The following is a 72,089-nucleotide window of genomic DNA, read 5'->3' on the forward strand; positions in this document are numbered from 1 at the left end:
TCCAATTTGTACATCATCCCATCCCGGGTTTTATAACCATACCCTTTTTCTTTTACACTCTTTTCTTGCAGTTTCAACCCATTTCGGCTTACGCCATGGGTATCCTTTTTAACCATGATTTACATAAGTCAACACTTGACAATTTTCCAAATTTCCAATATTATTGTTTTCACGTTCATAAGTATCGAAATAACAAGCATTCTACATAAGTGTGTAAATTACACTTACCTTGCATCCGAGCTACGCTTTTCTTCTATGCTTGACTCGTTTGACCCGCTTTCACTCCAAGCTTCACCTAGCTTGTTTAAGCGCCAACTATTGTTCATCATTTACAAGGTGGTTAGATTAGTCATTAACAATCACGACTATACCACTTTACTTATTTTCTTAGCCGAAACCACTTATTCGACTTCATCACTAGTTAGTTTGACTTTCTAAAGTCAACTACATTTAATCATATAAAATATATATTTGGTGTCAAAGCACTCTTTTTACGTTTGAAAATCATTTGTCTCAAGCTTACCGTTATCTGGCTTGCGCTTACTTATGCCTTCAAGGATTATACTTTATTCAACCCGTTCAATCTCAAAATAGTTGAATATAATTATCAAAATTTCTGTTTACGAAATTTAATGGTCTTTTAGTCATAACTCATAATCCGAGTCTTTTGACTTTAAATTCGTGTTCTCGTTTCTCGGTTTACGCATGTGTTTAAATCCTTACCCATTAACCGGGTACTTTACCGAAGTCATTATTAGTGCAAGCATTCCGGTATACATCAAGTTTTCGTTTTAATTTGTTTGGTTGTCTTAGCGGAAGCCCTCGCTTTTATTCAACCAAACCTTTATTCTTTATTTGACCATCCTTGACAGTCTTTTAAACTATGAATGATGATTATCATCATCATCATTTCTTTACTACGACCAAAGTCAACGATTTTGATCGTTTTTCTCGTGTGGGCAATACCTTTCTTTCTATGACCCCGCGGGTCATTTATACTTTGGTTTTACAATGCCCTTTTTGTCTACCATGGTTTTCGATCGTTTTCCCCCATGTGGGCAATACCTTTGTTTCTATGACCCCGCGAGTCATTTATACTTTGGTTTTACAATGCCCTTTTTGTCTACCATGGTTGTTTCATCAAAAATGACTTATGTCACGAATTTCCTTGGGTCTTTTATTTCTATGTGCGCCATACATCGTTTTTATGGTTCCCGCGAAAACCATTTATACGAGTATGCCCATGAGATTTCTTGACCCTAAGGATCCTTTAAATTTCATTCTTCATGACCTTACTACATCGGACATAACTGCGCTCATTATAAGAAGCTCATGCTATCATGTGTTCACTACTTACTTGGCCAGAGTAAGCGATCAACACGTGGTACGCGTGATCTTATTATAATTAGCACATCACGTCCCATGTAAGTAACTCCTCAAATTATCTCCATGTTTATGGTTTCATTTGGTAAAACTTTATTTAATTGTTGGTTAACAATTATTAGTTTTAGTCGTTTATTCCTTGAACATGTACAATGTCCCTTTTTATAAACGTTTATTCACATTCATTGATGTGATCATTACTTTTCTCAATAGGATTTATATTGAGAATATTTACTTAGATGATCACTCTTGTCCAAGTTTCTATATAAACAAGTCTTGTTATTCATTTGTTATTCATCATTGTGAATAACACATTTCCTATTAAATTTCTCTTGGAAATCAGGTTTTCCAAGTTCTATCATATGTGTATGCAACCGTTATTACTTACGTGTTTGTTGCATATAACGACTCGTACGATTAAATTTAAAAGTGTGCACCTGGTAATGCTTGCCCTAACGGGCTTCTCTTTTCATTAGTCTTGTTCGCGACCATTTCGCGATTTTGGTCCTTAATGAGTATGCTCTTCCTATCATACCTCGGACCGTTCCATCATCATATCCACAATTCGTTTGACTCTCGTCGTCTTCAAACGCGAGTGTCCTTCAATTAAAACATTCACAAAGTTAGTAACGTCAACTTCAAAAATCGCCCGTATTATAATACAAGGCTTTTTCTACTATACGCGTCAACGCGCGTATTTTCGTCAACTATATCAATCATTTTAATTGGGGTAACGTGTATCACACGATAGCCCTATGTGTTGTTTACAACACATTAGCATGCTAAACTATTAACATACTTGTACTTACCGGATTTGCGATCAAGCTTCGAACCGAACACTTTATTCTTCTAACCTTGAGCTCTGATTAACAACTTGTAACACCCTTATTATTATTTAAAGGTTTTCGTATAATTTACGAAAACAAGCGATTAATTATGATTTCAAATACATTGAAAATACGGGTTCATTAAACTTTATTTACAGAATTAAAAACTATACAACATATTATGGGTGAGTTCGTCATTTTACATAACAACGATACAAAGTGCGGAAGCTTATATCTTGATCGTGTTCGGTTCTTCGTTGTGCTTGATCGTCCTCCGGTGCTAAAATTATACCTGAAACTCATAAAACATGAGTTGGATTAGTCATACGTAACTTAAAACGTATTTAAACGAGTCTGGGAAGCGAAACTGATTAAAATAAAATTTTTTCGCCAAAACAGGGTTTTTCGCGCCACGCGAAGGAACCCAGTTGCTCCCTCGCGCCACGCGAGGGAGACCGTTTTCCAGCAGGTCTGCAGCTCAGTTCAGCTATGCCAGTTTTTACGGAAACGGCCATAACTTCTTCGTTATTGATCCGTTTTACCCGATTCTTTTTCCTACGCGTCTGTAATTTAATCCCCCATCTTATGGAGTTGAAATCCTACATCCAACATAAGAAATTTTGAGACTTCTAAGCCTTCGACTCGTTACCTTTTTACCGAATTCTAACCCGTTTATGCATTTTATCAAACAAACGTATTTGTTTGATTCCTATATCACATAAACTTCTTCAAATTAATGTTACCTACCATATTAGGTTCTATTCATAGGTTTGTTACACAATTTAAACACGTTTTCGCTCGTATGCTTATTTTGACCCGTTAAGGGTATTTAAGCACTTTCGAGCCTAAAATCGCTTCTGATTGCTTCTAACATTTCATCACCACATTTCTTATCCTACAATCTTCCACTACAACTATGAGTGTGTTGGATCTAATGTAGATATCTATGTGTTCCGAATTATACCCCTTGGAATATCATTTTACGGCAAAGACTCATAAGGAGTCTTTCGACCCAAGAATTTCATTTTCACTACTCATACTCGTTCTAAGCTTTTGCTTAATCATAAGACTCGTTTCCAAACATCCTCTAAGGGTTGTTTGTTCAATTTAGCCTACAAGGGCGTTTTGGTCGATTTTGGTCCTTCTTTTACAATGTAGGACTCTCACCAAATATTCGACCAAAATATCACTTTTAACTACAACATAAATATGCGTACCTGGCTCGGATCAACGAATAGACCCGATTTATGCCTCGCTTTTATTATCACACCATCAATGATGACGCAACTATCCGATTTACTAATTAGTCCTGTTAACATAAGACTTGACGACCACATTAATCGATATTGTCAAATGGTGTTATCACCACCATTCGACCCATTTGGACTATATGCCCAACATTGTCTATTTAAATCAAAAACACCGTTTTTGATTTCCAATTTGTACATCATCCCATCCCGGGTTTTATAACCATACCCTTTTTCTTTTACACTCTTTTCTTGCAGTTTCAACCCATTTCGGCTTACGCCATGGGTATCCTTTTTAACCATGATTTACATAAGTCAACACTTGACAATTTTCCAAATTTCCAATATTATTGTTTTCACGTTCATAAGTATCGAAATAACAAGCATTCTACATAAGTGTGTAAATTACACTTACCTTGCATCCGAGCTACGCTTTTCTTCTATGCTTGACTCGTTTGACCCGCTTTCACTCCAAGCTTCACCTAGCTTGTTTAAGCGCCAACTATTGTTCATCATTTACAAGGTGGTTAGATTAGTCATTAACAATCACGACTATACCACTTTACTTATTTTCTTAGCCGAAACCACTTATTCGACTTCATCACTAGTTAGTTTGACTTTCTAAAGTCAACTACATTTAATCATATAATATGCACGATTAAGGCAAATCAACATTATGATTAGAACCCGTTTTATCCCATGTCTCATGTAATTAGTCAAGCTTGTCAATTTACGCGTTTCACTTGAATTTCAACACTTTACTTCTCATTTAGGCATTTTAACAAACACCTAATGGGCATCATTCTACACTTTTGCTAACTAGTCCGTAATTAGTCATTTTTAGCAAGATTAACATCAAATTTCAACCCTCTATATCTAGTGTTCATGGACTACATCAAGAGCTTATATCATAACAATCAATATTCATCAAATTAACACTCCGGTCCGAGTGTTCATCATAACATACAAAAACCCATTTAGCACATAATAGGGTAATTATCAAATCCCTAGTTTTGACAACAATTCATCAAATTTTCTACTAGGGTTTGTTTCTAAACCAAGATATAATCATAATAACACTCATAGAATCAATATTCATTCCAGAATTTCGATTATGATTATTCATCATAATCTCAAAGTATCACCAAATCATAATTTTTAACATACCTTGTAATCCCCATGACTAGGTGATCACGAATTTGTGTTCATGCAATGATTTGGCTCTTGATTTGGGCTTCAATTTGAGAGATTCTTGAGGGATTAGGGTTTTGAGCAAGAGAGCCCTTCTTGGCTCTGGTTGAAGTCGCAGACACACACACACGTATGTGTGTGTTTTGTTTATTAATTTGTTTAATTGAAACTTTAATTCAATTGTCCATGTCTAGTCCCTTCACTTTACACAAGTTATTTAAAGGGTAGCTTAACCACATTAGTTCTATTTTGTCAAGACATTAACTAACTAGGTTAATACTCCTAGTTACTTGGTGGGTTCCGGGAGCTAAAAACCCGTTTTATTTTAAGTCCCGTTGACTCGGGTTCTTATAAACTCAATTCCTTAATTCTTTGATTCGCTTGTATTTAAATTATTAGGATTTCTTATTAAATCCAAATATTTACCGGGTTATCTTTACTGCTAACGGTACTTTACCCGTCTTTTGGTATTAACGGAGTATGATTACCAAACCCGTTTTCGGGGTGTTACATAATTCAAGATAATTACGCACATAAATGGGGGATAAACTTGTGTTTTAGTATCATAAAGGGTTGTCCAATGGACCACCCGTCACCCATAACGATGTTGGGATCATTTCTGGCATCACCCTGCCCCAACACAAATGCACGACCCCTTGCTTCATTGCCGTTGTTGTTCCCACCGTTGTTGTTGTTCCCATTGCCCTGGTTGTTGTTGTTATTGTTATTGTTATTGCGATTCTGGTTCAACTGGGGACAATCACGCTTGAAATGACCTTCAGCCCCACACTGAAAACATCCCCTGTTACCCCGTTGATGCTGCTGCTTGTTCTGTGGAGCTGGTGGTGGGTGTTGCTGATTCTGATTTGCAGGTCGCGAACTCCTGCAGTCTTTAGCTTCATGCCCTAACTTGAGACATCTCTGACATCGTTCTTTACGACACCGCCCGCTGTGGTGTCTGTTGCACTTATTACACAGTGGGTGAATTCCCCGATATCCACCCTGCCCCTGACTGCCTGATGTCTGCTGACTCGGATTCTGGTAGTCGTTTGTCTAACGTTGCTGTGCTTGAGACTGAACAGAAACTGATCCCCTGCTGGAATCCCTCTCCCATTTTCTCTTGTTGTCACTGGGAGTAGCATAAGTAGTAACAGCAGTAGTGGTAGCCCTGATGCGTTTTGGCAGCTTGTTCTGTTCCACTGCCTGATCCGTAATACGATGAGCAAGGCGCTGAATAGCCTGGATATTATCAAGATTAGCCGATGTCACATGGCTCTGGATTTCTGGCGCTAACCCCTTGAGATACAACTCAATGCACTTGATTGGAGGGTCCACCATAGTTGGACACAACACGGCCAGCTCGTTCGACCGTTTAGTGTAAGCTTCAATCTCTGACCCAGTCATTTTCAAATGATAGAACTCATCTTCCAGATTGTGGATGTCTTCTCGAGTGCAGTATTCATGTTTAATCAGTTCCTTGAAGTCATTCCAAGGGGTGGCGTTAGCAGCTGCCAACCCTAGGATCTGCACTTGCGCGTTCTGTAACACCCTTTAAAATATACTAGATTATAAAACACTTGAAGCCTTTTAAGTGAAAACATACTTAGAAAAACATAAATTCCTTACATGGATTTCATACGTAACAAACGTTTAGCGAAACTAGTACTAGATTAAAACATTCGAAAACTGAATTGTTAATTGTCTACATTTGTCTAAAACAAAAACCATTGAAGTTAAACTAAAGCGGAAGCTTGTAGATAGTGTTCGGTTCATCCAAAGCTAGCTTGACCATCTTCCGATTAGTTCCAAGTCACCTAAGGTCAAAACATAATCAAACATATGTTTTAGTGAAGATATAATAAGCATAACCAAGTTCCAAGCATCAAACAAACAAGAAAATAAATTTTTTTCCGGGCTGGAGGCGTCGCGTGACGCGTAGGGTCTTGGCGTCGCGCGACGCCCTGTTTTTCACAGAATGTTGCTTGCTGTTGTGCTGTAAGTTCCCAGCTTCAAGTATTTCCCATTACTAACTACAAATTGGCATAACTTTTGATCCGTAAGTCCGTTTCAAGTGATTCTTTTTCCTACACGACCGTATTTAAATTACCGACATGTCTACATAATTATTTTTACCAAAATCTTGGTTTACGGACTTAGTTACCGAAAACTCCATTTGGATATTTGGCTCAATTTAATACACGGACTTTCTACCATGTACTAGTAATCTTGAGGCGTTTTTCACCCAACATCTGGGGCTTAACACCACACTTATTACTTTGCCAACCCCATGTTCTATTTCACTTTCACTTGGTATCATTTTTTTTTGCCAAGTAATTGGACATCATCACTTCTATTTACACCATTGTTCGACCCGGTTGATTGTTTAGTGAAACCATCACTTTTAACAAATCAAACCCTTTTTTTCCAAATCTTTATATTGACCCGTTTGAGGTTCATGTGAACTACGCCACTTTAGAAGGCATCAAACGTGTCTTTCAAGATTCAATCCATCTATTTTCTAAACTCGACAAATATGCATAATTTAACGAACCCAAAGCCACTTACCTTTAAAGCACTCCCTTTCCGCGTATGTCTCCTCCGGCGTGTCCGCTTGACGTCCCGGATTCCTTGCCTAAAGAGTTCAATTTACAACACGTTTAGAGCTCTTTCTTAAGCTTTAATGCATCATTTAATTAACACATTTCAAATCTGCGTTTTATCAAACCCTTAACATTTTGACCCTAATTTAGGCGTTTCATCGAACACCTAGCGGGTCGACTTTCTACATGATCTAATTTAATTTCATAACTTGAGTTCATCATTCCAATTAACCCAATTCTTATAGCATACACATATTATTAGCATAACAATCCTAGAGACTATTTCAAAATCTCAAATTACACTAGGCAACAATCTAAACCCTAGTGTTTACCAAGTTCATCTAACTTGTAATCACCCACCATAGTGATTTTAAACCCATATCATCATCATGCAAAGGTTGGACAAGAATTTATCTAGGGTTTGCCCCAAAACTTCATATTACTCCCAATTTCACAATTTCTACCACCAATTTAAACTAAACATAAATTTTCATTCATATGTAAGGATTCAAGTTGTATCAAAATGACCTAAATTGACATACCTTAGGATCCCCTTGACAAGGTGATCACGATTCTATGCTTGGATTTCGATTTCTAACTGATTAAAGCCTACAATTTGTAGGATTTCTTGTGAACTAGGGTTTGGAATGGTAGGTGTCGCCCCTGGGGTTCCTCTGGTCGACCAGAGTATAGCTTTTGGGGGTGTTTGTTTTATTTTTCTTTTTTTTTATTTGTTACTAACTAGTAAATTGAGTTTCATTTTGACAATATTGGCCCCTCTACTTATTAACATAACCGTTTTTATTATTTTAACCCCATTGTAGGCTAATTTTAGACATGTTAGTTAACCAAGTTACTACATTTCTAGATAAGTAACTTCTCGTTTATTTAAACTATATATTATTATAAAGTCTTATAATTTCGGGATGTTACAAGTCCACCCCCTTAAAGAGGGTTTCGTCCCCGAAACCGAATTACGTACCGAATAACGAAGGATAGAGCCGTTGCATTTCTTCTTCGGACTCCCACGTAGTATCCGCACCCTTCCGGTGTTCCCATTTAACCTTCACTTGGTTAATCCTTTTGTTTCTCAAACTCTTCACTTTACGATCTAGAATTGCAATTGGCCTTACCGCGTAGTTAAGGCTGTTATCCACCTCAATATCGTTGTAATGGACATGAGCAGTTTCGTCCGCTAAACATTTACGGAGATGTGACACGTGGAATGTGCTGTGTACTCCACTCAACTCCTCAGGTAGCTCGAGACGGTATGCTACTTTTCCAACCCGTTCCACGATTTCGAACGGCCCAATAAATCTTGGGCTCAACTTTCCTCTCTTTTTAAATCGAATTATCCCTTTCCACGGCGATACTTTCAACATTACCTTATCACCCACTTGAAATTCTATTGGCCTCGTTCGTTTATCCGCATACGATTTTTGTCGATCTTGAGCTGCTTTTAAATGAGTGCGGATCAAGTCGATCTTACAATTTGTAGCTCGGATTATATCAGTCTGAGCTAACCCCCGTGGACCAACTTCTCCCCAACAAACTGGGGTTCGACACTTTCTGCCATATAACATCTCGTATGGAGCCATTTTAATACTCGAGTGATAACTGTTGTTATACGAGAATTCGACTAAAGGTAAATGGACATCCCAGCTACCCCCAAAGTCAATAATGCAAGCACGCAACATATCTTCCAACGTTTGTATCGTTCTCTCACTTTGCCCATCCGTTTGGGGATGGTAAGCAGTGCTAATGAATAGCTTGGTTCCTATTTGTTCTTGGAAACTACGCCAAAAATCCGAAGTAAACCGGGTATCTCTGTCAGACACTATGGATATTGGTACTCCGTGACGCGCCACAATCTCATTGGTATACACTTCGGACATCTTCTCTGATGTATAAGTCTCGCGAATCGAAAGAAAATGTGCACTTTTTGTCAGTCGATCCACAACTACCCATATGGCGTCAAAACCACGGCTAGTTTTGGGTAGTTTGGTCAGCAAGTCCATCGTAATTTGTTCCCAATTCCAAACTGGAATGTCTAATGGCTGCAGCTTACCGTACGGTTTTTGATGTTCTGCTTTGACTTGTAAACAAGTCAGACACTTCTCCACATACTTCACGATATCTCTTTTCATTCCGGGCCACCAATAATTTTGTTTTAAATCATTATACATCTTGGTCGCCCCCGGATGTATCGAATAACGAGATTTACGGGCTTCGTCAAGTAAAAGTGCTTTGGCCCCACATGTATTTGGAACCCAAATTCTCCCAAACCGAGTTTTTAACCCTAGGTTGCCGTCCTCCAAATCTTTTAGCTGCCCTACTATTCTTTCCTTTTTCACGTTCTCTTCTTTTACCGCTTCGATTTGAGATTTTCGAATTTGATAGAGCAATCCTGATGTCACAATTAGTTGCATTGACCGGACCCGAATAGGCGCATAATCTGTCTTTCGACTTAACGCGTCAGCTACTACATTAGCCTTCCCGGGATGGTAATGTATATCACAATCGAAGTCCTTGACGGTCTCCAACCACCGCCTTTGCCTCATATTCAATTCCTTCTGATCGAAGAAATACTTTAGGCTTTTGTGGTCGGTAAAAATAGTGAACTTTACCCCGTACAGGTAATGCCTCCATATTTTCAAGGCGAACACCACCGCCGCTAACTCGAGGTCATGAGTAGGGTATCTCTTTTCATGAGTTTTCAGCTGCCTTGAGGCATAGGCTATAACCTTGCCTCGTTGCATCAGAACGCAACCAAGCCCCGAATGCGAGGCATCCGAGTAAACTACCATATCATCCGTTCCATCCGGTAGTGATAATATCGGTGCTTGTGTCAATTTTTCCTTAAGCGTTTGGAACGCCCTTTCTTGGTCTTCGCCCCAAATAAACTTTTCCTCCTTGCGGGTTAGTTTGGTCAATGGCATGGCAATTTTGGAGAAATCTTGTATGAACCTTCGGTAATAACCCGCAAGCCCCAAAAAGCTTCTGATTTCCGAAGGATTCCTCGGTGGATTCCATTTCGCCACGGCTTCTATTTTTGACGGGTCTACTAACACCCCGTTTGCATTAATGACGTGCCCGAGAAATTGCACCTCTCGCAACCAGAAAGCACATTTTGAAAATTTTGCATACAACCTTTCTTTTCTGAGCGTCTCCAAGACTTCGTACAAATGTGTTGCGTGTTCCGCTTCGTCCCTTGAGTATATTAAAATGTCGTCAATAAATACTATCACCGACTTATCTAGCATAGACTTGCAGACCCGATTCATGAGATCCATGAAAGCTGCGGGCGCATTTGTTAACCCAAAGGACATCACAAGGAATTCGTAGTGTCCGTACCGCGTACGGAAAGCCGTCTTCGGTATATCTTCCTCCTTGACTCTCAACTGGTGGTACCACGATCTAAGGTCGATTTTGGAGAACCATTTAGCTCCTTGCAATTGATCGAATAAATCGTCAATTCTTGGAAGTGGATATCGATTTTTCACCGTGAGTTTGTTCAACTCGCGGTAATCGATGCACATACGCATACTCCCATCCTTTTTCTTAACAAACAACACCGGTGCGCCCCACGGTGACACACTTGGGCGAATAAAGCCTTTGTCGAGGAGATCCTGAATTTGAGACATTAACTCTTGCAATTCTGAGGGTGCAAGCCGATACGGCGCCTTGGCCACGGGTTTCGCGCCCGGAATCAATTCGATTCCGAACTCTATCTCCCGTTCCGGCGGTATTCCCGGTAGATCTTCCGGGAACACATCGGCGTATTCACGTACTACCGGCACGTCTTCAATCTTTAGCAACTCTTTGTTTGGCTCATTCGCGTATATCATGAACGCTCTACATCCGTGCTTCATGAGCTTGTAAGCTTTTATCATTGAACACATAACAGGCTTCCCTTCTCTCTCGCCGCGTATGATAACCGATTTCCCGCTTGGAGATGTTAGTTTAATCTCCTTGCGAAAACACATGACTTTCGCATTATGTCGGGATAGCCAATCCATTCCGACCACTACTTGGAATTCTCCCATGGACATAGGAATTAAATCTATTGGGTATTCCTCATCATCAATGTTTATCTTACAACCTCGACATATATCACATACAAGGAAGTTTTTGTTATCACTTATTTCTACCTCTAAAGGCACAGGTAATTTTGTTAGTACAAAGGAAGGATGTCGAATAAGTCCATGTGAAATAAAGGACTTATTCGCACCCGTATCAAACAACACATGTGCAGGAATTGAATTTATGGCAAATATACCTGAGACCACATCGGGCTCCGTTTTCGCCTCCACTGCCGTTAAATGGAAGGATCTAGCCTTTGCTTTTGGTGTCTCGGTGTGCGCACTCTTGTCTTCCTTCTTTCCGAACAATTCCGGGCACTCGGATTTCTTGTGACCCGGCTGATAACATTTGTAGCATACCGAAACTTTCCCCGGGCACAATGCAGCCGTGTGCCCTGTCTTCCCACAAATAGGACACGGTTTGTCCTTAAATCGACACTCACCCTTGTGCCCCTTCCCGCACACTTTACAACTTGGTGTGTTGCTCTTCCCTTCTTGTTTCTTCGATGAGTCGGTCGTACGTGCCTTTTTCATAGGGCTTGGATTAACCTCTTGTGCCCTCCTTTCACCCCTTTCAATTTGCTTCTTTAACTCTATTTCTCTTTCTCGAGCGGCGTTGATGATTTCGGTGAGGGTTTCGTATTTGGAGGGGGTCATGAACTCCCGATATTCCGCGCTTAGCATATTATAATAATAATACACTTTTTGTTCTTCAGTTTTCACCAACTCATCGCAAAACCTTAGTTTGTCAAGAAAGGTTCCCGTGATCTTATCAATAGATTCGCCCTTTTGCCTAAGTTGGATAAATTCTTCCTTGATCCGATTAATAACCGCCTTGGGACTGTGATGTTTAAGGAACGGTACCTTAAACTCGTCCCATGTCATCGCCTTCGCCTCCTCGCTACCAATCTCCTTTTTCTTATTATCCCACCAATCTTTTGCTTGGCCCCTTAGTTGACCCGTGCCATAAGCTACGAAGTCGTTTGCATCGTAGTGGGTTCTCTCAAACACCCCTTCTATGTCACTCAACCACCTTTGGCATACTATCGGATCCACCTCCCCGTTATAGAGTGGTGGTTTGCATGCCATAAATTCCTTGTACGAGCAACCCTTCCGTTCTCCGAATTTCTCCTTGACTGAATTGGCATTATCCTCCAATTTCTTGATTCTTTCCTCCACCACTGATAACATCGTGTTTTGGATTTTATCGATAAAACCCGACAAGCTATTTTCGATTGCTTTTCCTACCTCTTCAGCAATCACTTCTCTCATCTGTTCGGTGACTCTTTGCACCGCTTCATCATTCCCTTTTCCGTCATCTATAAACTGAAATGTTTACATTAAAACGTTAAACATTTCATATATAACTTTGCTTCTTTTATCTCGGCTTAGTCAAGTTCTCAACTTGCTTTAACCGTTCAAATTTGGTGCACCTTCCGGGTTTGAGTGTGTTAACACACTCTTCCCATGCACTTCTATTTCTTTCTCATTCTTACATAAGACATTATTTGTTAACATAATTTAATTCTTACCGGACGATCAATCGAGCTTGAACCGAACACTTTGTTGACAACCTTAAGCTCTGATTACCAACTTGTAACACCCTTTAAAATATACTAGATTATAAAACACTTGAAGCCTTTTAAGTGAAAACATACTTAGAAAAACATAAATTCCTTACATGGATTTCATACGTAACAAACGTTTAGCGAAACTAGTACTAGATTAAAACATTCGAAAACTGAATTGTTAATTGTCTACATTTGTCTAAAACAAAAACCATTGAAGTTAAACTAAAGCGGAAGCTTGTAGATAGTGTTCGGTTCATCCAAAGCTAGCTCGACCATCTTCCGATTAGTTCCAAGTCACCTAAGGTCAAAACATAATCAAACATATGTTTTAGTGAAGATATAATAAGCATAACCAAGTTCCAAGCATCAAACAAACAAGAAAATAAATTTTTTTCCGGGCTGGAGGCGTCGCGTGACGCGTAGGGTCTTGGCGTCGAGCGACGCCCTGTTTTTCACAGAATGTTGCTTGCTGTTGTGCTGTAAGTTCCCAGCTTCAAGTATTTCCCATTACTAACTACAAATTGGCATAACTTTTGATCCGTAAGTCCGTTTCAAGTGATTCTTTTTCCTACACGACCGTATTTAAATTACCGACGTGTCTACATAATTATTTTTACCAAAATCTTGGTTTACGGACTTAGTTACCGAAAACTCCATTTGGATATTTGGCTCAATTTAATACACGGACTTTCTACCATGTACTAGTAATCTTGAGGCGTTTTTCACCCAACATCCGGGGCTTAACACCACACTTATTACTTTGCCAACCCCATGTTCTATTTCACTTTCACTTGGTATCATTTTTTTTTTGCCAAGTAATTGGACATCATCACTTCTATTTACACCATTGTTCGACCCGGTTGATTGTTTAGTGAAACCATCACTTTTAACAAATCAAACCCCTTTTTTCCAAATCTTTATATTGACGCGTTTGAGGTTCATGTGAACTACGCCACTTTAGAAGGCATCAAACGTGTCTTTCAAGATTCAATCCATCTATTTTCTAAACTCGACAAATATGCATAATTTAACGAACCCAAAGCCACTTACCTTTAAAGCACTCCCTTTCCGCGTATGTCTCCTCCGGCGTGTCCGCTTGACGTCCCGGATTCCTTGCCTAAAGAGTTCAATTTACAACACGTTTAGAGCTCTTTCTTAAGCTTTAATGCATCATTTAATTAACACATTTCAAATCTGCGTTTTATCAAACCCTTAACATTTTGACCCTAATTTAGGCGTTTCATCGAACACCTAGCGGGTCGACTTTCTACATGATCTAATTTAATTTCATAACTTGAGTTCATCATTCCAATTAACCCAATTCTTATAGCATACACATATTATTAGCATAACAATCCTAGAGACTATTTCAAAATCTCAAATTACACTAGGCAACAATCTAAACCCTAGTGTTTACCAAGTTCATCTAACTTGTAATCACCCACCATAGTGATTTTAAACCCATATCATCATCATGCAAAGGTTGGACAAGAATTTATCTAGGGTTTGCCCCAAAACTTCATATTACTCCCAATTTCACAATTTCTACCACCAATTTAAACTAAACATAAATTTTCATTCATATGTAAGGATTCAAGTTGTATCAAAATGACCTAAATTGACATACCTTAGGATCCCCTTGACAAGGTGATCACGATTCTATGCTTGGATTTCGATTTCTAACTGATTAAAGCCTTCAATTTGTAGGATTTCTTGTGAACTAGGGTTTGGAATGGTGGGTGTCGCCCCTGGGGTTCCTCTGGTCGACCAGAGTATAGCTTTTGGGGGTGTTTGTTTTATTTTTCTTTTTTTTATTTGTTACTAACTAGTAAATTGAGTTTCATTTTGACAATATTGGCCCCTCTACTTATTAACATAACCATTTTTATTATTTTAACCCCATTGTAGGCTAATTTTAGACATGTTAGTTAACCAAGTTACTACATTTCTAGATAAGTAACTTCTCGTTTATTTAAACTATATATTATTATAAAGTCTTATAATTTCGGGATGTTACACGTTCCACCAAGTTAGAGCAATCCCCTCTAAAGTACCGGTGGCATACTTGACCCTGCGAGCCCCAGGGCATTCACACATCTCGAACACAGGCTCGAGCTTTTCAAACCAGTGGAGGAGTCCAATCGCTCCTTCAGTGCCACTAAATGTGCTAGGACGACAATCCATAAAGTTCTTGAAAGTGCAGACGGGCTGCTGAGCGTGTTGACCTATTGTGTACGAATAGGACAAGGTTAAACACAAGAGTTAATGTAGGATCTAAAGATCCTAGTGTGAGTCTAAACTGCAGGGTATACTACCTGCTTGAGCAGCTGTAAGTGCCGCAACAACTTGTTCATTAACGAAAGCCGTTAACTGGGCTTGTGTCATGTTAATTCGTCCGGCCATTGATCTTAAAATCAAAGGCAACATAAGTGAGAAAGGTTCGCGAATAGTGCGATGACAGAAGGGTGTAAGCACACAAGTGTATTCAAGCAATAACAAATAGTGAGCAATGTAATCTAAGCATACTACGAGCAAAGTTCTATGTAATTCTAACAAGTAGGCAATAAACATAAACCTTATTACCTAGGATGTTGAGTCTTGCACGTGGAGCGAAGCGTCGTTGTGGATCGTTGAGAGCACTGTTCTGGTTATAGTCTGGTTTTAATAAAAACGTTTTTCCCATATTAAAACCAAGTTCTCTATAACCAATGGCTCTGATACCAATCTGTCACACCCCCAAAATCCACCTGCGGAATATCACCGCTTGGGAGCGTGACTGACCAGGATCAAGCCACCAATCATATTGAACATGTAATTAATATCCAGTAAAATAAATGTAAACCAGTCATTCAATACGATAGGTGTTCAAAACATAATTATAGTTTCAAAGTGTAGCGGAAGCATAAGTATGAAAACCCAATGTGAGTCATAAGTTCAAATGTTTAAATGTTTTAACATGGCATCCACGATCCATGCTCCACAACGACCTGCTCCTCCCTGTGCAAGCTCCATGTATCTAATGACCTGCAAGGCATGTAACAGAGGATCAACAACTAGTTGAGCGAGTTCACAGTTTATAGTTCAGTAATTGTAATAGTGTAATAAGCCTTGTATTCGTTCATTAAGTCATGTATCGTAATAGTTCGTATCGCAGCCCTCTAGGCATGTATGCGAAGATTAGGGAAAGTTCTCAAGTATTCTAGACTAGGTATGTTTGTATCGCGGCCACCCGGCACCTGTGCGAAGTTTTAGTGTATAGTTCGCAGCCTTCCTAGGCATGTGTGCGAAGATTAGTCATATTATCGCAGCCAACCCTGGCATGTGTGCGAAGATCAGTCATATTATCGCAGCCAATCCCGGCGTGTGTGCGAAGATCAGTTCTATAAGCATCACTAGTCTAGCAGTATCTTAACCAATCACCTTCCTCACCCGAGGATCATATCACCACGTTCCATTATCTAGAGAAGTACAAATAAATAAATCAATCTCATTCCCACCCTGGGAACCCCATGCCTTGGCTGTGTGAACTCACCTTGTTTTGCTCGGTATGCTAGGTTATGCACTCACAAGTGATCAGTCAAGTCCTATTGTATGCACATGTAATAAATCAGTTCATGTTCGTAAAGATTTACATGCAATCTATGTCATATCATGTACTTAAGCAATTATTTTTTTTGAATTATTTTTTATTATGGATTTACTTCTGGATCATATTTTAATATGTAATCATGCATTGTTGGAAAATTGAATGGTTTTAGATTATCTTTTGTATTATTTTTTATTATGGATTTACTTCTGGATCATATTTTAATATGTAATCATGCATTTTTGTATTAACTTTTGAGTTGCTGTTGTAATTTATGAAATTTTGGAGTTAGCTAGTTAACCCGGTTTAACCGCTTGATACAATCTGGTTCAACCGGTTAAACCATTTTGTAGCCTAATCCGGTTTGATTTAAAAACTGGTTTTTAAAACATTGGTTATTTGTATAATTTCTAGATCATCAATTCGTGTATGGACGACAAACTCAAGAAAAAATACACGAGCGATGGGCGACATTAGACACTCCATTGTAGATGTCTAAGGATCTATAAATACACATGTACGCACACATATATATATCAACGGGAAATACATATAATTTTATTAGTTCAAATAAATACTTTCTTAGTTGGCCGTGAGATTAAAAAAAATAGTATATAAGTATAGGTGCTTTTAATAATGTAAAAATAAATTATTTTATAGTTTAATGATTATAACGTTAACTTACTACAGCATGGTTCACAGGAAAGTCAATTAAACTCTTCTTACAAAGCCGGCTAATTAGATAATTGACACAAAAATATATACAACATGCAACATGTTTTACATGAAAAAGTAAGGTATTTTAAGCAAAACTCTCTACGTTACTAATTAATCATCTATTGATTTAATGGTTTACGACGAATAACGTATACGATTTGTTAGTATACGTGTGTATACATGACGTGATGGCAGACTTCCACTTCGGACTACAAAGGCATGGTATACGATTGTATACTTACAATATACGTGCATCTAACATATGATATAATTAACGGATTACTCTTTGTTACTAGAAAGAGTTAACTGTCATTTTTGTTTCTATGGTTCGGTGAAAAATGACAATTCAGTAAAAAAAAAATTGTGCCAGTTACGTTCTCAACATTTTTGAAACATGCCACTTCAGTCCAAAAAGATAACGCCCGTTAAAAATGTTGAGGACGGAACTGGCGCAAGACATTATCTTTTTGGACTAAAGTGACACGTTTCAAAATATTGAGGAAAGAACTGACACAATTTTTTTTTAGAGTAAAGTGTTATTTTCAACAAACAAAAGGGACGAGAAAATAGCAATTAACTCTACTAAAAAAAAGTATAAAAAAGGTATGCATGCATTGTATTTCCAGTTTGCTTTGAGGCTATACCAAACTTTATTAAAAAGTCGGCTAACTTTATTCACACGGAAATTCAGTTGAAGGTTTCTTAAAATGTCGGCTAACATGGTTGACACGAAAATCCAACCAAGATTTCTTCAAAAGTGTAGCCGCCTAAACTATCAAGAAAACGTAAACCATGCTTACCCAGACAAGGGCAGAATAGTCAATTAAGAATACCAACTTTTTTATTGAAATTCAGTTGACCTTTTTTATTTTTTCAATTCAGGGTTTGTTGCAGTATTTCAATCTGGTAGAAGGATGTTTAACCATGATTAAATCATACCAACAACATAACAACTTCACCTACAACTGGATAGTCCGGACCCGCGTTGACGGCTACTGGTCAAACCCACTCCGACCAGACCTTTTCATCCCGGGTCACTACGTAGTCCCATCCGGATCCTCTTACAACGGTCTCAACGACCGTTTTGGCGTCGGAGATTTCAACACCTCCGTCGCGGCCCTCTCCCGCCTTTCCATGCTCCCTGAACTCGACTCAGCCGGGTTCCATGAACTTAACTCGGAGTCAGCATTTCAAGCCCAACTCAAACTACGTAACGTATCATATCTCACCAAACGTATCCCCTTCTGCATTGTCTCCGATCGGATGTACGAATTCCCTCCGAAAAGGTTCGGTGTTCCTGTGGCGGATATAGCGAGTAAAGGGCCGTTGAGTGGGGTGAAATGTCGTCCATGCACGTCTGTGTTTTCGACTCGGTGGGCTGAAGCTGTTGTAAACGGGTTGGATCGGCAGTGGAGTTGGACCGAGAGCGCGAATGGGACGCTTCGGCTTTGTGATGGACATGGTGAATGGGAACATGGTTGGGAAACTTTATTTGATAAAGTCGCGGGGAAGAAGTTGGCGGCGGTTAGAAAAAGAGTATCAGGTTTGTCGTTTGAGCAATGTGTGGAGGATTTTGAGGAAATGAGGCGGCGGTCCTCTGTGTGGGACGCACCGCACACGGCTGAGCTTTGTCAGCCGGTGAGATAGATGGAAGAGAATTTTGTTTCAACTTTTTTTTTTTGTTTTTCTTAGTTAGAAGTGTTTATAATATAAAAAGGAAATACAAAATATGATGAAATGAGATACTTGGTAGTTGGTACATACTAAATATTCAAACGAACAATAGATCTAGACCAATGTTTTGATTTTTTTTCTGGGTGTGGATTGGGCTAAAACGCTCCAAAACTTCCGGCACACCGCCCTCATAGGCGTTTTTTGAAAGGTAAATTTCATTAAAAAACGACCAAACCTCAAATCGAGGGGCTCAAAACAACAAACGACATTACATAATTACAAATTTACACAAATCGTGCCAAAAATATCTTTAAACTTCGACCTACTTTTGAACCATAAAAAACCGATCGCCTTAATATCACTCATAATGGGTTTAAAATGGAGATAGGCTCAAATGGACGGGTGCATCTTAATGCCTAAATCATATTTATGTATAACTAGTATCGATGACCTGCGTTTTGCAGCGAGAATGTTAAGCGGAACAAAAAGTAAACGTAATAATATGAATCACACATGTATGTTACGGCGTGTTAACTCGCAAATTAAAAATTAGACCGAGAAATTAAAACATAGAAAGCATTAACTAAGTCGGATTAGGATCCGCGAGTTTCAGGAAGCCGTTAAATCGTAAAAAAAATAGACGTAAAAACGTTGAACCACACGCAAGTGTTGCAGCGTATTAACTCGCAAAATCTAGAACAAATCGTAAAACGACAAAATTGTAAAAAAAATGTAAGGTACATGGGACCAAAGTTAAAAGAGGAAAAGTGTTAGGGTTAAAAGTAGAAAATATTTGTGACAAATATGTAAAAGATGAAAACTATAGAGTTAAAACATAAAAGATGAAAACTATGAGAGTTATGTAAGAGATGAAAAAGGTTAAAAGTGTAAAAGACAAAAAAGTAATAGGGACAAAAGAGAAAAAAAGGAGCAATAAATGTGTTTAGTGACGGCATCAGATTCCTAATTGATGGAGAAAGGTCTGGTGGCAATAAAAGTTACTTCTAGGAGATTGTCAAGTGTTTTCGCTGGACGATTCCATTCTTGGGTGGTTGGTTTGGCCCTTGTTCCTGTAACTCGAATCCTAGCCCGATATATCTCATTTCAATTTTACACCATTGTGAACCTTACGCCTTTTTTACTCTCTGATCGAGGTTCTCGGCATTGAAAAATCTTCGTAAACTAAATCACACGTGTATATGTTGACATTCAAGAGATATACAATCAAGAAAATCAAGGGCAATGGTGATATATATGCGGATTAGACACAAAAAAAAAAAAAACTCAACAAATGGCTACAATTTAAGGAATGTGTTTAGTGACGGCATCAGATTCCTAATTGATGGAGAAATGTTTGGTGGCAAGAAAAGCTGCTTCTACGAGGTTGTCAAGTGTTTTCGCTCGACGATTCCATTCTTGGGTGGTTGGTTTGGCCCTAGTTCCTGTAACTCGAATCATAGCCCCGTACATCCCATTTTAATTCTACACCATTGTGAACCTTACGCCTTTTTTACTCTCTGATCGAGATTCTCGGCATTGAAAAATCTTCGTAAACTAAATTACACGTGTATATGTTGACATTTAAGAGATATACAGTCAAGAAAATCAGGCGCAATGGTGATATATATGCGGATTAGATACAAAAAAACACTCAAAAAATGGCTACAATTTAAGGAATGTGTTTAGTGACGGCATCAGATTCCTAATTGATGGAGAAAGGTCTGGTGGCAAGAAAACCTGCTTCTAGGAGGTTATCAAGTGTTTTCGCTCGAGGATTCAATTCTTGGGTGGTTGGTTTGGCCCTTGTTCCTGGAACTCGAATCCTAGCCCGGTATATCCCATTTTAATTTTACACCATTGTGAACCTTACGCCTTTTTTACTCTCTAATCAAGGTTCTCGGCATTGAAAAATTTTCTTAAACAAAATCACAAGTGCATATGTTGACATTTAAGAGATATACATGTCACACCCCCAAAATCCACCTGCGGAATATCACCGCTTGGGAGCGTGACTGACCAGGATCAAGCCACCAATCATATTGAACATGTAATTAATATCCAGTAAAATAAATGTAAACCAGTCATTCAATACGATAGGTGTTCAAAACATAATTATAGTTTCAAAGTGTAGCGGAAGCATAAGTATGAAAACCCAATGTGAGTCATAAGTTCAAATGTTTAAATGTTTTAACATGGCATCCACGATCCATGCTCCACAACGACCTGCTCCTCCCTGTGCAAGCTCCATGTATCTAATGACCTGCAAGGCATGTAATAGAGGATCAACAACTAGTTGAGCGAGTTCACAGTTTATAGTTCAGTAATTGTAATAGTGTAATAAGCCTTGTATTCGTTCATTAAGTCATGTATCGTAATAGTTCGTATCGCAGCCCTCTAGGCATGTATGCGAAGATTAGGGAAAGTTCTCAAGTATTCTAGACTAGGTATGTTTGTATCGCGGCCACCCGGCACCTGTGCGAAGTTTTAGTGTATAGTTCGCAGCCTTCCTAGGCATGTGTGCGAAGATTAGTCATATTATCGCAGCCAACCCTGGCATGTGTGCGAAGATCAGTCATATTATCGCAGCCAATCCCAGCGTGTGTGCGAAGATCAGTTCTATAAGCATCACTAGTCTAGCAGTATCTTAACCAATCACCTTCCTCACCCGAGGATCATATCACCACGTTCCATTATCTAGAGAAGTACAAATAAATAAATCAATCCCATTCCCACCCTGGGAACCCCATGCCTTGGCTGTGTGAACTCACCTTGGTTTGCTCGGTATGCTAGGTTATGCACTCACAAGTGATCAGTCAAGTCCTATTGTATGCACGTGTAATAAATCAGTTCATGTTCGTAAAGATTTACATGCAATCTATGTCATATCATGTACTTAAGCAATTATCACGTATCACGTAAACAGATAAACAAAGTCGTGAATTCATGTTCCATCTAAGTGTCATTTACAGTTTGCCCTATCATGGTTATTCGTAACATACTTGACAGGGTTAGCATACGTAACGGGAATAATAAACTAACAGAGTTAGTTAGTTAACAACGTTCACAACCCATTAGGGTTACATGCTTAACGGAGTTACACCAATTTAACACAGCAATTCACATCTCAGGTGTACATATCACACAATGACACAGTTATCACATGAATCTGTTATAACAAAATCCTACCATTGATTATCAACAACCCTAACCACTTTTGTTTTGTTCCAGACGATACACATCCAACATGATATTCATGTATAAGCAGAATCATCAAAATCGCATAGTGAGCATGACCCATTACAACATATTAGATCCCTATCATGTGTGTGTCTATCTTACTGACCCATATACATTATTCTAAGAGTCGGGTCCTTGTTTGTGCATATATATAAAGTTCAGACAAAGCTATGAACTTCGGACTTCCCTTTCATCACTCAAAGGAAGTCGGACCACACATGTTATCCAAAAACTCGGACCAAGTAACATCATACAAAAGTCGGGCTAGATATCACAAAACTCGGATAGAAGTGGGGGGTCACAAAGGTCGGACATGAGGTTGGGGGGTTAAAACTCGGACAAGGCTTTGAGCCTTTAAAACTCGGACAACCCACAACAAAGTACTCGGACTCTTGCACTTCTTATAAAACTCGGACAGGTGGTGTGGTCATAAAACTCGGACCATACCCACCCCTTTAAACTCGGACCTCTCTTAAACTTGTAAAGCTCGGACACAACACCCCCTAAGAAAACTCGGATACTAAGCTTCACAAAAGTCAGACATTATTGTTTATACAAAGAATTTCGGACCTGATGTCTAATGTAAAAGGTCGGACAGGAAAACATGCTTAAAACTCAGACTACATCATTCATTCACAAAGCTCAGACAACAAAAAGTCATACGAATGTTTTGTTCAATTGTGATTGTAACAGTTACGTTCTGGAAAACCCTATTCAATCTTACATATTGCAGAATTCATAAGCAATCAATCGATGATTAACAACAATCAATCTTTTCATGAACAATCTATCGGCATGCCACTAATCATATTCAATTCTCTATAATCAGAATCAATAGCACAGAAACATTAAACACAGAAATTAGGGTTTACAAGAATCACATAATCAAGGATTGAAAACAATCAAACAATCAAGAACCATTTACCTTGGATTGATTCTAACTAGATTGCAAGATTAAGATTGATGCAGGAGACTTGTGCTTGTGATGAAAATGATGATGATTGCCAGGGATTCAGAGAATAACAGTACGTGCTTTGGTTTTTGTGTCAATGATTAGTGAAAAGGAATTAGGGTTAAGTATGATTTAGGTTTCACTAATAACACTTTACACCCTTTATTATTATATTTTACAATGGTGCACCATCTCACAACAATTTCACAGTTTCACCACTAAGTTTATGCATTTAACAATTTATCACAATTAACACATAACCATGCACAATCACACAATACACTTCATTGTATCAAAACGTATACAATTCCATAGCAACTAATTGTGCAACTAATTAATTAAACAAACAATGAACGTGCAACAAATGCGAAATAGAATCTTGGAAATTCGAGTTGTCACACTCAACAAATGGCTACAATTTAAGGAATGTGTTTAGTGACGGCATCAGATTCCTAATTGATGGAGAAAGGTCTGGTGGCAAGAAAAGCTGCTTCTAGGAGGTTGTCAAGTGTTTTCGCTCGACGATTCCATTCTTGGGTGGTTGGTTTGGCCCTTGTTCCTGTAACTCGAATCCTTGCACGGTATATCCCATTTTAATTTTACACCATTGTGAACCTTACGCCTTTTTTTCTCTCTGATCGAGGTTCTCGGCATTGAAAAATCTTCGTAAACTAAATCACACATGTATATGTTGACATTTAAGAGATATACAGTCAAGAAATCAAGGGCAATGGTGATATATATGCGGATTAGACACAAAAAAAACACTCAACAAATGGCTACAATTTAAGGAATGTGTTTAGTGACGGCATCGGATTCCTAATTGATGGAGAAAGGTCTGGTGGCAAGAAAAGCTGCTTCTAGGAGATTCTCAAGTGTTTTCGCTCGACGATTCCATTCTTGGGTGGTTGGTTTGGCCCTTGTCCCTGTAACTCGAATCCTAGCCCGGTATATCTCATTTTAATTTTACACCATTGTGAACCTTACGCCTTTTTACAGTAGCATCCACCATCGCATCAATGTGAGGAAGAGGAAATGGGTCTTTAGGACAAGCCTTATTCAAGTCTGTGTAATCTACACAAACTCTCCATTTCCCATTCTTCTTTTGAACCAGTACCACATTTTCCAGCCATTTGGGAAATTTGACTTCTCTGATCATCTTGGATTTCAATAGTCTTTCAACCTCTTCTTGAATAATTATGTTCCGTTCAGGAGCAAACTTCCTTCTCTTTTGCTATACAGGCTTGAACGACCTGTCGATTCCAAGCTTGTGAGTGATAATGTCTTTGGATATACCTGTCATATCCTCATGCTTCCATGCAAACGTTGACATCCTGCATTTCAAAAAGTTAGTTAACTGCTTTTCAATATCCTGAGGGATATTGGCTCCTACGAGCACCGAGATATCAGGATTATCCTGATCCAGGAAAATTTTCTTCACATCCTGCTCCGGATCCTCCATGATATCCTGGGCCCGCATCTTTAATTGCTATGCTGCACTAGGTTTGGTCGAGGATTTCATCGAGGATGAGTAACATTCTTTCGCCTCCTGCTGATCACTATCGACTTTGACAACTCCCCAAGGGGTAGGGATCTTGATGCATAGGTGATATGTTGATGGCACAGCCTTCATATCGTGAATCCATGGTCTTCCCAGTATGATGTTATAGCAGGATAGAGAATCCATCACACAGAAACGTTGTATCGAGTTGACTCCTTCAACATATACTGGTAACTTTATCTCTCCCACTGTGTTCCTAGCCTCTCAACTGAACCCAACAAGCACGGTGGACTTTGAAGTGATATCCATCGGAGATACATTCATTCTCTTCAGAGTCTCTAGTTGGATTATATTGACGGAGCTGCCATTATCAACCAATATCCTGCGTACAAAATGGTTAGCCACATATAACGTTATTACCAGAGCATCATGATGAGGATCCTGGACAGTATCCCTATCATCAGCATCAAATGTGATCACTTTGTCAGTTGTGAGGTTAGTCATCCTGACAGGTTTGTCTCCCCTTTCAGTCTTAGCTTCTTTTGCATGTCTCTTCGCCGCCGAATACAAAGTCCCACAAATGTCGGATCCCCCCCAAAATGAAGTTGATTATCTTGGCATCCGCGGGAGGTGAGGCTGCTCGTTCAGGATCCTTGTCAGTATCCTGACCCTTATTCTTCTTTCTTCCTAAGAGATCTTTCAGATACCCCTTGCTCAGAAGATAGCTTATTTCTTTCCTTAGGGCAATGCAATCCTCAGTCACATGTCCGAAATCTTCGTGGAAGGCACACCATTTTGACTTATCTTTCCAATCAGCTTTTTGTTGATTCTTCCGAGGCCACCTAGCCTTGTCTCCTAAACCCTGTATGGCATACATCAATTCAGGAATGTTAACAGAAAAGCAATATTCAAATAATTCAGGATATTCTTCAGGATCCTCGTCTTCAACATCATTCACTTTCTTGTTATCATTTCTACCATATGGCTTAGAGCGGTATGGTTTGTAGGAGGATTCTGACTTCCTGTTAGTTGATTCATATGTTGAGGATGCATTCATCTTCTCTTGCATTTTCTTATCATCCTCCAGCCTGATATATCTCAATGCCCTGTTACGAGCTTCGTCCAGATTCCTACAGGGGTTCATTACAAGATCCTGGTAAAATTGAGAATCTTTTTGCAGCCCCATCTTGAAAGCTTGCACAGCTGTTGCAACATCAAGATGCGGAATGTCTAAAGACTCCCGACTGAACTTGTTCACATAATCCCTCAAGGATTCCTGAGGTCCTTGAGTTATCCTGGAAAGATCACTGGTTAATTTCTCAAAACTCCAGCTGCAAGAAATTTGACTATTAAATAAGTTAACCAAATAAGCAAAAGAAGTAATTGAGTGAGGAGGAACGTTTAACAGCCATTTTAAGGCTGCTCATTTTAAGACACTAATTAGTATCTCGGAACAGTTGAACTTTGTGTGAAAATTTAAGTGGACAAATATACTGACAATCTAGGTGAATTGTTTAGAACTTAAAATGAACTGAAGCTCAACGGTGTTGGTGATTTGTCTCATTAACTGATATGATCCTCTTACACAAACTCACAAAAATATTGTCTGTAAATATTTCTTTACTGCAGTTCTTTATAAAAAATTCCAAAAGATTTTCAGTGTGTTTTAGCATAAACTTTTGAAAAATTCAAAAAGATTTTCGACAACTGGTGTTGAATAGCTGATTTTCAAAATCCGAAGTGCTGAACATGATGACATTTTGTGAGGAGAAGTTTGTGTTTAAAAAGTTTTAAAAAAATGATTAAATCATTCTTTCATGTGGTTCATCAGAAAGAGATCTTCAAGTTGTGTCTGTGATCGTCAAATCGTAAAATCATAAACTTATGTCTGTGGTAGAGTCAATGCAGGTTTGAAATTTGAGAAGAGCCAGGTTCCGATACCTGAGGACTCTATGGTCAAAGAAAGCCAGGTTCTGATACCTGAAGATTCTGGAAGCCAGGTGACGATCCTGATGTCGAGCATAACTCGAGGGGGAGCCTGTAAATGTAAACAGCCAGATACTGATCCATTGAGCCAGGTTTCGATTCTGGAACTAAATGATCACACACGCTGATGATGCTGATGAACTTAAGGAATTAAGAGATCTGATCAAGAGAATTGGAGAGAAGATAGAGTCATGTTCTGATCCTGATCCTGATCCTGAAAAAGGCATGTTGAGAGGGAAGTATGTTTGGTGCTGATAGAAAAGAGAGCAGACAGACTGATAAAGACTGAAGGTGGCAAAGACCCGACACACAGTAGACTCGTCAACATCTGAGGAGGAGTCTGTTGGTGCATACATCTGTCGACTTCGTCTTGTATCGAGTCTTGCATTCTTCATGGCACGAAGTTCGAGGAAAATGATCAAAAAGCTAATTTCGCATGAACTACCTAATTCCGCATGAAGAGGTCTTTGATAATTCCGTACGGAATTAGTTAGTAATATCGTATGAATGTTAATTTCGCATGAATGTATTTCCGTTTGAAGCATGTTTCAAACGGAATTAGTGTGTCTATAAATAGGCTTGATTTCGTGTCAGTTGGTACGAAATTACCTAGAGATTTTCCGACTGCGAAGCTCTGTCGAAGTGTCGTCTTGTTGTAATTGTGTTCTAGATCAATACAAACGGCAATTTAAGTGAAGATCTTGCTGAATTCATGCATTATGTCTGTTTCCGCCTTTCATAGTGTATAGAACGCCTCTGATCGACTCAATTCGGGTTCGACAACGATCCTACAAAAGGTAAAGCTCCAATGGTTGTTGAGAAGAAAGTGTTGAAAAATGAAAACACCAAAATCAAAACTGAACATGTAAAGAATGTGGTAACTAAAAATGACAAGTTTTACACACGAGTTGCGTCATCTCAACAAACATGGAAGCCAAAAGTTGTTGAAAAGAAAACAAGTTCTCCAAAACCAAAGGTTTCAGAGTCTGCAAAACAATCATCTTCTACCACATCGGTAAAGATGAATGTTCCTTTGGATTACTATGAGAAACTTGAAAAACAAATGCTCAATTCTGAAAAGAAGGATGTTCCAAAGAAAAACCAACCATCTGTTCAACCTCAGAAAGATGAATTTTTCTTATACAAAGAGGTTGAGGTTGGATCTGAAGAGAGCTTAAAGATGAATGACAAGAATTTTCCACCGTTGTTCACCAAAAGAACTGTCATAACTGTCCAGCTACCTGAGTCAAAAGAGGCTTCGGTGACATCAAAATCTAACTAAGTGTTTGTGACATGTGCAGGAGCTTCCAAGATCGGTTTCACGTTAGATTATGGATAGTGGAGCTTCTCGGCACATGACGGGGAAGAAAACCCTACTGTACGATGTTCGAGGGTTTAACGGGGGATATGTGGGATTTGCAGGAAATCAAGGTGGTCGAATAGTGGGTGAAGGAACTCTATCTAATGTTATTGTCATGTTTGAAAGAGTGAACTACATCGCCGAGCTTGAGAATAATCTTCTGAGCATTTCTCAGATCTATGATCGCATGTATACAACACACTTCATAGACAAAGAATGTTTGATTTTGAAACCAGGATTTGTTGTTCCCGAAGAATGGGTTATCATGAGAGCACCAAGAGTCAATGATCTGTACGTGTTGGATATGAGCGTAGCTACTACTACCACGGGCCAGGCTCATTGCTTCATGTCAAGAGCAACGGAAAAATAATCGAAATTGTGGCATCGAAAGATGGGCCACATTCACCTATGAAAAATGAATCATCTGGTACACAATGACTTAGTAACTGGTGTTCATTTAAAAAGTTTTCATCTGGAAGGAGAGTGCATTAGCAGCATCAAAGGCAAGCAAAAGAAGAAATCACACCCTCAAAAGAAAGTCAACTCAGTGTCAAGACCGTTAGAGAGACTTCATATGGATCTGTTTGGTCCAGTGAACGTCAAAAGTATAACTTGTGATCTCTACTGTCTTGTAGTAACTGACGATTACTCCAGATTTTCGTGGGTATCATTTCTGAAAACAAATGATGAAACGTTTGAAAGTTTGATGCCGTTGTTTAGAAAGATTGAAAACTTGTACCAAACTCGAATCAGAAGAATTAGGAGTGACAACGGTACAGAGTTTAAGAACAATAGAATGGAAGAGTATTGTGATGAAAGAGGTATATTGCAAGAATTTTGTGCTCCTTACACTCCACAGCAAAATGGAGTAGCTGAACGAAAGAACAGGACGCTAATCAAAACGGCCAGGACGATGCTTGCTGATTCAAAATTACCTATCAACTTTTGGGCAGAAGAAGTGTCAGCTGCTTGCTATACACTCAACTAGGTTCTCACTGTAAAGAAATTCAACAAGACGTGTTTCGAACTGATAAACAACCGCAAACCGAACCTGAAGTATCTGGAACCGTTTGGGTCTCCCTGCACTATTCTAGAACCTTTTGGAAACTTTGGTCCAAAGAGCATCGAAGGAATATTTGTGGGTTATTCAAGTCCACAAAAACGAGTCTTTGTTCCAAGTTTGAAGCGTATCATTGAAGCTCATAATGTTGAATGCCAAGGTTACACAATGCCACCGCAGAATCCTGGTGATTCATGGCGTTTTAATTATGATACTTTGTGGGATTCGTTTGACATGGAAGAAGAACCAGAGTTCTTTGATGAGTTGGATATTCTAAGAGAGTATGAGTCACCACAGGAAAGGTTCCCAGCTGAGTCTTCTAGCCGTAAATGGCAAACTTCAAATGATCATGAAGCCGGGTCAAGCAATGTTGGAGAACATGATGATATTCAGCAATCTTCAGAACAAGAACATGCTCCTGATATTCAGACGGAAGTCAACGATAATTTAGAATCTGATAATAGACCAATATTTGATCGTGGTGATTCAGATTCTGAGGGGGAGCAAATCCAGATTTCAGATCAAACAATTCCAGTCGGTGAACAAGATGCAAATCAAAATGTCACAAATTTGGAAGGCAAGGTAGATGTTCCAGGCGAGGTGATGCCGAGAACTCTTTCATACCATCCAGAGGAGTTGATTATTGGAGAATTACAATCAGGCGTCCGCACAAGACGACAAATTGACCAAGGCCTTACATCTTTTTATTCTACAGTTGCTCCTTTACAAACTGAGTTTTCACTAACTTGTTTTATTTCGCAGATCGAACCGCGAACATACAAAGAGGCACTAACTGAAGATTCTTGGGTCAATGCTATGCAAGAAGAGTTGAGTCAATTCAAGAAGTTGGGAGTGTGGAAATTGGTAGACTTGCCTGATGGTCACAGGAAGATCAACACCAAATGGGTGTTTAACTGCAAAAGAGACGACCGAGGGGTAATTATTCGAAATAAAGCTCGACATGTAGTCCAGGGTTTCAGTCAGCAGGAGGGTATAGATTTCACCGAAGTATATGCTCCAGTTGCTAGACTTGAAGCGATCAGAATCTTCCTAGCATTTACATAGTGGAAAGGATTTAAAGTATATCAGCTAGATTTTAAATCGGCTTTTCTATACGGGAAGGTAAAAGAGGAGGTATATGTCGGACAGCCACTGGGCTTTACCAACCCAATCCACAAAGACAAGGTCTATTTACTGGATAAAGCGCTGTATGGTTTACACCAGGCCCCGAGAGCTTGGTACGAGACATTGTCTCAACACCTGCTTGCCAACAGCTTCATCCGTGGAAAAGTGGATGCCACTCTCTTCACCAAAGAAGTCGACGGAGATCTTCTGATAGTTCAGATTTACGTAGATGATATCATATTTTGGTCAACAAATGAAGATTTGTGCAAAGAATTTGAAAAAGTTATGAAGCAAAAATTTGAAATGTCATCGATGGGTGAGATGAAATTCTTCTTGGGACTTCAAGTTGATCAACTACCCGAGGGAATATTCATACATCATACGAAGTATGTTCATGATATCTTAGAGAAATTTGGGATGTCAGGATCTACTCCAGCTTCCACCCCATTAGCGACAAACCATGGGATAAACCCTGATCTCACCGGAGAAAAGGTAGATGAAACGTTGTATCGTTCCATGATTGGATCGCTGATGTACTTGACTGCTTCAAGACCCGATATCATGTACCCAACTTGCCTCGCAGCAAGATTTCAGTCAAACCGAAGAGCTTCGCACATGGTGATTGTGAAACGGATATTACGCTACCTGAAAGGAACTCCATCATTGGGGTTGTGGTATCCAAAAGAAGGCGATTTCACGCTCGAAGGGTATTCTGATTCTGATTTCGGATGCTGCAAAGTTAACGCTAAATCAACACCTGCGGGATGTTAGTTTTTCGGACCACGATTGGTCACTTGGCAATGTAAGATGCAGACCTCTGTAGCCTTATCCATATGTGAAGCCGAGTATGTATCTGCTAGCAGTTGCTGCTCTCAGATCTTATGGATCCAGCAACAGATGCGTGACTACAGTTTGCAATTTCTTACTACCCCTATCTTTGTTGATAATGAGGCAGCGATAAACATCACAAAAAATCCTGTTCATCACGCCAAAACGAAACACATTGAAATTCGTCATCACTTCATCCGAGATTATTTCGAGAAGAAGTTGATACGAATTGAGAAAATCCACACTGACGAGCAAAAAGCTGATTTACATACCAAAGCGTTTGATAAAACTCGTTTTAAATGTCTTTTAAAACTGAACGGTATAAAGCTTTTATCGGTGTCAGATGGGATTCTTGGCGTAGATGAAGGTACCACTGTAGATGATGTTGAAAAGCAATCTGCAATAGTTTGTCGATTTTTTACTTGTTTTGGTATTTATGGGGAGTTAGGTTATATTTTCAGAAAATACAAAAACAATAAAAAATTCAAAAATACAAAAACATGAGATATTTCAAAAATCCAAAAAACAATAGAAAACTGAAAAAAAGAGCTTGTGTAAAAAGGGAAAATGATAGTACATCAGCTGGACAGTTACAGTATGCTAAAGAATTGTAAAGTTTAAAAGTGTTAGACAGTCTTGCTGATGATGTGCCGATAGGTTTTTACTCATTTAGTAGATTTTTTCGGGATATAAACCTAAAATCATCACTTGCTTATTTCGTGGGGAACATCTCTCGGATATATAGGTAACCCCTAAAATCCTGTTTGAAAGACTCTATTTCTGACATACTAGGTCTTTGTACGTGATGATATCTGGGGTATTATACCAGGACTTCTGATTTTGCGGAAGCAATAGCCTAGTCCTCGTACAATGCTTTGCATTTGCTTTATTCCTAAATCTCACCCTCAGCATAAAAATGATGAAACATTGCAAAATGCTAATCATGTGCTGTTGAAATAAAAGATCCCCAAAGGGGACCCACCTAAAGACGAGCCATCATCTCTCTGTACGAACGGAAGTTCTAGCCTGAGCTCTCATGGTTTCGCATTTACCCCTTTACAGATATCATTAGTGTACACTCACCTGTAAGACTGAATATAGTAGTCTGGATATGGGAGTATATTCTGAGATGGTACACACGTATAAGCTAAGTCTCTAAAACACTTAATTCGTATCTTGATCAGATTGAAATTTGTGTGAAAATTTAAAATGGATCAGTATATCGACAATCTAAGCGAATTGTTTAATTCTGAGTATGAAATCAAAGCTTAACGGTACTTGTAACTTGTCAATTGCTGATATGATTCCCTAACACGCTCACCAAAAATATGTTAGTAAATAGTTTACATTTACTGCATTTTATTTCTGTTTAATATTCAAAAAACTTAAAAAAATTTCATTGCATTCTATTTTAGAAACTTTATTCGAAATCCAAAAAGATTTTACATTTCTGCTTTATTTTTCTGACAAACCAAAGTGGAAAGCTGATCTTCAGAATTGCAGTTTGAAGCAGATGCAGGAAGTTTCTGAGCTAGAAGATGAGTTGGGAGCTTATCATACTAAAACCTGAAAGATGAAAAGTCAAAACAAGTTCATTAAGTTGAAACTTGTAATTTTCAGAAAATGTTTAAAAAAATTTGAACAAAAGTCAGTTTTTGTTTTGTCTCAGATCAACCAAGGTCATTAAGTTGGACTTGGTAGATAAATTAAGTATCCAGGGTCATTAACTTGGATCTGGAGACTTAAGTGGATTTCTAGAAACTGATAAAAACGACAAAAGAAGTCAAAAAAGGTTATTAGATTTTAATGTCAAGTTTTTGAGAAGCAGATAACAGTTGTGAATGTGTGAAAGCATTAAAGTGAAATCCCCATGGCAAAGTTCTGAACAAAGTTTGAGCCAGAATACTACTCAAGACTGCGATCCCAGCTGATCGAAAGGGGGAGTATTCGAAAGAGGGAGTCTAGATTCTGAATCATCAATCAAAGGGGAGTTTGAAGAAAGAGATTGAAGGATGCTTACAGTGTTAGAACAAATTGGAAAAGAGTGAAGATAGGTCAAGACCGAAGACAATCAAAGACTCGATCTTGAAGACTTCGTCAACATCCAAGGGGGAGTCTGTTGGTGCACTAATGTCTGTTAACTTCGTCTTTATGGAGTCTTGAGTCTAGATAGGATTAACCAGTGCTCAGCAGGATAAAAATTAGGTTTTGCATGTAAAAGGGGTATTTCGCCCGAAACGACAATTGTCATTTCGTACGAATTGAATCAAAGTCATTTCGCACTGACGTGATGTCGTGGTACACGCAAATTTAATCCCAATAACAACTATATAGATAGTGGCAAGTGGGTATCGAACACAGGGAGTTTGTGGAATGTATGTTATCTAAGTGTATATCTAACTTGACTAAATTAATCTAATTGCAAATAAAATAAATTCAAGAGTGGGTTTGATTGGTTTATTTCTAAAACTAAGATTAACTAATTAAATTGCAAAAGAAAAGTTTTGGTTGTAAACAATTTAGAGACGAGTGACCATCTTTAGTTTCCGGTTTGCTTCAACATTTGTGCTATCATTCACTAGAAAGAACTACATAGACATAGTTCATGTGCAATTACTTGTTGTGATGAAAGGGAACTAAGTACTCAGATTCCTAGAACGTGAGGTTGTTACCCGATGACCAATTGACCCTTACCCGATCCTAGTTCTACCCATGATATCTCGATTGCCAACGGCACCAAGAACGTATGGTTTCAAAATAGAATAATCATAAGCATCAACAATTTACAAGCAAATAAGAACACACCATGATAAATAAGACATAAATTCAATTTACCATTCTAGAAATATGAAATCAAGCACAATTGTCTCTACAAACTTTCAACTAAAGATGACCATAAAGAGTTTAGCTATCCATGGCTTGAACAACCATCCTCCACCAAGTCTCCATGTTCATGTGAATCAAAAAACACCAACAAATTGTTTAGAGATTGTTTTTGAACCAAGAAAAACAAGCCAAAATCGCCCAATAAGTGCTCCAAAACGGTTGGGAATGATTGGATGATGAAAAGGCACCATAAACAACCTTAAATGAGGGAGTTACAAGTTTCACGTCAGTCTCCACCGTAAGCTACGGTGGCCACCGTAGCTTACGGTGGCTTGAAATGGCCTACGGTGGGTATAAACTGGCTTTCGGTGACAAGTTTTTGTCAGTCGGCGCCGTAAGCTACGGCGCTTGCCATAGCTTACGGTAGGCTTCAACCTAAAAACTTGTTTTCAGCATAACTTTTTCGTTTCAACTCCGTTTTCTTCACCGTTTTCGCCTACGTTCTCGTAATTTCATCCTCTATCATGTGATATTATTAGTTCTTCCATTCCAATATTTTATTTTTTTATTGATGCTCCAAATTACTTCCCTTTTAAGCTCCATTTGCACCTGCACGTCCAAACAACTAGTAGTTACCAAGTTCAAACAATTAAACGTGTAAAGCATGGGATTTTAATCTTTTTAAGGCACTTAAGGGTTGTCCTACGGACCACCCGTCACATCCCCACACTTACCCGTTGCTTGTCCCAAGCAACTCATTCACTAACCATTTCAAACTACATGCGATCATGATGCAAACCAAGCTAAAATGTATCATCCGTCTACTAACCTTTTATCATACCACAAGACACACCCCTCACAAAAACTCTCGGTGACAAGTAATATTAGCACATTATGCTAAAACACTCAATGCATATGTGTGATTGTGCGACAATAAGCTTGTATAAAAATCAAGTTTCCTCCTATCAAATATTTTAGCATGCTTATGAATCAAAAGGACTTACGGGTTGTAGCGGGGCTAGGTGCAAAGGTAGGAAAATGGGAAAATATATATGCGAGAGCTAATTGATTTGACCCGGTTTTTTATTTCTACTACAACACAAAGCAAACATCAATTATATACACAACTACTTCAATATTCTCAACTACGATTGCAACTAAATACCTTTTTTTCATATTTTTCTCTTTCTCTTTTTTTTTTTCTTTTTTTTTCATAACAATCAAACTCAACAATATATACAAGAACATCAACAATCACAAACTAAATTCCTAAACCGGGTCGTCTCAATAGGTAAAGTTTTTGTAAGAAGTAGGTTTGGGTCACAACCGAATGGTATAAGGCTCAAACATGGCTTTCTAAAGACCAAACCCCCACCCCTCACAATACCAAGCTCATATATGTAACGTATGAGGTCCAACCCCCAATTCCCACACTCTCACACATCTGGACGAGGCTACCTAAAAGTCCCCTATCATTTTCACAAGCATGCTAATCCTAGGCTTCAACAAGAATTCGTACACAAGTTCTATTAACACAATACACACACGACCACTCAAAACAAAGAAATATCTATAATAATCATATGTGGCTCAAACACTCACCAAGAAATGACTAGAAAGGGGTGTCGGTGTGTCAAGTGGAACAATATCAAGTGTTCAAATTTCGACAATTTTCACTTGATTTCACAATTTTTAAAATTTCTCAAAAAATTCCCCTCATCCCCACACTTGGGATACATTGTCCCAATGTATGGTTTTGAGGGAAAAATCGCTTTTAACCCACAAAAATTAGCTTTCGCTAATACTCTCAAATCCCAAATTTCTTTTTTTTTGTATTTTTTTTATTCTAATTATTAGAAACACCACCAATCCTTCACAACCCATAAACTAAAAACATCAAAACACCACCCAACCCCCCAACCATGAACAAAAACATGAATATATACAAAGGTGCACAAATGAGAACAAGACACAACCTGATTAGTAAATCAGCAGTGTTGGTAGTGATGCAGCTGCGGTAATCGAACCGGTTCATAAACATCTCTTGGATTCGCCGATATCTCAACGGGGATGTTGCCAAACATCCCCACACTTGAATCATTGCATCCGCGAGGATTGAAACTTAATAACCTGCCAAAACACACACACAACACCAAAACAAAACCAAACAAAGCAAAACAAAACAAAAATACAATACTCTACATCCTCGGGCTGCCTCCCGAGAGCGCTAAGTTTAAAGGTCTTCAGCCAGACCATACCTGATATGCGTTATGGTGGTCTTAATGCACACTTACCTTTTTCGTTGCTGATGTAAGCACGGTGTTTGATTCTTCTATCGTGTGTGTGCTTTGTCACGTCCCATCTTTCTTTGCAAAATTCTTTAAATCCACATTTTCCTACCGAATTTCCAACAAATGCTCGGTAGTTTACTCTCCACTTCACTACTTCGTTTTCTGTGCCTAACAAATCCAAACTCTCCCATAAACATAACTTATGAATGAAATCTCCCACATCATGAAGTGCCACCTTCCTAATTTCTAAACATGCATCCTTAACACTCTTGGTTTCCATAACCACCACAGCCGGAGAGTTGTAATCAACTTTGATTGGTTCATCAAGTAAAAGGCCCTCAACTTTGCTCTCCATAGGTGGTTCCTCCACAATAATTTCAATTGTATATTCCTCATTTGGCCCTAATAATTCAGTTTCAAGTTCGGGAGGACTCACAACCTTTTCTTCTACATCACCCATAGGTGTCATTTGTTCAATCTGCACATATATCCAGTGTTGTTTTGCTTGACGTTTTTCCAATATCGACGTCCCTGGCCTCATCTCTTTCACCTCTTTTGGTAACAAATCATATTTCCATTCCAAAAGTTCTACTCATTCTTCCATTGACAAATGAGGTTTTGTTAATTCTTTTTCAACATGAACCATGTGTCTCTTTCTCATCATCTCGTCAAGACTTTCAGATTTATGTGACTGATAATGCAAAGTAGGTTGTTGGGTTACACATTCATAACCATACTGATCAAATGTATACTGAGCATGATAATAGTCTTGATCGTATATCTGAGGGCCTTCATATGAAAGTTGGGAATATTCATCATAATAATCACCGTAATCGTACTCCTCTTGGTAACTCATTTTTTTTAATTAAATTTTTTTTTTCAAACTAATACACAAGATAACACACGTTGTGCACTACTCCCCGGCAACGGCGCCAAAATTTGACGTGATGTCGTGGTACACGCAAATTTAATCCCAATAACAACTATATAGATAGTGGCAAGTGGGTATCGAACACAGGGAGTTTGTGGAATGTATGTTATCTAAGTGTATATCTAACTTGACTAAATTAAGCTAATTGCAAATAAAATAAATTCAAGAGTGGGTTTGATTGGTTTATTTCTAAAACTAAGATTAACTAATTAAATTGCAAAAGAAAAGTTTTGGTTGTAAACAATTTAGAGACGAGTGACCATCTTTAGTTTCCGGTTTGCTTCAACATTTGTGCTATTATTCACTAGAAAGAACTACATAGACATAGTTCATGTGCAATTACTTGTTGTGATGAAAGGGAACTAAGTACTCAGATTCCTAGAACGTGAGGTTGTTACCCGATGACCAATTGACCCTTACCCGATCCTAGTTCTACCCATGATATCTCGATTGCCAACGGCACCAAGAATGTATGGTTTCAAAATAGAATAATCATAAGCATCAACAATTTACAAGCAAATAAGAACACACCATGATAAATAAGACATAAATTCAATTTACCATTCTAGAAATATGAAATCAAGCACAATTGTCTCTACAAACTTTCAACTAAAGATGACCATAAAGAGTTTAGCTATCCATGGCTTGAACAACCATCCTCCACCAAGTCTCCATGTTCATGTGAATCAAAAAACACCAACAAATTGTTTAGAGATTGTTTTTGAACCAAGAAAAACAAGCCAAAATCGCCCAATAAGTGCTCCAAAACGGTTGGGAATGATTGGATGATGAAAAGGCACCATAAACAACCTTAAATGAGGGAGTTACAAGTTTCACGTCAGTCTCCACCGTAAGCTACGGTGGCCACCGTAGCTTACGGTGGCTTGAAATGGCATACGGTGGGTATAAACTGGCTTACGGTGACAAATTTTTGTCAGTCGGCGCCGTAAGCTACGGCCCTTGCCATAGCTTACGGTAGGCTTCAACCTAAAAACTTGTTTTCAGCATAACTTTTTCGTTTCAACTCCGTTTTCTTCACCGTTTTCGCCTACGTTCTCGTAATTTCATCCTCTATCATGTGATATTATTAGTTCTTCCATTCCAATATTTTATTTTTTATTGATGCTCCAAATTACTTCCCTTTTAAGCTCCATTTGCACCTGCACGTCCAAACAACTAGTAGTTACCAAGTTCAAACAATTAAACGTGTAAAGCATGGGATTTTAATCTTTTTAAGGCACTTAAGGGTTGTCCTACGGACCACCCGTCACGTACGAAATGAGTTATTGCTATTTCGTACGAAATCACCACCCCTATATATAGCTTGAGCTGGTTGTCATTTGTAATTTTCCGATTTCAGAGCCGAGGTGCTGCCGATTTGTCAACTGTAGGATCGTTTTCACGACCAAACGAGTCGTTCAGAAGAGTTCTAATCAATTCAAGAGGCGGAAACTAATGAATTGACTTGGAAAACAGCTTGATTCACTTCTAGTTGTCTTGTTTTATTGATTTGACACGATTGCAAATCAAATGACACATCGGCAGCACACTTCGGTACTGGAAACACGAGGTAGAGGATGTGCAGGATAGCCATGATTCTGATTCTGAGAAGAGAGCCTAGTCACGATCCTGATTCTGTAAAAGCAAGTCTAAAATCCCAGCACAACTCGAGGGGGAGTTTGCTAGATAAAGAGAGTCTGAAGATGCAAGAGATTAATAGATCAACATCTGAGGGGGAGATTAGTTGATAAAGAGAAGAGACAGAGATTGAGGATGCTTACATTGTTAGATACTTTAAAAGAGCCTGAAGACTGATCAAGGCTGAAGACTGTGAAGACTCGACACTGAAGACTCGTCAACATCCGAGGGGGAGTCTATTGGTGCATACGTCTGTCGACTTCGTCTTGTATCGAGTCTTGTATTAGAATTGTTAGATCAGCGCGGTCGAGCTCTTGAATGACTACGAATGCGCGATCAAGTACCATCCGGGCAAAGCCAATGTTGTGGCCGACGCTCTCAGTCGAAAGGATACTACAGCTAAACGCGTGCGTGCATTACAACTTACCATCCAATCTAGTCTTCCTACTCAGATATGAGATGCTCAGGTTGAAGCATTGAAAGCAGAGAACATCAGGGCGGAGTCCCTACGTGGATCAAGGAAAAGGTTAGAACAAAAGGAAGACGGCGCTTACTACGTTACAGGGTGCATCTGGGTCCCACTATATGGAAATTTACGCGTACTGGGGATGGATGAAGCACATAAGTCTCGTTACTCAGTGCATCCTGGTTCGGATAAGATGTACCACGACTTAAAGACTACATACTGGTGGCCTAGTATGAAAGCCCACATAGCAACTTATGTCAGCAAGTGTTTGACTTGTGCGAGAGTCAAGACCGAATATCAGAAACCATTGGGCCTACTCCAACAACCAGGGATACCACAATGGAAATGAGAGCAAATTTCCATGGATTTCGTTACTGGCCTGCCTATATCTCAACGTGGAAATGACACTATTTGGGTGATAGTGGATCGATTAACTAAGTCTGCGCACTTTTTGATTATTAAAGAAACAGACAAGTTTTCTACCTTAGCAGACGTTTACTTAAAGGAGGTGGTTTCGAGGCACAGGGTGCCAACCTCCATTATTTCTGATCGTGATGAGCGTTTTACTTCTGAACTATGGCAGGCAATGCACAGGTCCTTTGGCTCACGTTTAGACATGAACACCGCTTATCATCCACAGACGGATAGGCAGTCTGAGCGCACCATCCAAACGCTTGAAGACATGCTTAGGGCATGTGTGATTGGTTTTGGCAACGGCTGGGAGAAACATCTACCATTAGTGGAATTTTCGTATAACAACAATTACCACACCAGCATCCAAGCGCTCCGTTTGAGGCATTGTACGGACATAAATGCCGACCACCTCTTTGCTGGGCCGAAGTTGGTGACAGCCAAATCACGGGTCCAGAACTTGTAGTAGACACAACGGAAAGGATTGCCTAGATACGACAACGAATGGCGGCAGCTCGTGACCGTCAGAAAAGCTACGCTGATAAGCGCAGGAAACCACTTGAATTCCAGGTTGGGGATCGAGTGCTACTCAAAGTCTCACCTTGGAAAGGCGTAGTTCGTTTTGGCAAACGAGGCAAATTTAACCCGCGATACGTTGGACCTTTCGAAATCATAGAGAAAATAGGCAAAATGGCCTACAAATTAAACCTACCCGCAGAACTCAGTGGAGTTCACAACGTATTCCACGTGTCAAATCTGAAGAAGTGTCTGTCAGATGAGACCCTCATAGTTCCTTTGAAGGAACTCACAGTCGACGATCAGTTGCGATTCATCGAGGAACCAGTTGAAATCACAGACCGAGACATTAAGGTTCTCAAGTGCACCAGAATACCTCTTGTTCGAGTTCGTTGGAACTCCCGTCGTGGCCCAGAGTTCACCTGGGAACGAGAAGACCAAATGAAACTCAAGTATCCCCAGTTGTTCAAGAACAGTGCAACCACTACTGAGGCTGAAGCTACTACAGAATTTCGGGACGAAATTCCAAACAAACGATGATGTGACACCCCAGGAAAACCAGGAAACAACGCAACACAACTAGCTTCCTCAGTAACCACGTGCTAAATTTCGGGACAAAATTTCTTTCAAGTTGTGGATAATGTGACAACTTGAGTATCCAAGTTTTCTTCGTTGCATTGAAACTGTGTATCGTTATTAGTTCATAAGTTGTTTATGTGGACTTATGTTAGTGTTATTTAATATAGTAGTGAATCATTTATTTTAGAACTTGTGGAAAAATATTGGAGCCTTGGCCGAAAACACCCACATCCGAAAACACCCCCTCACGAAAACACCTTAGTGTTTTCGTCACCCACTCCTTGGCGAAAACCCTTAGTGTTTTCGTCAACTAACTGGCGGGCGAAATCTAGTGGGCCTTAGGCCCAGTATCGATCAGTTTTAATATTTTGTTCACAGCCTTTACGCGAAAGTTAATCGGCAAACCCTAATCACCTCTCGCTCTCTCTCTCGCTTTTCTTTGAACCCGACGGCTGCCCTCCTCTCATTCGAAGTCAGATCCCCCCTAGTTTGATCATTATTTGTTCGGCTAGTGTTTTCCACATTTAATTTAACTTTAGTTCTAAATGGATGTTTATGATGTTCTGATTTTGATATGCATGACATGATCAGTTCTATTATTGATTGCGAAACCTGATGTTGATCTAGGGTTCTAGGGTTGATATGATTGAATGATTAATGTTGAATGATATGAATGTGATCAGGATCTGAAAGCATGTTAACTTGCTAATAGTGTTTGATTAGGTGATATGTTAATCGATTTGATGAATGCCTAAACTAGGGTTCCAGATAAATGTTAAGTACTATGATACTGTTGTTATAATGACTGGTAGTATTAACGAGTGTATGAATTGTTATGTTCGGTCTGGTTGAATGATTGTATGATGAAGTCGATGTAACTGCTAGATGATCATTAGGATTTCTGTGTGATTCGTAACTGTTGATGATGAAAACTCTACTTCATGAAATCACCAACCAGACGAAAACCCTTGTCCAACGAAATCAAGAACCAAACGAAAACACAGGACCAGACGAAAACACTAGTGTTTTCGTCACACCTTAAGCTCGATGAAAACCCTTGGGATTTCATCGCCTAGGGGTTTTCGTCCATATTGATTTCGTCCCAGGTGTTTTCGCCACAAAGGTGATTTCGTCGAATGCTTTGACACAGTAAACTCAGTTAAGTTAAGTATGTTAACTCTGTTATGTATGTTAAGTATGTAAACCCTGTTAAGTCTATTGACCCTGTTAAGTTTAGTAACTCTGTTAAGCTTATCAACTATGTTAAGTATATTAACTCTGTTAGGTCTATTAATTCTGTTAAGTATGTTAATGGATAACCAGGTTAGAATAAACTGAGAAAGACATTTATGTGAAGCATGAATTGCATGAATTTGATTAACTGCTTACGTGATACATGATGTTAACGGCCAAGCACACTATGTGACATTAGATTTGCGTGCGAGTCATTACGAACGAAAACTGATTGTGTATATGTGCGTACTATAGGCCTTGACTGATTATTTGTGAGCGCGTAATTTAGCATACTGAGCAAACCAAGGTGAGTTCACACTTTTCACAAGGCATGGGATTCCCAAGGGTTGGGAATGGGTAAAGGATTTAAACTGAAACTGGGTGTTATCCTGGTTTGGAACACGCACACACCCTCTGTATTAAAGGGTGACAACATGAGATAAACATTTAATTGGAACCTGCGTAATCTCCTGGTTTGGAGATTACGTACACACCCTCTTTATTGAAGGGTGACAACACGGATACTAGACCAAACCTTTCTATCATGAAGTCCCTCCTTTTATATCGACTTAATCGTTGGGCCAAAGGCGAGCAGGTCATTAGTTAGATAGCGCTATTTAGGTTTGACAAGCCTCACACCGTGCTGCAGAGGAGGGGCGTGAACTAATAGTGTAAGACCCTAACACGATTTAGCTGAAAAGACGCAGCGGAAATTCGTACCATAAAAATTTCTTTCATTAAAAACGTTTTAACCTACTTTCAAGTTCATTATAAAATACCTTCTTACAATATATGCATCTTTTGTACTCATTTGCAAAATAAAAACATAACTTATAACTATCATTTTACATAATCAAGCATTCCCGTACAATCTATCTTGTGACTCGGTCTTTGATCGCTATACCTCATGGTGATAATCTGTGATTCGTACAACCTGCACCCACTACATATATTCATAACATTAGTATACATTATATATGAGCAAGACTCTTAATCATGTAACCTCGTTACGTCTATCCACATCTACTTTCCATCCCGTTATCCTTCTAGATTCATTCATTCCATCCGGGTGTCTAATCCTTGACGAAACTTCAATATAGTACCTGCACTACATTCATTCTCGAGGCACACTGTTAATAACGTCAATATTTGAATGTATTGAAACCACGTATGAACACATACATAACTACGTACATACGTACATGCCTGTTCTTGCATATCTACGCATCCAGTTACATACATATACGATAACGTCTTCACAAACATACTAACATTCATACATACATACCTACATACATACATTACTACATGCATACATACCTAGTCACGTACATATGTACACCGATACCTACTTATATACCTACCTGCATACATAACTACATACTTACATGCATTCATAAAACGAATCATAATTACACACATGCATACCTTAGCTCACACATACATGTGCTTACACATTTACATAATTACATTCATACATACATACTAACTATATACCACTTACCTAATCCTCCACGCATTACCGTCGTATCTTAATTACAAACCTTCGTATAATAAAACATGTACGAACAAACTTATATACTTACTCACTCCCATTCGTGATTTCTTATTAGTTTAAGCGTATTGGAATGTAGTTATGACTATATATGCATGCCCACATACTTAGTTCAATACCCCGCATACTCGTTCCCACATCCCGATCTTACTTACACATCATAAACGCTATTTAAAGGTCTTTCGGGTATATTTCGGGTCTTAAGAATAAGTCCCGTACTCATCCGTAACTTATCAAGCCATTTGGTAGGGTTGAGGAACATAATAAAGACTTAACGAGGCTTGGAATGGGTTCACGGGGTCCGAATTTGAAGGAAAATGACAAATTCCATCAACTTTATATTTGCATCTGACCTCCACCGTAAGCTACGGTGGCTACCGTAGCTTACGGTGGCCCCAGAAGCCTTACGGTGGCTTGAGACTGTTTTACGGCAGAGAGAAGGCCCAGCACCCACCGTAACTTACGGTGGGCACCGTAAGTTACGGTGATGCCCAGTTCAGCTTTCATTTTTAATACAAAAACTCACTTAACTTACTTGTTTTGCGTCCGATTTACTTGAAACTAGTTTCTAAATGTCCGTAAAACATTCCTCTACATATTAGACTAAGAATCCTTGCCCCGGGTCCTTAATCTTTACAACTTTCATTACCGTCACCTTACTTATACATAATTATTCGACCCATTTAAACTCATCAAATTACCTTCAACTTAGAAGACTACCTCCGCCTAAACTAGTTACATACTTATCTTAATACCTTCATTCATTTCATACCCATACGATAATTTCCTTTCATCCATAAACAAGAAAATTCTATATGTATACTAAGAAGTGAATTCGAAAGTTACTTACCTTGTGCATCCGTGTTCGTAACCGCTTCCTTGCCTCATCTTGACCCGTTAGCCTTCCATGCTTGTTCCGTGCTAGTGTGGTTCCTATTCTTTCATGCCGTCATGCCATAATTGTGTTAGTATTCATACTCATTCATATTAACACACATTTTCCAAATTTTATCTATATTGACTTTCACTAACACGCATACGACATGATTTGTCAACCACATAGTTCAATATCTTCGAAATCCAAATTCGTTATCACACATAACACATAATTGGTCTAACACGTATTCCATGATCTCTCGATTCTTATATTTGTGTCAAAATGTCTAACCATGTTATAAATTCTCGGTTGACTTTCAGAAAGTCAACCTTCTAGCATATAACTTCCAACTTATGAACACGCATTCATGTTGATATAGTAGACCATATTAATGACATGATATTCATTTCATACATAATGTTGTATGACACTAACAACTACATGATCACCTAGTCACATACACAATATACCATTTACATTTCATTATCATGGTGTAGGACACACACATACCTATGCACATAATCAACTAACTACATATATGCACACATATCGTCAATTCAACACATACTAACATATTCATGATTCTATAGTTGACAACCATATTCAAAGCTAGTAATTTGACATAATCTCAACATCATTCTTTACTAGTAAGTCCATAAGCTATCCATTTAGTGCACATCCAAATCCAAATTACTATTAGGCCATAATCCGACATATGATGTGCACCTCATCATTCAAGCCTAGAATATAAGTTCTAATGTGTAGTTTCACCCAATCATTCCATCAACTACACCTTCTTATGAAATCCTTCCAGAATTTATCTTCTTATGATTATTTATCATCAATCATGTCATTATCAACCTCTACACATGTTCATCCGGTGTTTAGCATACAATTTCACATACTAGCTTATACGAGGCATTTCATCAAACACTTGGTGTGCGTCCACCATTGAATGCACAATGTACAACTAATTCATGCCTAATCTTCCAAGTTCATACATAGTTCATCAAATCTTCCAACTAATCAACAATGCCATTCACACATATTCTTCAAACATAACAAACAACACATTCCTTTCAATTCATCTAACAAGATTCCATCATATTCAACATGGCACATCAACATTGAACAAGAATTGATCATTGTGAAATACCCATGTCATCTTCATCATTCAACTTAGTGGGTTTCCATCTTTAAACATCAATTAATCAAAATTATGCCTAACACATGTTTCCTAAGATCATGCTAACATCTATTCATACTTAATTTCATACAAATTCATGGATTGATCATAACCCACTTCATATCAAAATCACCAAATCATAAATTACAACTTACCAAGTGATTTATAGGGCTAGATGATCATGAATTCATGTACATGCATTAGATCCGAGCTGAATTTCCCTTTCATTTTGATGATTTTAGTGAAACTAGGGTTTGAACCGCCTTTTTCTCCTTCCTGACCATCGACACACACACACACACACACACTGTGTGTGTGGGGTGTTTTAATTTTTATTTTGTAAATTCATGTTTCCCACTTAACGGTTTTGGTCCCTCTAGTTTCATTTTGGTTATGTGAGGGATTAAAACTCATTTCTTTTTATCAACCGTGTTTTAATTTACCAAATCCGTTTTTGGGGTGTTACAAGTCTACCCCCCTTAAATGAGGGTTCGTCCGCGAAACCTTTCTAATTTCCATTAAACACTAGTTACCTTTCTCTTAAGTTAACATCATTCTTTATTTTCTATAGTTATTGTACCATACATAATCTTACGGTACCTTCAACTTACGTTACTCATTTTACATTGCTATTCCTCTCCTTTCGTGCATTACTTGTTTTACATAAGCCCACGTGTCATGCAAACTCATTATACGAGAGTTTAATCAATTCTCGAAATTTTCACTCAAAACCTTTGAGACTCACTTCTTAATGACATAGTTTTTTCTTCTTATGTCAACTATTAGGAATCAAACATTCTATACCATAGCCTACTCATTCCACCATTCATTTTTGTAGGGCATTTTCAGCTTACTAATTCATACTTATTGGTCATAAATTAAAGCATTTTACTTACCTCGATTTCATTCCATACTTCAGCGATCCGTAATTCAGATCTGTCCACATTCTTCACGAGTACTAACCGTGACAGGCTAGATTTCATTCATCCATGTAATATGCCTCCACTCGTAAACATCATTCCACCAACTCGATTGGTTTCATCACATCAAGGGTTCCAACATTATCATCAACAGATCTAGCAGTTAGTACATTTCATTTCTCACATGAAACTCTTTCATTCTAATTACTTATTTCGTCAACCTTCATAATTTGACCTTTCAAGGCTAACTGACATTTCTTAGTTACCGTATATGTATTGAGGCACACTTTCGTACTACTTTCCATTCATGCTTACTTGCAAAAACATTCACTACGTCATTTAGGTATTCTTAACAAAACTTATCCTTCTCGTTCATACTTCAATCATTGTCCGGGTCACAGCCCGTCATTTATTACGACTCCTAAGAGTCGACTACTAACACATCTAACACATAACATGTTCAAAACTTCTTTCTTTCGTCAAGATTTATGTTTACGTGCCAAACATTATGCTCACCTACAAGTATAAACTTATCAAATCAAAACATTAAATATCGGTTTAAATGGCAGTTACAATTTGACCCACATAACTCATTCGTCTCTTTATCCATTCTTGCACACAAACATATTTGTCTATATAAAGATAGATAAGTATAAGACATAACTTAGATAATATTCGCTTTTTAAGGAATGTTCAATTGCTTAATCTGTAATTATCTACACATTCGAATCTTTTCATTCTTATCATTCATTATGTTTCGAACCCGCCACGCGGTTCCTAACCGATGATTTCATACTTTCCTTCCTTTCATGTTTCGAATCCATCTCGTGGATTCTAACATATCATTCATGCTTTCAATTCTTTCATGTTTCGAATCCGTCTCGCGGATTCTAATATATCATTCATGCTTTCAATTCTTTCATGTTTTGAATCCGTCTCGCGGATTCTAACATATCATTCACACTTTCATTCCTGAAAGTCTTACATTTCTTTTTATTCTCACGTCCACCTACTACCTAATTCTAACGGACATACCTGTAGCAATTATCACGGGCTCACGAACATCATACGTTTCTTGTGTACTGGCCAGGTACACAATCAAAATACTAGTTTCGTGTCTTCGTGTAATCACCACCTTATGTCCGAAGAATGAAATTTCGGCATGTGTAACATTTCCAAAACTTCATTACCATTCTTATTATTCTATTTCATTTAAAATTTTCCTTTTTACTTGATAGGTTTTACCATTACATGCATCCATAAGTTAAATCTACGTACCTTGGTCAATATGTCATGTTACGTATCTTGGTACCGGCGCTAGACCGCATTCACCGATCATCCTTTCCAAGCAATCATGCTTACCTTACACATAACATACTATTAGTTATCTTAAATTTCATATTTAAGCACATACTTGCCTTGGCTTCTACCGTTACATCTTGATCGAGTCTTGGATTGTATGGGTCCTTGTCACAAGAGCACACAGGTTTGAGTTCAAGTATTTACCTCCTCATACTTGATTTCTCTCAAACCAAGGCTCTGATACCAACTTGTAAGACCCTAACACGATTTAGCTGAAAAGGCGCAGCGGAAATTCGTACCATAAAAATTTCTTTCATTAAAAACGTTTTGACCTACTTGCAAGTTCATTATAAAATACCTTCTTACAATATATGCATCTTTTGTACTCATTTGCAAAATAAAAACATAACTTATAACTATCATTTTACATAATCAAGCATTCCCGTACAATTTATCTTGTGACTCGGTCTTTGATCGCTACACCTCATGGTGATAATCTGTGATTCGTACAACCTGCACCCACCACACATATTCACAACATTAGTATACATTACATATGAGCAAGACTCTTAATCATCTAACCTCGTTACGTCTATCCACATCTACTTTCCATCCCGTTATCCTTCTAGATTCATTCATTCCATCCGGGTGTCTAATCCTTGACGAAACTTCAATATAGTACCTGCACTACATTCATTCTCGAGGCACACTGTTAATAACGTCAATATTTGAATGTATTTAAACCACGTATGCAATACATACATAACTACGTACATACGTACATGCCTGTTCTTGCATATCTACGCATCCAGTTACATACATATACGATAACGTCTTCACATACATACTAACATTCATACGTACATACCTACATACATACATTACTACATGCATACATACCTAGTCACGTACATATGTACACCGATACCTACTTATATACCTACCTGCATACATAACTACATACTTACATGCATTCATAAAACGAATCATAATTACACACATGCATACCTTAGCTCACACATACATGTGCTTATACAATTACATAATTACATTCATACATACATACTAACTATATACCACTTACCTAATCCTCCACGCATTACCGTCGTATCTTAATTACAAACCTTCGTATAATAAAACATGTACGAACAAACTTATATACTTACTGACTGCCATTCATGATTTCTTATTAGTTTAAGCATATTGGAATGTAGTTATGACTATATATGCATGCCCACATACTTAGTTCAATACCCCGCATACTCGTTCCCACATCCTGATCTTACTTACACATCATAAACGCTATTTAAAGGTCTTTCGGGTATATTTCGGGTCTTAAGAATAAGTCCCGTACTCATCCGTAACTTATCAAGCCATTTGGTAGGGTTGAGGAACATAATAAAGACTTAACGAGGCTTGGAATGGGTTCACGGGGTCCGAATTCGAAGGAAAATGACAAATTCCATCAACTTTATATTTGCATCTGACCTCCACCGTAAGCTACACTGGCTACCGTAGCTTACGATGGCCCTAGAAGCCTTACGGTGGCTTGAGACTGTTTTACGGCAGAGAGAAGGCCCAGCACCCACCGTAACTTACGGTGGGCACCGTAAGTTACGGTGATGCCCAGTTCAGCTTTCATTTTTAATACAAAAACTCACTTAACTTACTTGTTTTGCGTCCGATTTACTTGAAACTAGTTTCTAAATGTCCGTAAAACATTCCTCTACATATTAGACTAAGAATCCTTGCCCTGGGTCCTTAATCTTTACAACTTTCATTACCGTCACCTTACTTATACATAATTATTCGACCCGTTTAAACTCATCAAATTACCTTCAACTTAGAAGACTACCTCCGCCTAAACTAGTTACAACTTATCTTAATACCTTCATTCATTTCATACCCATACGATAATTTCCTTTCATCTATAAACAAGAAAATTCTATATGTATACTAAGAAGTGAATTCGAAAGTTACTTACCTTGTGCATCCGTGTTCGTAACCGCTTCCTTGCCTCATCTTGACCCGTTAGCCTTCCATGCTTGGTCCGTGCTAGTGTGGTTCCTATTCTTTCATGCCGTCATGCCATAATTGTGTTAGTATTCATACTCATTCATATTAACACACATTTTCCAACTTTTATCTATATTGACTTTCACTAACACGCATACGACATGATTTGTCAACCACATAGTTCAATATCTTCGAAATCCAAATTCGTTATCACACATAACACATAATTGGTCTAACACATATTCCATGATCTCTCGATTCTTATATTTGTGTCAAAATGTCTAACCATGTTATAAATTCTCGGTTGACTTTCAGAAAGTCAACCTTCTAGCATATAATTTCCAACTTATGAACACACATTCATGTTGATATTGTAGACCATATTAATGACATGATATTCATTTCATACATAATGTTGCATGACACTAACAACTACATGATCACCTAGTCACATACACAATATACCATTTACATTTCATAATCATGGTGTAGGACACACACATACCTATGCACATAATCAACTAACTACATATATGCACACATATCGTCAATTCAACACATACTAACATATTCATGATTCTGTAGTTGACAACCATATTCAAAGCTAGTAATTTGACATAATCTCAACATCATTCTTTACTAGTAAGTCCATAAGCTATCCATTTAGTGCACATCCAAATCCAAATTACTATTAGGCCACTAATCCGACATATGATGTGCACCTCATCATTCAAGCCTAGAATATAAGTTCTAATGTGTAGTTTCACCCAATCATTCCATAAACTACACCTTCTTATGAAATCCTTCTACAATTTATCTTCTTATGATTATTTATCATCAATCATGTCATTATCAACCTCTACACATGTTCATCCGGTGTTTAGCATACAATTTCACATACTAGCTTATACGAGGCATTTCATCAAACACTTGGTGTGCGTCCACCATTTAATGCACAATGTACAACTAATTCATGCCTAATCTTCCAAGTTCATACATAGTTCATCAAATCTTCCTACTAATCAACAATACTATTCACACATATTCATCAAACATAACAAACAACACATTCCTTTCAATTCATCTAACAAGATTCCATCATATTCAACATGGCACATCAACATTGAACAAGAATTGATCATGGTGAAATACCCATGTCATCTTCATCATTCAACTTAGTGGGTTTCCATCTTTAAACATCAATTAATCAAAATTATGCCTAACACATGTTTCCTAAGATCATGCTAACATCTATTCATACTTAATTTCATACAAATTCGTGGATTGATCATAACCCACTTCATATCAAAATCACCAAATCATAAATTACAACTTACCAAGTGATTTATAGGGCTAGATGATCATGAATTCATGTACATGCATTAGATCCGAGCTGAATTTCCCTTTCAATTTGATGATTTTAGTGAAACTAGGGTTTGAACCCCCTTTTTCTCCTTCCTCACCAATGACACACACACACACACACACACTGTGTGTGTGGGGTGTTTTATTTTAATTTTATAATGTTTCCCACTTAACGGTTTTGGTCCCTCTAGTTTGATTTTGGTTATGTGAGGGATTAAAACTCATTTCTTTTTATCAACCGGGTTTTAATTTACCAAACCCGTTTTTGGGGTGTTACAAATGGATCTGGGCACTAGTCAATGATGATAGACATTGATGTCAGGGCACCAACTCACTTTAGTCAGTTGTCGATATGGTAAACGGGTCTAGTGGTTAACATGGGGATGCCCCCACTGATTATGGATATGTTTGGGAAACAGGGTAAACTAGTTAACTCACGACTTGCAATTGAACTTCTGGTTTTTGAAACAACTTAACAATGAACTCCAACTGTGAACTCGCTCAACTTTGTTGTTGACTCGTTGTTACATGCCTTGTAGGTCGTTAGGTACTTCTGGAGCTTGCACGAGGAGGCGTGGTCGTTGTGGGACATGGATAGTCTTATGCCATTTTAAACATTTGATATATTTGAACTTATACTTTGGTTTTAAACATTATGCTTCCGCTTACAACTTAAATTACATTTTGTTTGGACACCAATTATATTGTGTTTGGGTTTTATATTTATTTACATGCTATGGTCAATATAATTGGTGGCTTGATCCTGGTCAGTCACGCCTCCATGTGGTGATACTCCGCTAGTGGATTTTTGGGGGTGTGACATATCAACTCCATCTCTCCTGGGTCGATTTGATCATAATCCTCCTTGGTGAGATTGGTGTTTCCGATTTTTCCTGCAACAAGGCTTTCATAAGATTCTAAAACAGATGCTAAAAACACCATTTGCTGCTTGGCAGATTCTTCACTAAAATTTTGAGCATTATTGAGGTCTACTGCTATATTGCACTGGACAGATTTTTAGGAACTGATTGACTTGGAGCAGTTGATGATGATCCTCCATGATAACCGCTGTTCGGACTTTCTTGATGTGACATGTTTGAACTTTTTACAGAGAAAGCTGTCTTCGGAGACACTGTTTTCGGGATCATACATCCTCGATAATATAACTCTACATTCTGCTGATACGAGGAATTGTTGACTTTGTTCGTTTTCCTGAACTCCAATTCATGACTCTCCAATCTTTCGATTAACAGATCAACTGTTAGGTCAGTCGACTTTACTGTGTTCTTCAACATCAAAGCAAAATACTGCCAGTCTTTCTCATCATGCAGTGAGTTAAATAGTTTGTCAACCAATTCCTCCTGAGTATACACAATTCCGTGTCTTGAAAGTTCCATCTTTAAATGACCGAATCTTTCTATCATCTTTGTCACAGATTCGTTTTTCAAACACCCAAACAGATCGAATTCTTTTCTTAACAACTTCTTTTTGTTTTTAACATTTTCGGCACTACCCACACATTTTACTTTTAGTTTCTCCCATAGGTCTCTGGAAGCTTTGTACTCAATCAATGATATAATGTCATCTCTCACAGATTGATGAAGTAAGGCGACGCATTTCTGTTCAGCAATAAATCTTTCTACTTCATTCTCTTCTATATATTCATAATCCGTTCTTCCCATATCAAAACCATTCTTCATGCTCTTCCAACTTAGGTATGCAAAAGCTTTCAGCCATTCTTCAAACCTACTCGCCCATCTGTTGTATTCCTCTATTGCCATTAGCTTGGGCGGTTTGTTGTAGGTGCCATAGCACTATCAACACTCAAAGAATCAGCAATGGTTTTCTTCGCACTCGGTTTTGGAGCATTTTCATTTGTGTTACTTGATGTATCATCTCCTGTGCTACTGGTATAGGCAAAAGCATCACTGAACGGATTCAGAAAATCATCCATCTTCAAGTACCTGAAACAATCAACAAACACTTAGAAAATTTTTTGTGAAGTTTTAAAGAAAATTTCAAAGGAAATGGTTCACGCGAAATGAGTTTCAAACGAAATGAATCTCAAGAGAAATGAACAGTCTTCAAACAGAATGACTTCATGAGGAAAGGATTTCACGTGAAATGAGCTTTCACACGAAATGCCGGTTTGGTGCGAAATGACAACTTTGGTACGAAATGGGATCTATTTCGTACGAAATGGAGTCCAAACTATCGATTTCGAGCGAAATGAAGTTCAGGATGTTGATTCCGTGCGAAATGAGGTCCACACTGTTGATTTCGTGCGAAATGAAAACCACAATATCCAATCCGTGTGAAATGAACTTTACCAGATTGATTTCGTGCGAAATGAAGATGACTATTCCGTGCGAAATGATGCTGACATCATCATATCGGCCACCATTTTGTCAAATTGATCTGGTTTTAGTTCGATTTTAGGTCCAATTCTTTCAAGGATTTGTTAAAACAGTGTTTTACGTAATATATGTGAAATTCAAGCCCTTTTGACTGTTAAATTTCGATTAATTTTCAAAAAGAATGGGTAGAAGTGAGAAAATCTGATGAAAACAAGCTGAATCGGTATGAACTCTTCCTCCTGAGCTCTGATACCACTTGTTGGATCGCCGTATGACCCGAATGAGTCAATCAGAAGAGTTTTCAATCCATATCAAAGGCGGAATCAATGATATGAACTTCATTACAGCTTGATTCTCCCTAATTATCTTCTTTTTATTGATTTCAAAGCAATACAGATCGTTTGACAAATTGGTAGCACCTCGGCTCTGAAATCCGGATCGATAAAAATGATAACCAAGCTCAGGTATTTATAGAGGGTTCATTTCGTACGAAACAGGCAAAGCTCATTTCGTGCGAAATGAATTTTTCTCATTTCGTGCGAAATGACCTTTACACATACAAAACCTAATTTTCCGTCATCTGAGCACTGGTTTATCCTATCTAAATACAAGACTAGAAAAAGACAAAGTTAACAGACATACAAAACCTAATTTTCCGTCATATGTCGCTGAATGGGTTTTGAAATTCGTCTCCCATTGTTGAGTACCTGAAAAAGTTTCAAACACTTAGACAAATTTTTACTTTTTTCAAAAGTTTCAAACTGATGCACTTGGATCGGATGGTGATCTGATCGAGTGGTGATCCGGACGGATTACCCAACCAAGTGACAATGTCCAAGTATCGGATGACGACTCGATCGGGTAGTGATCCAATCGAGTAGTCATCCGATCGAGAAGCACAAGATAATGAAACTTTGACTTTGAACCTTTCACCGATCGGGTGGTGATCCGGGTGACAAGATGACGTCAGCTAATGAAAACAAGAACTATCAATGCCAATCCGATCGGGTGGGATGATGACGTCAGCAACAAATATGTAGAACCGACTATGCCAATCATTTCGGACAGCTGTCCGATCGGGTGGATGACGTCAGCAAGCACGAACAGTTTGACATGGTTTTTGGTAGATTTGATTCAATTTTTGACAGAATTTTTCTGTGAAAATTTGAAGGATTAATCTTTGTTTGATTACGAATCTACTAGTATCAAATTTGTCAAATTTTGTCCATAAATTCCCGTTCAATTTTGAGTTTCTCGTTTTTAAGGTGTAAAAGTGTAAAACTCAGCAAGAAATGAGTAGAAGATGAGAAAATTCGTCAAATTTCCAGTGAAATTCGACTGAAATCGGCAAGGAATCGCTGAAATTCCGGTGAATTTGCTGTTGTAGTCCTCGATTCAACCTCATGTGGCTCTGATACCAGTTGTTAGGCATTTGGATCAGGATCTCTCACGTGGAACGTGGATGAATCGACCAGAATCAATGTGCGGAATCCATTGATTATGTCATAGAATCACAACAACGCATTCAGCGATTAAATACGTCTGATGTTCTATTAGATTGATGTGAAAGTACAATAGCACCGGTTAGAATCACAGACTGACAGAGGTTCCTTACAAGTTGAGCAAAAAGTCCTAAATGACAAGTCCTAGCTTGCTATTTATAGACAAACTCAGGGAGGAGAAGTGTCATCCGATCGGGTGGTGATCTGATCGGGTGGTCATCCGATCGGATAGCCATACGATCGGATGACATCTGACATCCGTCGGATCCACTTTTACAGTTATGCGCCATTCCCTGGTTTATCGTTATACACACATACATACAAATACACACAAATACACAAAAGATATATACAATATAAAATAAGACTCAATGCTGACGGAAGCTACAGACATATGAACTAACATATATGTTGCCATTTAAGAGATATACAGTCAGGAAAATCAAGGGCAATGGTAATATATATGCGGATTAGACACCAAAAAAAACACTCAACAAATGGCTACAATTTAAGGAATGTGTTTAGTGACGACATCAGATTCCTAATTGATGGAGAAAGGTCTGGTGGCATGAAAAGCTGCTTCTAGGAGGTTGTCAAGTGTTTTCGCTCGACGATTCCATTCTTGGGGGGTTGGTTTGGCCCTTGTTCCTGTGGTTTTAAACTTTTTTGCATGTCCCATCACTTGAATATACTCCCGTATCCAGATCTCAATATTCAGTCTTACAGGTGAGTATACCTAGATGATATCTGTAAAACGGTTAGATGCGAAACCGTGAGAGCTCAGGTCAGAACTTCCGTTCAGCAGAGAGATGACGGTTTGACTTTAGGTGTGTCCCCTTTAGAGGATCTTTTCTTCAACAGCACATGATTAGCATTTTTTAATGTTTTATCATTTTTTATGCTGAGGGTGAGCTTATATTTCAAAGCATTTTGCAAAGTATTATACGGGGACTAGGCTATATCTTCCGCAAAATCAGAAGTCCCGGGATAATACCCCAGATATCACTGAGTATAAAGACCTAGTATCTCAGAAAGAGGGACCTTTCAAACAAGATTTCAAGGGTTACCTATATATTCAAGAAATGTTCCCCACGATATAAGCAAGTTTGAAATTTTATGTTTATATCTCGAAAACAATCTACTAAATGTGCAAAAACCTACTGGCACATCCACAGTGAAATTGTTTATCACATTTTTGACTTTACATTTCTTTAGCATGTTGTGATAGTCCACTGATGTACTATCATTTCCTCTTTTCACAACAAAACTCATTTTTGTTTTATCATGTTTTTGGCTTTTTCAAATTTTCTAATGTTTTTGGATTTTCTGAAATTTGAAATTTTTACTCCCCCTAAAATGCAAACACAATTAAAGAAAATTGAAAAACAAACTATACAAGAAAATTGACAACTGTTGTGAATCGCTTCAATTTGCCATCCATTCGGCATAAACAATCAGAACTCCCCCTTACAACAAACTATTTTCCCATTAAGATTTCAAAACATTTAAGTTTGTTTTAATCAAAATGGTTTTTCCGGAAAATAAGTTTTGTTTAAACCACTAGATTCGGGGTTCAATTCATCACCTTGTTTTTCAACCACTTGAAAGAGGATTACATCAAGTTCAAATTAATGACCTTGATAAATCGCTTTGTAAGAACAAATCTCTTTACCTGTTGTAGGAATAAAACATCTACACAAATTCATTTTACCAATAAAGATGCCGATTCCTGCTTCACACTTACCAACCTGGAAGCTCCGGCAAGTCACAACCTGTAAAATTTATCAACTTTAAATTTCATTCACAAAATCAATTTTTATCAAGAATGATGCCGATTCCTGCTCCGCAATTACAAACTCGGGAGCTCCGGCAAGTCAGTTTTTTTAAGGAAACAAAATTTCCACCCAAGTCTTACCAACCTTGGGTGATTTTAACTCTGATTAAGTTGGGTTATAAGTTGCCTTCTTTGTTGCATAAAAATCTTTAACCCCTTGAACTTTACCCTCAACCATTTTTCCAAAAATCTTTTTTACATTGCCATTAAATGCTTTCTCAACATCAAATTCTTTCTTTTCAGAATAGAATTGATTCGAGATCTCAACCTTACCAACCTTTTGTTTAACATTTTCATCCTTCAATGATGGAAGATTATCATCATTCACTGAAGGCACTGAGTTCTCCTTTTTAAACTCAACCTGTGGCTCTTCTGGCTTTGTGGAACAAGAATCATCGCCAGATTTTACATCAGACTTTTTAACAACCCACATTTGGTTGTCTTTGGCTTTCTTTTTGTAAAAATTTTTCTTTGAACATTCACCAACTTCATAAGCTGAATTTTCAAAAACTTTGAATTTTTCAGTTGGTGGTTCATTTTTCTGAATAACTTTTTCTTTAAGTTTTTCAGAAACTCCCTGTTTTGTCTTTGTATCCAACGAACAATTCCATGCAATGTGACCAGCTTCATTGCAATTAAAACAAGTTCGAGTATCTTTTCTATGAAAAACTCCAGTCCCCTTCCTCTCAGCAAGAAACTCCTGGTTTGATTGTCTCCAAAAAGGTTTCTTCTGTTCTTCCTCAACACTTCCTCCTGAAACAAATTTTGTGTTTGTTTTAGAAATTTTGTCATTTTTATAATTTTCAGGTGGAATAAAACCTAAACCTTTCTTTTTGAAATTACCGTTATGGTTTGGTTTCTTTTGAAAACCAGAACCAGAACTGTAACCCTTTTTCTTGTTTAAACGTTGTTGAACTCTTGAAGTGTATTTTTTAGGTTTTTCAGTAAGATTTAAATCTTTTATTTCAGAAATATTAATTTCTGTCATTTTGAAAACCTTTTTAATCATTTCAAATTTAACACTTCTTATTGAAAATTCTTTGTCAGAATATAATTTGTCAGAATCATTCAAAGTATATGCAACTTCGAATGTTTCATCATCCAAATTTGATTTTGATAACAAAAATTCTTTAATGTAAGTCCGTTTAACCGACGTCTTTGTACTATTGACCGACGAACTCGAATTTCCAGACTCAGACTCCTCATCTTTATCCAACACCTGATCGACCACTTTTTTATCAACTCGGACTCATGATCAGTGTTAGACGATGTAAAAGTGATGTCAATGTTTTCTGGTAACTCATCGGTTATATCAGACTTCAGTTTTATATTACTGCCTTTTGGACTTGCTCCTCATTTGGTTTTTTGAGAGAATATCCTTCCCAGATCGGAGGCGGACACTTGTTATAGCTAACACTCTGTTTCTTACCAGTATCCTTCTTCTTCGGCTTGTCATCTTGAAAAGCTTCCATACCTGCAACAGTTGGATCAATTCGATCAGTCAGATAATCAGAACTAGAATAACCCTGTAATAAACATCTGATTCTCTCATTCTCTATCTTTTTAGTTTCCAACTCTTGCTTCTATTTTGCACTTTCTTCAATGTAGAAATTAATGGCTTTCTGCTTCGACATCATCACAGCATTCAGCATTGTCAGTGCATCTTCTCTTTCAGAATTAGTCTTTTGCAAACCAGTTACCGTTCTGTTCAACACATCGTAAGATTCCTTCACGTAGTTGAGATCAAACAGTAACTTTTCTATCATTTTATCTTTCTCACTCAGTTTCTCATCTTTTTCTGCACACTGCTTGCAAGATTCCAAGCATTTTTCACATGGCTTGATAACCTCAACAATCTTTTCGACTACCTTTTCAACTTCAACAACTTTCTCAACCTCAATCACCTTCTCATTTTCACCATTCTTCTCAGCAATTTTAACTTCAATCTTTTGAACAGTCTCTTCCTTTTGACCAACACTCTCACATTTCTTCTTTTTCTGCTCTTTTGCGTCTTGTTTCTTCTTCAACTTCTCCAAGCGAGCTGCAAAATAAAATTGAAAACTTTCAGGAGATAGTTGAGTTTTTGCAATATTAATTTGTTCTTCCTCCTCATCATCACTACTGTCATCAGTTGGAGATTTATCAAAATCTATTTTCTTTTCAGAACTATCATCATCTGAAGAACCAGAATCAGATGGTGTTTGATGAAAAACCGTTGCTCTTTCTGAACATTCATCTGATGAAACAGATTCTCCTTCTTGATTTTTATCATCACTAGCAAACACTTTCATCCATTCTTTAAATAAATCAGGTTCTTGGATGATTTTTGAAACTAGAGCAACAACATTTGAATCAGGTGGAATGTATTTGTCCCAGCTGAAGACTTCTGCCACCTTTTTATCATCTTGATCATTGATGCCATAATAAGCTTTCGTGTTTGCATCTTCGATCATTCTAGCATGTGCAGTTTGTGGCTCCTTTTGTTGTTGTTGTTGTGGTTGATGAGCAACTTGTTGATATATTGCTTTCCGATAGTAATCATCCTTTCCAAAAGGATTCTTTGCTCCACTAGCTTCTTGATTTTTGCATTCTCTTTTGAAATGACCTTTCTCCCTGCAACGAAAACACGTAACTTTAGATTTATCAAAACCCAAAGTAGAAACATGTGCATCCAGAAAATCATTTCTCCTTGTAATCATTTTAAACTTTTCTGCTCTCCTCAAGACACTAGCTAGACACCATTTGATGTCCATGAGCTCCATTTCTTCAGCATCAATCTGATCGTAATCCTCTTTTGTCAACATAGGATTTCCAATCCTTCCAACAACCAATCCCTCATATGTCTCCAAAACTGTAGCAAGTAATGTCATGTGATCTTTTGCAACTTCTTCAGAAATACTCTGACCATTCGGAAGATTTAATGCAATATTGCATTGTATCATACAACCATTTCCGGTTTTTGAACTTTGATGCTAAAAGCTTGTAGTTGAACTCTTAGGATTCCACTACTGTTGTTTGAACTTTGATCAGCAGTTCCAGATGAATTCCCGGTGCTAAAAGCAGTTTGAATTTTCGGACTCATTTCAATTTCTTGAACACTACCTTTGTAATACATTCTTACATCTTGTTGATTACTCGGATTATTCATCCTTGCAATCTTTTGCTGTTCAAGATCTTGACTTTCAATCTTTTCAATGAACTGCGAAATAGTCAATCCATCATATTCCCCAGTGTTCTTCAAAATCATCAAAAATGTACCCCACTCTTTTTGAGGTAAAGCATCGGCTAACTTGTCGACCCACTCATCTTGAGTTTTCTCTATTCCCAACAAAGACATAGATCGAACTAAGTGGCAATATCTTTCAATCCACATCTTTGATGTTTCTCCTGCCAAGCTTGAAAACAAATCGAATTCTTTCTTTAGAAGCGCTTTCTTGCTTTTAATCATTTTCTCACTACCCTTGAATTTAACCTTCAAAGCATCCCAGATTGAACGTGCAGTGTTATCATGTTGAAGCAAGATAAAAATATCTTCCTATACAGCTTGCTGTAAAAAACTGATCATCATCTTTTCTGCTTTATACATGTCTCTCTCTTTGTCATTCAATTCAGAAATTGCTTTTGTAACACCCAAATCTGTACGCGGTCTAACATACTTCATCTCAATGCATTCCCAAGACCTCAAGTGATTTGCTTGTACCCAGTTTTCGAAACGATCTTTCCAACCATAGTACTCCTCGATTCCCATAAGCTTCGGGGGCTTTTGCAAAGTTCCGGTTTCGTTCTCCATGTTCATGCTTTGAGCAATTGCAGCTGGAGTAGTTGGGGATGAAGCAAACGCGTTGTAGAAATCTTCGTCAGACATTTTTAAATGAAATCAAGATCTTCAAACGAAATTACCTGCACACATAAACTTCAAACAAAAATTAAACTTTCAATCGAAATTATCTAATTTCGTGCGAAATTAGACAAAATGTCAAACGAAATTAAAATTTCACACGGTATTAACTAATTCCGTGCGGAATTAGTTTCTGTTTCAAGAAAAATTAATTTCACACCTTAATTCCATGCGGAATTAAGTAACAATCTCAAACGAAATTAACTAACAGAGTAATTCCGTGCGGAATTATAATGCAACTTCAAACGAACTCAATGATGATGTCAGCATTTTCGAACAAATTTCATGCGAAATTACAGATTTTGTCAGATTTTGATTGAATTATGGTCCAATTCTCTCAAGGATTCGTTAAAACACTGTTTTGCATGTTATATGTGAAATTCAGATCATTTTAACTGTTCAAATTTGTTCAATTGATAAAAGAAGGTGTAGAAGTAAGAAAATGAGATGAAATCAGGCTGAAAACTGTTGAACTCCTCCTCCTGAGCTCTGATACCAGTTGTAGGATCGTTGTCGGACCCGAATTGAGTCGATCAGCGGCGTTCTATACACTATGAAAGGCGGAAACAGACATAATGCATGAATTCAGCAAGATCTTCACTTAAATTGTCGTTTGTATTGATCTAGAACACAATTACAACAAGACGACACTTCGACAGAGCTTCGCCGTCGGAATCTCTAGGTAATTTCGTACCAACTGACACGAAATCAAGCCTATTTATAGACACAATAATTCCGTTTGAAACATGCTTCAAACGGAAATACATTCATGTGAAATTAACATTCATACGATATTACTAACTAATTCCGTATGGAATTATCAAAGACCTCTTCATGCGGAATTAGGTAGTTCATGCGAAATTAGCTTTTTGATCATTTTCCTCGAACTTCGTGCCATGAACAATGCAAGACTCGATACAAGACGAAGTCGACATATGTATGCACCAACACCTTTTGCATCAACTTTCTTTTTCTGACTTTCAACAACTTCAGACTTAGGCTTTAAGTTGGTGCACTTTCGTGTAATGTGTCCAACTTGATTACATTTGAAGCATGTTCGGGTGTCAACTACCCGACTTGTTCCTTCAGTCTGAGGCTATGAGGCCTTCTTCTCAAAGAATTCTTGATTTGATTTTGAAAAAATCTCAGACTCTTGCTCGGAAAGTGAGCTCGAACTTGAACTTTTCACAAAAAATCTTTTTCTCAACAAACTTTTTGTTTTGAACATTCCTTCTTTGATTATTCTTACCACCATGATATCCACCCGACCATCTGTTTTGGTTGTTGTTATAAAAACGCGGTGGTACAACAGGTTTTTTATAGTAAGATTTATCTTTTTCAAAGGTTAATTGTCTTTCAGAATGTTTCAAACCTTCGATTTCCGACACATCAATCTCAATCAATTTGAACGCATTTTTCAATTTCCCAACATTCACATTCTCCAAAGGAAGTTCACGATCCAAATACAACTTATCAGATCCCATCATCTTGTACATCACAAGATTAGGCTCTTCACTTAAGTTGTTTTTGGATTTTGATTTTGGAATATATTTGTCTAGAAAGCATTCATCATCCTCGGTTGTGTCACTGTCAATTTTCAAAACATTTTCATCCATGCTTTTAACAATTTCGGACTGGACACTGCCTTCATCGGATGATGAAGTAAATGTGACATCAATTGTGTCTGGAAGCTTAACTTCATTCACCTCTTCATCATTTACCATCCCGGATTTTTTCTTTGAAAAATTATTTAACACTGGTGGTGGAACCTGATGATATCCAACCTCAGTTCCATCCGAGTATACATCTTCGCCTGCTTTGTTCTTCCCAATTGGTTTAGGAACGTTATGTTGAAGAACAAAACTTACAGAGTTGTAACTGTTGAGTTTCAACTAGATGAGTTCATTTTCAATTTTAGCTTCTTGAAACTGAAGCTTCAACTTAGCAATCTCATCGAGTTGTTGGTTAATTTGCTCTTCTTTTGCCCTAAGAACTCCGGTCAGTTGCAAATTTTCTTTGTTTGTTTTATCGTTTCTTTCATCAGAATCTTTTACCGTTCGTTTTAGCTTCTCAAAATTTTCTGAAAGTTGACGATTTTCATGAATTAACTTTTCGTTTTCTTTCCTAATTTTTTCTACATCAATTTTATCATTTTCGATTTTTTTAGTTAATTCTTTTAATCGTTCATTTGAAGCTTTTAACATTTTGTCACGGTTTAAGATCTGATCTTGAACATCTCTGACTCTTCCTGTCGGTTCTTCGGTCTTTTTACCGCTGAGGTAAGCAATTGTACTACAGACTTTGCAATCTTTCATGCAATTTTTGCAGTCACTCTCATTCTTTGCTTTCTTACCTGACTCATTGGTTGCATTATCCGGACTGACCTTGCTTTTAGACTCAGTTCCAGAACCAGAAACTACCTCTAACTCTTTCGCTGCAAGCACTTTGTCAGCCATTTTCTTCAAATTTTCAGCTGTGAATTCTTGTGACGTGTCAATAATCCCGTCATCAACTTTCTTTGGCTGCGGCTCCTTCTCTTTTTCTTTTTCTTTTTTCTTTTACTTCAGCTTCTCCTCCCTACCACATTCTTTGTCTTGCTTCTTCTTCTTCACCAATTTGCTCGGTGAGAGTTTCAACACTGACAGAATATGGATCAACAACTATGTTTCCTTGGGATCTAGGTAACATTCTCTATCAGCATCCCATCTATTCGCCCTTTTTGCTTCTTTCCATGTTTGATAGATTTTACTCTTCATGTATTGAGCTGCCATCTTTCTGTTGATGTATTTCACTTCTTCTGTTATGGAATCGTTGAAAGGAACAATCTTTGTCATAAACGCATAGCCCACTGCGTCTTTTTCTGGTAGCAGTTCACTCCAATCGAAACCCTCGTCATCATGAATAACAGCAAGTGCTCTTGATTTTTCTTTGGGAGTATCTTCTAGCTGCTTCATTCTGGGAGGTTCTGAGTTGTTTCGATGGTAAATTGCTCTTTTATAGTAACCCTCTCGGAATGGATTTGCAGTATCATCAACAGATGCGTTTCGACATTCACGTTTAAAATGTCCTTTTTGTTTACATTTAGAGCATGTGACTTTTGATTTATCAAAACCAAGTTTTGTGGAAGGTCCGCCAATGGAGTCTCTGCCTGTAATCTCCATGAACCTTTGTGCTCTCCTGACCGCACTAGCCATACACCACCTGATATCGATCAACTCCATCTCTTCTGGGTCGATCTGATCATAGTCCTCCTTGGTGAGGTTAGTGTTTCCAATCTTGCCCGCAACAAGGATCTCGTATGATTCTAAGACAGATGCTAAAAACACCATTTGTTGTTTGGCAGATACTTCACTGAAATTTTGAGCATTCTTTAGATCCACAGCAATGTTACATTGAAACATATTCTTTGGAACTGATTGACTTGGAGCAGTTGACGATGAACCTTTATGATAACCACTTCTTGAACTTTCTTGATTTGACGTGTTAGAACTTTCTACTGAAAAAGCTGTCTTGGGGGACACAGTCTTCGGGATCATACTTCCTCGATAATACAGCTCAACATTCTGCTGATATGAAGAGCCGTTGACTTTGTTCGATTTTCTGATCTCCAACTCATGACTATCCAATCTTTCGATTAACAGATCAACCGTCAGTTTAGTTGGTTCCACTGTGTTTTTCAGCATCAAAGCAAAATACAGCCAGTCTTTCTCATCAGGCAGTGAGTCAAACAGTTTGTCAACTAATTCTTCTTGAGTATACACGATTCCATGTCTTGCGAGTTCCATCTTCAAATGCCCAAATCTTTCAATCATCTTTGACACAGACTCGTTCTTCCAACATCCAAACAAATCAAATTCTTTTCTTAACAACTTCTTTTTGTTTTTAAGAATTTCGGCACTACCCATACATTTTACTTTCAGTTTCTCCCATAGATCTTTCGAATTTGTGTATTCAATCAACGATATTATGTCATCCCTCACGGACTGATGAAGTAAAGCAATGCATTTTTGTTCAGCAACAAAACTTTCTACTTCATTATCTGCTATATTTTCATAATCCATTCTTCCCATATCAAAACCATTCTTCATGCTCTTCCAACTGAGATATGCAAAAGCTTTTAGCCATTCTTCAAACCTTTTAGCCCATCTGTTGTATTCTTCAATTGCCATCAGCTTAGGCGGTTTGTTGTATGTGCCATAGGCACTATCTACACTTGAAGCATCAGAAATCTGGTTTGAAGCATTTTCATTTATGTTGTTTGATGTATCATCTCCGGTTATATGCAAAGGCATAACTGAAAGGGTTCAGAAAATCATCCATCTTCAAGTACCTGTAACAATCAACAAACACTTAGAAAAAATTTTGTGATTTTAAAGACAAGTTCAAACGAAATGGATTCACGCGGAATGAATCTCAAGCAAAATAGACAGTCTTCAAGCGGAAAGACTTCAAACGGAATGGATTTCACGCAAAATGAGCTTTCACACGAGATAATCTTCACCCGAAATGCCTTTTTGGTGCGAAATAGCAACTTTGGTACGAAATGGATGCTTATTTCGTACGAAATGAAGTTCCAAGTTGATTCTGTGCGAAATGAAGTCTGATTTCGTACGAAATGAGGAACAATATGCTGATTTCGTACGAAATGAGAAATAATCTACTAATTTCGTGCGAAATAAAGATCTCAATCTTGATTTCGTACGAAATGATGTTCTCAAGGTTGATTTTGTACGAAATACACTTCACAGAATTGATTTCGTGCGAAATAGATGCTGACTATTTCGTGCAAAATGATGATGACATCAGCATATCGGCCACCATTTTGTCAAATTGATCCGGTTTTTGGTCGATTTTAGGTCCAATTCTCTCAAGGATTCGATAAAACTGTGTTTTACGTAATCTATGTGAAATTCAATCCATTTTATCCGTTAATTCTCAATTAATTTTGAAAAGAATGAGTAGAAGTGAGAAAATCTGATGAAAACAAGCTGAATCGGTATGAACTCTTCTTCATGAGCTCTGATACCACTTGTTGGATCGATGTGTGACCCGAATGAGTCTATCAGAAGAGTTTTACATCAATACCAAAGGCGGAATCAATGATATAGACATGATTACAACTTGATTCTCCCTAATTATCTTCTTTTATTGATTTCAAAGCTTTTACAGATCAGTTGACAAATCGGCAGCATATCGGCTCTGAAATCGGAAAATTACAAATGACAACCAGCTCAAGCTATATATAGGGGTGGTGATTTCGTACGAAATAGAAATAGCTCATTTCGTGCGAAATGACTTTGATACATTTCATACGAAATGACTATTGTCATTTCGTGCGAAATACCCCTTTTACATGCAAAACCTAATTTTTATCCTACTGAGCGCTGGTTAATCCTATCTAGACTCAAGACTCTATGAAGACGAAGTTAACAGACATTAGTGCACCAACAGAGCAACCGGCGAAATAATTTATTTCGCTGGTAAGTCGGCTTAGATGATTGTCTTTGCTGCTCGATCGCTTCGAGAATAAAGTCTACCTTCACTGGCAATTGTCAGCGAAATTAAATTTCTGTCACATATTTGTTGCCGGCGAAATCATCCGATACCCACTTTTGTCACCGGCGAAGATATCCTATCTGTGTTATAACCATCAGCGAAACTTGGCTTGTTTACTTAGTCGTTGCCGGCGAAAACACACGTGATCAAATATAGTCGTCGGCGAAATTGCTTGGTCTCGATAACAATCATCAGCGAAGATAACCTTTTTGGGTTATCAGCGATTTTGATCCTCAATTTTTTTTAAGTTTTGTAAATATCTTTTTAATACTAAAATCAAATTATCTTTTATATAACCTAATATATTTGTAAATATTATCAAACTTCATATATTCTTATACCTAGGTGTAAATATTTTCATAAAAAGATTCTAACTTGGCTCGTTTGTTGTGTCAGAAACAGGATGGTGAAAATTATCGAGTGGTCTGAAGCATAATCAACATATCAAACTTGAGCAAGCACCACAGGATTTGGAAGACGTGGCAAGATGGATACAATCAAGCAGGATAAGCTATGCGGTCCAAACGGAAGTTTCTATGTATCGAATCCACATTCAAGAATTCTGGCAAACAGCGAAACCTGAAACTATTAACAAAGCCAGAGGGATATCTACAACAGTCCGCAAAAAACGAGTAATTATAACTGAAGAAAGGATTCGCATTGTTTTGAAGCTGGGAGATAATGCACAAGATCCGATCAGCTTGAACAAGGATGATGTTTTGGATGGCTTTCGTGGTATGGGATACGTGGGAGATTTTAGTCAGAAGAAGGAGATAAAAAGAAACGGTCTCACAAGGGATTGGAGGTTTATAGTACACGTAATTGCTATGAGTATAGCTCATCGTAAAGGTGGATATGATGGCCTGAATCTGGAGTGGTCGGGAGCAATGCTGAACTTATGTTTAAACCAAAAGTTCAACATCTCTAGACTAATCTTCAACTACATGCTCGAGAATACAAGAGGACATACTTGGGCAATGTATCCCAGATTTATTCAGATGCTGATCAACGATCAATATGACAAACTGCCGCATGATGGAGGCCTCTACACCTTTCATGTTCCCAACAGTCGACAATACATAGAGATCAAAACGAACGAATGGGTGATGTTACATGACTGGATGTATACTGCAGAAAGACTGCCGTTGGTGAAAGCGGCTTACAAAAAGTACAGAGAAGCAGTTCAAGCAAAACATCAAAGAATCATGCAGGCTGAGAAGAGGTTGTAGAAAAAGAAGAAGAACAGCTGAAAAGAAAAAGAAAAGGAAAGCTGGCGGCCGACGACAAACCTCCAAAGAAGAAGAAATCCTCAGAAAACCCATAAAGACTTATGGGAGCGAGCTTCAGAGCCGCAGATTCAGAAGAACATCATCAACACATTCAAGATATGTGGGAAATTCATGCAATACAAGAAATAGAAAAGAGAGAAAAGAAGCTTGCAAGACGAGATATGTCGGAATCTAAAAGACTAATTGTAGTAACGGAAGAAGAGCAAACTTTGGAAGATTTTGTTGATACACTATTAACCAATCCAGAAGAAACTTCTGCAAGCAAATAAACTCCCCCAAAGAAAAAAGATGAAGGACCTTCTAGGTTTCCCCAAGTGAAACCCACAAGGATCTCAAAACCTCCTATGCCTCCACAAAGAATTAGTGGAGGCATAGGAGGTTTTGAGAGAAAAGCTGAAGGAGCAAAGAAAGAAGAATAGAGAATTGCATGCCTATGTCACTGGACAATCACAGTACATAAGGTTTCAGCAGCATGGAATAGAGAAGCTATACAGAATGATGAAGAAAATTTGTGCAAAAATTGAGATAGAGCCCATGTTCTCTTTCGCGGAAATCTTCGACTTTGAGGCATTTAAAGAGGAGGAAACAAATAGAAAGAAGAAAGAAGCTGAAACAAAGAAACGTCGTCTTGAGTCGACAGAAAAAGTAACTGAAGGAGATGATAGTGATGAAGAAGAAATGGACAGAGATGAAATGCCTGCAAGATTTATAGAATGGGGATTGGAAGAGGAAGTAATTTATGAACAAGAAGATGGAAAGACATTCACCCCACAACACCCCGAATGGTTTAGAAGGGAAAGAGAAAAACTTCCTGATTTTTCTCAGGTAGTAACTGTTGAGAAGACAGAAGCTACCGATAAAATTATTAGTTGGATGTATAGCAATCTTAAGGGGATGTTTGTGGTCAAACGAAGAGGTGGTGTGATTCAGTACTTCAGAACAGGGTATGATCTGTTTTCTCTTCCCAGGTGGGATCTACGTGAACTTGGCCGACTGGATATGTTAAATCCAGATGATAAAAGCGTTGGGGGGGGGACTTTGAGCGCATAATTGCGAAAGAATGCAACAAAGGCTTTCCGACATTCAAGCCACAACGTCCCAGAAGGAGAGTATCCAAGACAACAAAAGATCCTATTACTGGAAAAGGCAAAGTGACGTGGGTTATCAACCCTGCAAAAGTTATCACAAGAATTAAGTTCCCAGATGAAGTCCCGGTTTGTCTAAACAACTTCAAGAAGTGGTTCTATGATAGCCATACTAGTGAAGCAGTGATCCGATCGAACGAAAATGAAGATATTAAAATATTGGATCCAATGGATGTCTTCATGTTCGGACTCTCTGATTTAACGGTGTTGAATGCAAATCGTATAAATGTTGGAGCTGGAAACGTCAATCTAGAAGAGGCCATGCTGTTTCAGAGGGAAATGGATAGAGCCTGGAAGAGAAAACGAGAGATGCTCGACATCGTTGACAAGATCGAGAAAAGAAAGGATGCAGATGCAAAGAAAAAGGAAGAAAGGAAGAAGAAAAAGCATGAGAAAAAGATAGAAAAGTCTTCCTCAACGACAAAAGAGCCCACCACAACTCCTCAAGCAACATCATCACCTCCGGCCTCATCCACATATGAGGCCATTATGGAGGAACCACCATCAACAAGTGAAGCTATTTAACATAAGAAACTTCTACAACAACGACCGAAGTTCAAGCAACACTAGAAGCAATAGGGAATGAAGAAGTCCCTCCAGAGCCAGAAAAGAAAGCTGCAGACAATCCAGTGGCAACTACTGAAGAATGAAAAACAAGTATGCAACGATCTAGGGGGTATTGTTGGAGCTTATGAGATCGTTGATACTTGCACTGGATTAGTTTTGTTATTATTTGTAGCTTGTTTAAAGTCTAGGGGCTAATTTTGTAATTATATGATAGTGGCAAATCTGACCTAGTGTAGTTAAGATGCCAGCATAATTATAATTATGCTGGCAAGTCAGATTCTATATATAGCCTTGTATTCTTGCCCTAGCCAAGCTTTTGGCCACACTTGGTGAATATTAGTGTTGTTTACATTTCAATCTCTACTCATTGTGCTTAATCGGATTTCCAAGGTGCTTTATTGTTTATCTTATTGTTTGGATTCAATACAACACTTGTTGTATTCATCATACCACTAGCTTCATCTTCATTCTTGATTCTTCTTAACTTTTTCATAGTACAAACACCTAATCAATAGGTGTTTTGGACTAAAACAATCAACCACTGCGATCCAGATTGATATTGGGACCTACAGACCTTTCTCCATCAATTAGGAATCTGATGCCGTCAATAAACACATTCCTTAAATTGTAGCCATTTGTTGAGTGTTTTTTTTGGTTTCTAATCCGCATATATATCACCATTGCCCTTGATTTTCAAGACTGTATATCTCTTAAATGTCAACATATACACGTGTGGTATAGGTTATGAAGATTTTTCAATGCTGAGAACCTCGACCAGAGAGTAAAAAGGCGTAAGGTTCACAATGGTGTAAAATTAAAATGGGATATACCGGGCTAGAATTCGAGTTACAGGAACAAGGGCCAAACCAACCACCCAAGAATGGAATCGTCGAGCGAAAACACTTAACAACCTTCTAGAAACAGCTTTTCTTGCCACCAGACCTTTCTCCATCAATTAGGAATCTGATGCCGTCACTAAACACATTCCTTAAATTGTAGCCATTTGTTGAGCGTTTTTTTTTGGTGTCTAATACGCATATATATCACCATTCCCCTTGATTTTCTTGACTGTATATCTCTTAAATGTCAACATATACACGTGTGATTTAGTTTACGAAGATTTTTCAATGCCGAGGACCTTGATCAGAGAGAAAAAAAGGCGTAAGGTTCACAATGGTGTAAAATTAAAATGGGATATACCGGGCTAGGATTCGAGTTACAGGAACAAAGGCCTAACCAACCACCCAAGAGTGGAATCGTCGAGCGAAAACACTTGACAACCTCCTAGAAGCAACTTTTCTTGCCACCAGAACTTTCTCCATAAATTAGGAATCTGATGCCGTCACTAAACACATTCTTTAAATTGTAGCCATTTGTTGAGTGTTTTTTTGTGTCTAATCTGCATATATATCACCATTGCCCTTGATTTTCTTTACTGCATATCTCTTAAATGTCAACATATACACGTGTGATTTAGTTTACGAAGATTTTTCAATGCCAAGAACCTCGATCAGAGAGTAAAAAAGGCGTAAGGTTCACAATGGTGTAAAATTAAAATGGGATATAACGGGCTAGGATTCGAGTTACAGGAACAAGGGCCAAACCAACCACCCAAGAATGGAATCGTTGAGTGAAAACACTTGACAACCTCCTAGAAGCAGCTTTTCTTGCCATCAGACCTTTCTCCATCAATTAGGAATCTGATGCCATCACTAAACACATTCCTTAAATTGTAGCCATTTGTTGAGTGTTTATTTTGGTGTCTAATCCGCATATATATCACCATTGCCCTTCATTTTCTTGACTGTATATCTCTTAAATGTCAACATATACACGTGTGATTTAGTTTACGAAGATTTTTCAATGCCGAGAACCTCGATCAGAGAGTAAAAAAGGCATAAGGTTCACAATGGTGTAAAATTAAAATGGGAGATACTGGGCTAGGATTCGAGTTACAGGAACAAGGGCCAAACCAACCACCCAAGAATGGAATCGTTGAGCGAAAACACTTGACAACCTTCTAGAAGCAGCTTTTCTTGCCACCAGACCTTTCTCCATCAATTAGGAATCTTATGCCGTCACTAAACACATTTCTTAAATTGTAGCCATTTGTTGAGTGTTTTTTTTGGGGACTAATCCGCATATATATCACCATTGCCCCTGATTTTCTTGACTGTATATCTCTTAAATGTCAACATAAACATGTGTGATTTAGTTTACGAAGACCTTTCAATGCCGAGAACCTCGATCAGAGAGTAAAAAAGGCGTAAGGTTCACAATGGTGTAAAATTAAAATGGGATATACCGGGCTAGGATTCGAGTTACAGGAACAAGGGCCAAACCAACCACCCAATAATGGAATCGTCGAGCGAAAATACTTGACAACCTCCTAGAAGCAGCTGTTCTTGCCACCAGACCTTTCTGGAAAAGGCAAAGTGACGTGGGTTATCAACCCTGCAAAAAGTTATCACAAGAATTAAGCTCCCAGATGAAGTCCCGGTTTGTCTAAACAACTTCAAGAAGTGGTTCTATGATAGCCATACTGGTGAAGCAGTGATCCGATCGAACGAAAATGAAGATATTAAAATATTGGATCCAATGGATGTCTTCATGTTTGGACTCTCTGATTTAACGGTGTTGAATGCAAATCGTATAAATGTTGGAGCTGGAAACGCCAATCTAGAAGAGGCCATGCTGTTTTAGAGGGTAGTGGATAGAGCCTGGAAGAGAAAACGAGAGATGCTCGACATCGTTGACAAGATCGAGAAAAGAAAGGATGCAGATGCAAAGAAAAAGGAAGAAAGGAAGAAGAAAAAGCATGAGAAAAAGATAGAAAAGTCTTCCTCAACGACAAAAGAGCCCACCACAACTCCTCAAGCAACATCATCACCTCCGGCCTCAT

The 72,089-nt window shown here is 38.2% G+C and overlaps 2 protein-coding genes and 2 long non-coding RNA genes across 4 annotated transcripts; 1 reads left to right on the forward strand and 3 right to left on the reverse strand.

The window, feature by feature from the left end:
* Positions 1 to 6,233: 6,233 nt before the first annotated feature.
* LOC110905256 lies at positions 6,234 to 7,952 on the reverse strand. Its single transcript, XR_002572985.2, has 3 exons — positions 7,791 to 7,952; positions 7,214 to 7,280; positions 6,234 to 6,462 (listed from the first exon to the last, which is right to left on the reverse strand). It is a non-coding gene; the product is annotated as an uncharacterized LOC110905256 (long non-coding RNA).
* A 270-nt stretch (positions 7,953 to 8,222) lies between these two features.
* LOC110906365 lies at positions 8,223 to 12,835 on the reverse strand. Its single transcript, XM_022151510.1, has 5 exons — positions 12,827 to 12,835; positions 11,528 to 12,656; positions 10,941 to 11,401; positions 10,229 to 10,766; positions 8,223 to 9,343 (listed from the first exon to the last, which is right to left on the reverse strand). Exons 1-5 carry the CDS (start codon positions 12,833 to 12,835, stop codon positions 8,223 to 8,225), a joined length of 3,258 nt encoding a protein of 1,085 aa, XP_022007202.1.
* Positions 12,836 to 12,970: 135 nt separating this feature from the next.
* LOC110905255 lies at positions 12,971 to 14,701 on the reverse strand. The gene is made up of 3 exons (XR_002572984.2): positions 14,529 to 14,701; positions 13,952 to 14,018; positions 12,971 to 13,199 (listed from the first exon to the last, which is right to left on the reverse strand). It is a non-coding gene; the product is annotated as an uncharacterized LOC110905255 (long non-coding RNA).
* A 3,160-nt stretch (positions 14,702 to 17,861) lies between these two features.
* On the forward strand, positions 17,862 to 18,987 carry LOC110906364. Its single transcript, XM_035982759.1, has one exon. The coding sequence runs from the start codon at positions 18,129 to 18,131 to the stop codon at positions 18,849 to 18,851; it is 723 nt and encodes a 240-aa protein (XP_035838652.1). The 5' UTR covers positions 17,862 to 18,128; the 3' UTR covers positions 18,852 to 18,987.
* The last annotated feature ends 53,102 nt before the right edge of the window (positions 18,988 to 72,089 follow it).

The sequence above is a fragment of the Helianthus annuus genome, chromosome 14 (assembly GCF_002127325.2).
Source record: "Helianthus annuus cultivar XRQ/B chromosome 14, HanXRQr2.0-SUNRISE, whole genome shotgun sequence".
Classification (NCBI taxonomy): Eukaryota; Viridiplantae; Streptophyta; class Magnoliopsida; order Asterales; family Asteraceae; genus Helianthus; species Helianthus annuus.

What these genes read in the sequence shown, in the direction of transcription:
- LOC110906365 (XM_022151510.1), bottom strand. An exon ending in GGAGCCCGATGTGGTCTCAG is followed by an intron (nt 11,402 to 11,527) that starts GTATATTTGCCA and finishes CTGTGCCTTTAG; the next exon opens with AGGTAGAAATAAGTGATAAC. An exon ending in AAGCTTTTTGGGGCTTGCGG is followed by an intron (nt 9,344 to 10,228) that starts GTTATTACCGAA and finishes CTTGTTTACAAG; the next exon opens with TCAAAGCAGAACATCAAAAA.
- LOC110906364 (XM_035982759.1), top strand. Translation starts at nt 18,129, where the DNA reads ATGATTAAATCATACCAACAACATAACAACTTCACCTACAACTGGATA.